Source organism: Melospiza melodia, chromosome 2, assembly GCF_035770615.1.
Source record: "Melospiza melodia melodia isolate bMelMel2 chromosome 2, bMelMel2.pri, whole genome shotgun sequence".
NCBI classification, from domain to species: Eukaryota; Metazoa; Chordata; class Aves; order Passeriformes; family Passerellidae; genus Melospiza; species Melospiza melodia.
Genome location: NC_086195.1, coordinates 137,182,771 through 137,254,859, shown reverse-complemented (window position 1 = coordinate 137,254,859; position 72,089 = coordinate 137,182,771).

The window sequence follows — 72,089 nt, the reverse complement described above, 5'->3', positions numbered from 1 at the left end:
GCTTTTACTGCATTTGGATCTTTCTTCCTATTCATTTTTGGCTTTAATCACATAGTTGATAGTAGAGTTTCATCTGTAATGTAATTTACATCAATTGTGCAAAATTGTTGTCAAATGACCTTGCTAATATGGCAAATCACATATAAGAGAGGGTATTTAAATGAGATCTAAATGTTTAAATAGCTTAAAATCTTAGGATTAATAACATTCAAAATGTTGACTGTGCTACTTGAGACTTATAACCTTTCTCAAATGGATCCTTAGTTAATTATCTCTAAACCCAGCCTTTTAAAACGTTATTCTGTGTCTAGAGATTGATATTTAACTTTTTTCTATTAATCATATTTAGTTTTAAGATTTGGAAAGGTAGTCCTCTAAGGTCCAGCTGACATTTAGACAATTATGTTGAGGCTTAGCATTGATGTATTTTGGTTGCTTAACCCTTCTTGTCAGCAGTTTTGTATTTTATGCAGACCTTGCTGGTGTGACACTGGCATTTATAGAAGAGTGAATTTATTTTAATAAAATAATTCCTGTCCTTGTAGTTATAACAGTTATGACTATTATCTGAAAACAAAGCAGTATGAAGCTGTAATCAATCTATAGGAAACAGTTTCACATGCAGAGATATTCATATCCCTGGTGAAAACTGATGCTGATAAGTATTAAACTGTAGGCCTTTTATTACAAAACCATTTTATGTGCTTCCTAATTTAAAAATGGGAGGAAATATCCAACACCACCAAAAAAAAAAACCAAAACAAAAAAACAAAAAATAAAAACAAAAAAACCAAATCCTAAAGTCAAAACCTTATTTTTCAGTGGTTAAAACTTGGTTTATGAAAACTGTATAGGTTACTCCATGACTCTGTCTGTTGAAGGCAACAGGGAAAAAAATCTTCATTACATGGATTAAGGAGACTGGGGGTATTTAAGCAAGGTTTCTGTCATTCTGTTGTTTATTGCTTCTTCCAGAATTGAAGAGCTCTTATTCTGTCTGCATCCTAACTCACTGTTTCTTAAAGGAATATTTTTTACGGGTTGCAGGAAGATAATGTCAAATGATATGACCAAAAATATGGTACCTGGATTTCGGTATCTCTAATCAAGCTGGTGTTTGGTAAGGCTGGAGTGTTGAGTGCTGTCAATGTGTCACTGCCATTTAAAGAGCAATCCATGTCCCTTCTCTATTTCTAGGCAGTAGAAGAAATATTTCATGGAGGTGTCATGCACTGGAACTAAACTGGCATCATATAAAGCAGAAATAGTAAAATGAAAGTTGTCAATAAATTGATGATGGACAGAGGGAGAGAGAATTGCTTGCTTGGTGTAAACACTGATTTCAGTTCATCAATTCTATTTTTTTTTTTAAGAGGTCAGAAATGGACTGAAAAATGCTTGTTTACATGTAAAACTATCCTAAGATTAATTAACATTTTTATGCCTCTGAATTTTGAAAATAATGATCAGTAGATAACATACAGAACATGTTAATTATCTTTCTAAGATTATTCAGTTTTCCAAACATAGTCCTCTGAATTTGTGAATGGTGGCATCTGAAGGTCATTTATGAACAATTCATATGACAATTCAGAGCTAATAAACAGCCTCGTGTACTATGAATTACCACCTGCTCCCTTTTTGCAAGAAAGCATCTTTCAATATCCATGTCACACTACTGTTTATCACATTTCAGATTGATGTCTACTTTGTGCAGGAGAGCCTTAACAGCAGGGTTTGAGAATTAGTGTCTTGTTTGTGCTCTGCTCTCAGAAAATTTTTCCTCAATGCTCCTGATGTCTAATTTGGTTTTTTTCATAAACATTTCTGTAAGTTCCATCATTAGGTACAGTCCTTGTTTAGGGAAGATGGCAGAACAATCTGTTTCACTGGTAGTATCCTGGTTTTGGTGGGATAGAGGTAATTTTCTCCAGTGTAGCTGGTCCAGTGCTGAGTTTTTGATTTAATATCAGAACAATGTTGGAAACACACAGATGTTTTGGTGCTGAACAGCGTTTGCCCTCAGCCAAGGACTGTTCAGTGTCTCATGCTCTGCCTGTGAAGAGGAACACAAGAACATGGGAGGGAGCATGGCCAGGACAGCTGACATGAACCAGACCAAGCAATATTCCATAAAATATCATGTCCAGTATGCAAACTGGATGGAGCTGTCTGGAAGGGGTGGTTATTGCCCAGGGGTGTAGCATCAGTCATTGGGTGGTGAAGAGGTTGTATTGAGCACCACTTCTTTCTTGAGTGTTATCTCTCAATCCCTTCCATTACTATTATTATTTTTATACCTTATTCTGTTTCCATTTTTAAACAGTTCTTATCACAATGCAAAAGGATTGCTTCTTTTCCTTCCAGGGTTCTCCTTCCAGGGTGAGGGGGTTGCTTGAAGAAGTGGCCATGTGGGGCTCAGCTGATGACTGGGGTTAACCCATGACAGGTAGGAAGGACCAAATGAAATCCTGTCTTCCTCCAAGAGGACTTGTGTGAGTGCACAGGTTGATGTAATGCTCAGTAGGCCCAGAGGGAAGCCCTACAATGCATCAGAGTGAAATGTGGATGTAAAGAGTGGCTGCACAAGCACACTGGGTTTTTTTTGCTGCTGCTCCCACTGCTGGTGGGAAGCCCGAGCTGGGCTGAGCAGGACATGCTCAGCTGGGTGGCGGCCTTGTCTTCCACTCATCCTAGCATCCTCCACTCCAAACAGAAGAACATTCTTTATACTGCCAGCTCTTTTCCCTGCCAGGGCCTAGCACAACAGCCAGACTGAACTGTGCCTGTCCTCTGCTCCTGCACCTCATGTCCAGGATGTTGAGAGAGAGGATAAAGTGAGAGGATGGGTGGGTGTGTGAAGGGAGGCTGCTCCACGGGTGGGACTGCTGCCCACATGGAGAGAACACACCTGTGTGTGCAGCCTGCAGCCTCCCACAAGGACATTTCAATTTTTAAACAGTTCTTATCTCAATGCAAAAGGTTGGCTTCTTTTCCTTCAGGTCTCCTCCCAGCTGGCAGGCTGAGGAGTGGCTGTGTGGGGCCTAGCTGATGGTTGGGGTTAAGCCATTACAGGTAGGAAGGACCAAATGAAATCCTATCCTCCTCCTAGAGGACTTGTGTAATGCTCAGTAGGCCCAGAGGGAAACCCTACAATGCCTCAAACCGAGTGAAATGTGGATATAAAGAGTGGCTGCACAAGCACAGTGGGTTTTTTTTGCTGCTGCTCCCACTGCTGGTGGGAAGCCCGAGCTGGGCTGAGCAGGACATGCTCAGCTGGGTGGCGGCCTTGTCTTCCACTCAGCCTAGCATCCTCCACTCCAAACAGAAGAACATTCCTTATACTGCCAGCTCTTTTCCCTGCCAGGGCCCACACAGCAGCCAGGCTGAACTGTGCCTGTCCTCTGCTCCTGCACCTCATCTCCAGGATGTCAGCACTTGGGAGAGAGGATAAAGTGAGAGGATGGGTGGGTGTGTGAAGGGTGGGACTGCTGCCCACATGGAGAGAACACACGAGTGTGTGTGTGTGCAGGCTGCAGCCTCCCACAAGCATGGGAGGAGAGGGGGGATGCTGAAATCTGTATTCAGTTCCTACAGGCACTGCTCCCAGGCTGTCTATTTTAGGGGAAATATTTAGAATACCTGATGCTTCTGTGACTCCAGGTCTGATGTGAGGTGGGATTCAGAGCTGTGAGAGCACGCCAGGTTGTGTTCAGGGCACCAGAGAGGAACCTGGCCTTTTGTTTATGTTGCTCACACAATTCAGTGGCTGGTATGTGCTGCACTATATATATCGTGTTGATGTATACTTTTGAAAATAGTAAATTCCTGAATTTATGCAACAGCTAGGCAAACAATAAAAGATATAGAGAGCTGAAATATAGAATAGGTGCCAGGATTACTCATCCTCCTCCCACTCTCTGTTGGTAATACTTTCCCTTAAAAGTAGAAGGCAGTGGTAAATTTTAATGACTTTTTCCTTCCAAGTTTCTGTTTTTGGATTTATAGGTAGAAGAGGCTAGCAAATATTTTTAAGTTTTAGTGCTCACAGCAAGTTCCAAATGAACAGCCCTTGAGAATAAAACCTCTAGGTCTGGCAGGACACAGGAAAGGCAGAATGTGTATAAGCTTCAGGCCTCTGTGATGCTTCGGAGCTGGAAGTGTTCCCGTTGTGTGACCTTTCAGCTGAGACTGCCCGTAAAAGTATCAATTAACGTTAACAGTTTTATGGTGTGGGTTCTTGCACTTTGAGAACTATGCTAAGACCATTTATTAACCTTATCTAATGTTCAGAATAGTCAAATGAACTGGTTTTTGTTGCTTTTAGTGCTCGCTAATCCCCTCAATCACTCAGTCCTTCAGCATCAAAAATGACCTTCTTTCCTACAGATGGAGAACTAATTCTTGTGACATATTAATGCATTTTTTATTCATCATATTCAAATAATATGTACAAAATTGATAGATGGTCATGTTTGTGAGATTCTATATTTCCAAATTTCCAGATTGATTCTCTATTTCTGTACCACTCTGAAGTGCATGAGGTAGGTACTTTGTTTGTACACGGTGGAATGCAGAGAAGGTTGGCTGCAGCTACTCAAACAATTCCATCTGAGCTTGTTTTAAGTCAGTGATTGCTATTTTAATGGAAATTTGGTGAGGAAAAAAAATCTGCTTTCACCTGAGTTCAGCGAATATTTTGTGGGAAAAGGTTTCTATCAAAATCTGATTTTATTTTTTTTAAAGTTTTACTTTGAATTCCTCGTATGAGTTTTCAGATGACCTTTACTGAGAATGGTTGTTGCTCTTATTTTCGTTTCCTTCAACCTTTTGTGCTATGCAAACCAAATTTATAGGTAGTGACCCACCTGCCCAGCCAGCATTAGAAATTCCTCATGGGACATGCTGTAGATTCGTGTAGGGAAAAGCTATTACTGCTAGCAAGGACTGGTACTCAAAGATAAAACAAGTGTGACAAACTATGAGAGGGAAAGCATGGATAGCCATGGTGAAAATGTAGTGTTACATTTTCACCATGGCTATCCATTTTCACCATGGATAGCCATGGTGAATATGTAACACTACATTTTCACCATGGCTATTTTATAAAAGCTCAGATTAATAGCTTTGAATAATTTAAATGTATAGGGTTTGTTCATGTGTCTGACCTTGTAGTGATTAATGCTCAGGTCTAGAGCTACAAATAATATTCCCCTCTGCTCCGCAGGAGGCTTCTTCAGCTTCAGTTTTGGAGGGCATGTGCTAACCACTGCATAATTTCTAAGGGGGTGTTGCTTGATCTAGTGACTTGGCCACACTTGTGGCACTGAGGTCCATCTGCTGTTCAGGGAGCACAGGAAAAGAGGCAGGAGGCCAGATGTCACACGTTAGAGACCTTGTCTCACTGTGGATGGCAGCTCTGGAACGCAGCGCTCAGCACACTCCTTGCATCGCTAAGAGGGTGAGAGGAGAACAGTGTCATCTTCCTGTGGCTCATATTGCATCATCCTGACTTTTGGGAGGATGATAAGCAGATCAAGGTGTTAACAGCTTTCCTTTTATTTTTTTTTTATTTTTTATTTTTTTTTTTTGGTCAAGTGGTTTCTTTCAAAATGATAAGGGAAACACTGAAAGTTACCAATTATCCAATTATTCCTATTGTTTCACAAGTACCTGAGTCAGCTTCTGAGTCCTTGGAGATGATGTACACCTTTGTAAGTACACAATTTGAATGCAGGCAAGAATTGCTTCTAGATTTGCTAGAAATAAAACAAATTTCCTCTAGATTTCAGGTGCTGGGTTCCATATAATTTGTAACAATTAACCTTGCACCCGTAACACGTTAAGTAAGGGTAGATTTATAAATGAGTAAACTTTCTTCACAGCGCCCAAGTTCTTTGCATAATCTGGGCTAAACTTGTGACATGCTCAGATAAACATATGAAAAAAACCAACCACCCCCAAATAAAAACAACCCTCCCTTATCCTGGATCAACAGCTCACAAGAACAGATGTCTTTCCAGTTAAATTTTTCATACTGCTTTGCCACAGCCGGAAACATTGTCTCTGCTTTCCTTAGAGGTTTATTTTTCTCCTGAGCCTGAGCTACTCCATCAGAAAGGTGAATATCCACTTTCTAAATCCCGCGAGCCAAAAACATGCTGTGCACCTTTATGCTTTGTGCTCCAGCCATAAGAATTTCCCAAAGGCAAGTCAAATGGTGGGAAAAATTAGAGAAGAGCATGGACAGCAGTTTTCTAACCTAAGTTACAGCCTGTTTGATGTCTCACAGCCAGAAGCCTGGAACTACTGCGATGTATTGCAAACGGTTGGATTTTAATTTTTTTTTATTTTGGAAATTACCTTCATAATTAATTTTCCATCCTAAACACATTTTGTTTAATCATTACGGGGCAGGTTCATCATTCAATCATCCAGATTGCCACAGCCAAAAAGATGAGGCAACTATCCAAATCTTTAGGTAATTATATAATATTTTTAAATACTATAAATCTATGAAAATACTGTTTGGTCATGGCAGAAAAAATATTGAAGTCTTAAAGAAAACTCCTCCTATAAATAGTTAAAATTAAAAAAAAAATCTATATCAAAAAATCCAGCAGTCATATGTGATTAATTTTATAGCACTGTTTCAAATTATGTCTTCTAGCTATCCAAGCATTTTAGTGTAAGAGCTGAGACTTTAATAAAAGAATATAATTTATCTAAGTTCCACTTTCAAATTTTCAAACTAAGAACCCTATGCCAAAATAAACTAACTATGCCTGTCCTTTGGTAACTGCACATATATTGTTTGCACCATCACACATATAAAGTTTTTTGAATAACTGATATCCCTTCTCCATTCTTTGAATATTCTTGGTCAAATAATTCTGTTTACTTTAGGAATGAGGGAAGGAGTAGAGAAAAGAGGTCCAAGTTGCCAAGCCTGTAGCTACTTTTGCTGCCACTCAAATATTTTATATATATTTAGCATAATTTAATACTTTTTTGCTTGGTTGGTTGATTTTGGTTTGGTTTTTTTTTTTTTTTTTTTTTTTTTTAAATAGTATTGTTGATATATACTGATTTTTTTTACTGTTTTATGCCAGCAAGGTCCTTTCTTGAAATTATATCAGATTGATAAGAGATTTTGATCATTTTGCCTATTTATGAATAGCTATTTCCCCTTCTTTTAGAATTGCAAATACTTTATTTGGATTCCATGCTTTTGGGAAAGTTTCAAATTAGAAATAAATGGCAAAAATGCTCTCTGTATAATTACCCAACCTTATTATAATTGCAAAACACAAAATAAGTGCAAGTTATTTAAAACCCTTGCTGGTTATAAACTATAAAATGTGAAGTTTATCTGAAATTAAATGGAAAACTATGTAAGCTCTAGTAAAATGCTGTTCTGTGTATTTTATGTGATATGCATTTCTATTAGGAAAACCAGACTGCCCTTTACTCCTCTAGTGCTTATAGGACCTGTGATTCCACACTCTGGTGGGGTTATTTCTCCCTCTGCTTTGCTTCTTCTCATAGCAATAATATCATACAGCATTGGCATTAGAACAAAATTTCTTATTAAAAAATAAAAGGGAAATACTGAAGTTCTACATGCCTGAACTCTGCTGAAACTGGTGGAAATACCAAGATATAAATTTAGCTTGGGTGATATGTAGAAGAAACATTAATTATCAGGGAGCCAAGAGAAAAATGTCTTCATCACTGTTATTTTTTTCCAACATGTTTAACAAATTAACACAGGGTGCCTTTTACAACCATCATTTCAAAGTACCAGATTCATGTCTATTATGGATGAGTCAACAATAGAAATAAATTGGTAATGGATTATGCTTCAGTTGTGTTTGTCATACTCTTTTAACCTTACTCAAGAATACTTGCATTCAGAATGGCTGTTCTTTATTTTAAAATGATTTCATCAAAAAAGTAAATTGTGGTGAAATGCTGAGAGCAAGATAGTCATATTTGGGTGATCACACATAGCTCATTTGCATTTTGTAGTTATGCTACTCCAGTGCTACTCTTCGAATTTTTTCTGTGTGATTATGGAAATTAAAAAAACACATTTATTCTTTGAACATTTCCATTGCTGTTAACAGTAATTAATCATTTAGTGTCTTTAGATGTCACCAAGCATCTGTATTTGGCAAGTCTTCTGTTTGACTAGAACCATTTTATAAAACATGTAATTCATTCACGATTTCAGCTACTGTTGACTTCCTAATTAAGCCACTCAAAATAATTATTTTGATTTGTCTCTTTCTCTAAAATTCTGCTGGTAGACTTCTTGGTCAAAACAAAGATTTAGCCTTGAAAACAGAAAAGGCTACCCTGCTTTATGTAGCTTTTTCTTGCATCCATCCTCTAGGAACACTCACCTTCAGATAAAGGTAGATGTTCATATTTCTTAATATCACACTAGATGTGTTTCATCCAATTTTGTTCATGAAAATTTTCCCCAAAACAATCCTTATGGAAAATGATGATTTGTCAAAAATAAAAAATTTCTAAAAAACATACACATTTTGGCAAAGTTTTTATTGATGTATTTTTTAACATCCAAGGCCAGAATAGTCAATTTGAACTTTTTCAGAATGGATTATTTCTTTCCTTTAAGAACAACTTTTTTATAATTATTTTCATTCTGCAATGCTTTTTAAATGCTCTACTAATATCCGTGAAGTCCGTATCACAATAAAATTTTGCTGTTTATTTATTTTCTGAAAAGTATAATATCAGAATTAAGCACTGAACTAATCTTTTTTTCGATTTTTAAATAAGATGTTTTTAATTTTATTTTCCATCTGAGTGGGTAGTAAACACACCAAAGTCCAACATTTGTCAAACAGATAATTGGATTCCAAGACAGTGTGGCAAAATTTACTTTTATGAAGATAGAGCAATTCCAAATTGTGAAAATTAATGGTATCTGTGAAGGGCAAGCACTTTGCCATTTGTGGGAGGCAGTTGTCCAGGTCACCTCATGGTTCAACAGGGCAAAGCAAAAGTGCAAGCCAGTGGGAGTAATAGGATATTGAAGATGAGGAAAAATACTGTCCCAAGCATATTGAGTGATTTTCCAACAAGAATCTCCCCACACACAAACATTTCCGTGAGGGACACGGCTTGTTTTATGTAGCTGAGCACTTGTTTGCTAAATGCCACTTGATTGCTAAATGCTGTGGACAAATTAGCAGCATGCTTGAGAGAAGAAAATAATTAGGATTCCCATTGCTGAGTTCATGGAGGTCTTAAAGTGAAGCATCCGAGTCCTTATAATCATAGCACACTTTTCTGCACTCGTTTTCTGCTTTGGCATCTCCTTGTATCCCAGTGTTCCATGCAATCATCTACACTCCCAGCTCACTCTTTTGAGGGATACATCTTCTTCTTTTACATCTCTAATTTCCATGTAAGTTAAAGAGAACTTAGCATCTGTCAGGATGAAGAGATGACAATTTTCCTGCTTTTTATGCAGATGACAAATGCTGATATCCAGTGGGGTAATTCTGTGTGGCTCTTTCACTGGATGCTGGGATGGAGCCCTGTGGGATCCCCCTAATTTGGAGGTGAGATACTGACTAAGAGAGATTACATCTTCTGGAAGATTTTGGTTGCTAAGTTATTTTAAGCATAAAAGTTCCTTCTCCTTTTCCAGTAGGAAAAGCGCGTAATGGCTAATTAGGCCCTCAGGGATCAATTTTCAAAACAGTTCGCAGGAAGTGTGAGCACAAATCTTATTTGTTAATGGGCTTTGTGAACATTCCTCCTGTGATTTTTCAAAATTTAGAATGACAAAACAGCAACCTCATTGGAGAAGCAGGTTTAGATGTATAGCATATGATGACTTTTTCTTGGGGGCATTAGGCAGATGACATACATTAAGGCCACAGAGTGGTTTTGTGGTCATTATGCTTTAGTTCCTCAAACCTTTAAACAGAACAAAATAACAAAATAATCTCTGTGGGCCTGTTGATGAAATCAATCCCTCAGTTCTTAACTAACAGTTCTTACCTAACTCCTCTTTGCTTAAAGGAGGAAAAGCAACAAAACTCTAGTTCCTAATTTTGGTGAGAAAAAGACAATTAAAAAGAAACCTGCTGGTCCAGGCCAGATGCCACTGGCATTCCTGGCCACCTGGGCACCCTCTGGCTCCTGCTCAGCTGCTGCTCACCAGCACTCCAGGCTTTTTTCCACTGAGCAGCTTTCCATCCAGTCTGGTGGAAACAATGGAGTTGTTGTCACTCAGGTGCAGCACCTGCCCCTTCACCTTGTTGAACCTCGTACAGTTCACCTTGATCCATCAATCCAGCCTGCCCACGTCCCTCTGAAAAGCCTTCCCACCCTCCAGCAGATCAGCACTTCCACCCAATTTGGTGTTATCTACAAACTTATTGATAAAGATATTGAACAAGACTGAGCCCTGAACTGAGCCCTGGGAGCATCCCTTATGTCCAGCAGCCAGCTGGATGTAACTTCGCTTTCCGCAACTCTGCCCTGGCCATGCAGACAGTGTTTTGGACAGGGAGCAGTGCACTTATCCAAGTCAAAAAAAGCCAAATTCTCCAGAGGATGCTGTGGAAATCGTGTCATAGGCTTTACTAAAGTCCAGAGAGGTGACATCCACAGCCTTTCTGCTGTCTACTGAGTCACTTTGTTGGTCCTACCCTGCATGGGAGACATTGTAGTTTTTGGTCTGTATCTGACCACCCCACAAAACAACTTTCCAAGAAAATGATTATTTTATTTCTAACAATTAAAAACACAATTTGTGTTCTCCTCCCTTGAACTACTTTATTTCTAAACTTTTCAAAGTTAGCTGCTGAATCTACTACATTACTGAGACCTTCCACCACTGAGAGTTTTTTGCCCTCCTGCTGTTCCCCTGTGCACATTCTAGTTTTCTAACTCTTATCTCTGACAGTTTATCTGCTTTCTATCTTGCCTAAGGTGCCCAAATCTCCTCCACTACCTTTCCCAGATTTTTTTTCTGCCTGACCCTGTATGTCAGAAGGGCCCTTCAGCAAAACTCTTTTCCTACCACCTTGCCACATGCCAGAGCTGAGCTGGGTTTTGTACTGTGCTTGTAAAGAAGTAATTGATTAGTATTAGTGCAGTATAGCCAGGTTTTTAAGGACTTTTGCTAGCCTTGAAGAATTTCTTACTGTGCATTCTAAAGATATCACAATTTCCTAAAGTGACAATCGAGCTTCCTGTACCTCTTTGAAGCACCCTTTACAGTGATTCTTCAAGTTCCTACTTTGTCTTAAAATCCTAAGTGCCTTAGGAAATGCTGATAAGTGCACTCAGGCTCTTGCCTAAAGGCACCAATGTGTATATTGTGTAAATGCTGTGACCCTGTGTGACAAGAACAGCTGCAGGAGTGGCTTCCTGGGCTGCTGCTATCACTGAAACATCACTATTTGTCAGAGGAATAAATGCAATAAAATGAGCATTAGGACATAACAAATGCTAGTTGAGGCCGGGAATTTCAACAGGATGAACAGCTGAAAGTCAGGTTCGAATTTATCCTCCTAAATTATGTTTGTTTATTATAGGCACATTGTAAGTTTGGCCTCGTGTTTATGCATTGCTGAAGTTTGGGACAAATGGGATGCAGAAGAATTAATTTGTAATGTACTGAAGTGAAAGCAACACCTTGGTGCTGAAGTGTATTGATTATTTTGCCTTTCTAGGAAAACATCTTTGATCAATTAATTACCTTACTTAGATATTACTCCATAAATTACAATTAATTTTGAGTAAAACCTGGTACTTATCATAGGTGAAAACTGTTTTTTTTTTCTCATGACCTTAGATAGCCAATTTCTAGAAATAGTACTAGTGCATTTCTCCCATTAGAGGCTTTTATAATATTTAAAACAGCAACAAATTCAAGAAAATATTAATATAAAGAAGTGAAAATTAGATGAAAACCTTTCCTATGTCAATGCCCCAGACAACTGATTGTTTGAATCAGTTTTGAATTTCAATCTTCATTCTCCAATTACATTTACCAGAAATAAAATTATTACCTAGTTGATAAACTGGAGAGTGTGCTTGGAAAGAAATCTTAGGTTTTATATTTTTGGAAGTAGGGGCAATTTTGGGACTTGTAAGTAAAAGTTTCTGGATCTTTCAGAAATTTTTTAACTATTTTATGCAACCAGTGTATTTTTCTTTAGTATATCTGTTAATAGTTATATTTGACAACAAAAAAAAAAGTGTGATTCTTAAAGAACCACTTACTTTTAGAGAACAGTATATATAAAGAAAAGATAGATTGGAGTAGAGATTACTCTCTGATCTTTCTGGGAAATAAACTTCTAAAAATATCCCCCTCTAATTTTCTTTTAAGGCAGCCTCAAAGAAGAAAGTGTATATTGCATTTGTCACAACACAAGATGTCTAAGGCATAGTTTGCACTCAAGATGTGCAAAATGTGAGGTGGATCACCCAAGTCACTGCTCTTCTAAAATTCAAGCTCTGTCTCTTAAGATAATATCAGGATATTTTAAATTACAAAACATAATCAATACACAATCTTAACAAAGTTTTTTTTTTGTGTAAAATGCTGTAAATATGTCATAATGTATATATGGTAAGACAGTTTTTCCTGGCTGTTTTTAATACAGTGGTTAAAACCTCACCATCCTGAAGAATTTTTATTTTAATAAGTAGTGAGTGTTACTGAAATTTGAGCCATTAGGGTTTATTGATTCTGCTCTTTCATATGTCAGCTTCTGTTAGCATATCCCAAGGCACAGAACTCTGGTATCATCAACATCAGAGGAAAGACTTGAAGAAAGTTATCTTCACAAAATATGCTGTCCCATTCTCCACTTATTTGATTTTGAGCAGGAGTGTCTGCTCCCCAGGTTATTTTTGCCTCCTGGAGGCCACCTTGAGGGAAATACAGCAAAAGCACAAAGGTGTTTCCCAGAGGAAGAAGTTCCGTCTTCATTTATGTAGTCTTTAAGTAAAGGTGGAAGTGATATGGGGCTCCATGACTTGGGCCAAATTTGTACAGATCAAAACTTAAGTTATTCTGCCTCATGTCTAAAGCAAGTCATGGTATGAAAGGATTAGTCCATTTCATAAAAGTCCATCTGCAAGAGGGCAATTTTTTTCTTGATGCAGTAGAGCAGCTGCCATGTTGGTTGCCAGAGGGGTGGGAAGTTAAATAGACATTTAAAGTTTTAGATTGCTCTGGCTCCATGATGAAGTTTGAGCTGTAAAATAGTGAAATGACAAAAATGGCATAAAGTCCTGATGTCTCCACCTGGAAGGATGCAGATAATTGAGTTGGACTGAGTTGCTGGAAGCTTATCATCTCAGTGCACTTTTACAGCAAAATTAATATGCAGCCAGAAATCCTTGCATCCTTACAAAACCGTGCACTTTTACAATACAATGAATCTCAGCTTTTCCAAGGAAGCTTTCAAGCAGGATGTAAGTTTTATGTAACAAAGATGTTCTGTGGGCTGGAACATCATGCAACATTTTCTGGGCATACACACACACACACACATATATATATGTATAGAGATCTGTTCAAAGATAAAAAGTGTGCAAATTATTATAAATTTTAAGCAGGTGTAAAAGATTTCAGGAAGTCTGTGACAGAATGAAAGCTCTTGGTGTGGGAGCAGGAGCATGCAAATTGTTCTAAGGAGGTTCTCACCCCACAATGTGGTTCACAACTCGCCACTGATCCCAAAAGATAAAGAGAGGGAGATAACATAGAGTCATGGAGTTCTAATCTTGCTTAACCTGATAAGCAAGTATTAATTTATAACACAGCAAAGACAAAGTTATTGGTTGGTCTAGGTTTTAGTTTTGGAAAAATCATTTAAAACAAACATTCTGACTACTTTGGGATAAAATGAGACCACACTCAGATCTTGATACCAAACTGCCTTTTGTAGAAACTACTCCTTGGATTAATATGAATACCGATTTTTTTTTTTTTTTTTTGGCTTTATTGTTAGATAAAGTAAAACATACTTATGAGGATATTGTAGTTGTTTCTGTAGTGGGGTGATTAATCTGTGGCTAAAGACTTGGAGAGCACTGAGAAGTCTCTCTTTTCCCACATTTGCTAGGGGAAGGCATTGTCAAACGCCTTCAGACTGCGTAGGGGATAAAAGGCACTGATGCTTTGAAGCTGTGTCATGCTCAGTAAACACCCACAGGATGGTATATATGAGAGATATCCCACACAGAGCTCTGGGAATCTTGGGAAGATTTTGGCAGCTCCTGCAGCTCTGTATGTGACAAAGTCAAAGCCAGGGAGCCTCTCACAAGTTGTACCTACACAGCAGTGTCTGAATACTGTGAGGAGTCACCTTTAAACCCCACTCACCCTCAGAGGAAACAGTTTAGGACAGAACAGCAAGATGAAATTTTGCATGAAGCACTTTACCATGATTTTTAAGGCAGAGACACATCCTTGCTACTCCACAGAAAACAGTATTTTTAAAAATTATATCAAATTATATAATCTGATTCAGATATCTTTCATTACACCAGGCATAGCCAAGTGATATGCATTTAAGAAAAAAAAGAAAAAAACCTTACCAGAAATAAGGACATTCCCATCAGCCCCTAAGGAAGGGTTTGAAAGAAGCAGATTGACTTCCAAACACATGATGAAAAGCTCCGTTGATTTTAGTGGGGTTGCTCTAAAAACGTCTATCTTAAACCAGGTCAGAATCCAGCCCTTTTTTTCAGCTATACATTCAACAGAAAATTAGAGGCAAAAATTTCACAGCAGTGATTGAAGGTGGGATGTTGGTTACTGAGGTAAAAGCATATCTGGAAAAGCTACAAAAAAGGAAACTGTTTTCATAGTGCCCATATTTGAAATATCATTCCTGAAAATTTAATCTCTTGCAGTATTTTTACTAAGGTTTGCCATGTAGGAAAAATCCTCTTTGAGGAATTTCTCATGACTTTGCAATCCACATCAGCATATAATTTCCTTTTCAATCTATTTAGTGACACATTCATCAAAGATTTAGGTGTTGAGATTTTGTGCAGCCTGGAGAACTCTGTGAAAAAAAAGTTGAGATATATACATAGCATAATGCATGTGGAGGAAAGGGTATGGGGAAAAATGATGAACCCCTGTGTTTCAGCAACAACAAAATTCTACTTAAGTAGGTATGAAAATCCACTTGTTCAGAAAAACATAGTAGAGAGAAAGCAATGTCACATGGAGGATTTACATTTGATATGCAGCTTACAATGCCAGATCTTCCTTTGGTTTTCCCATAAAAGAAAAATGTAGACACGATTAAGTATATGCATGGTACCAGCATTAATTTAAGAACAAGATAAGTGGTTCTGGATCAGGAAATTAGATTATAATGAACTCAATGTGATTTCATTGAGGTGAGAGAAATTTAAACTTGATAGCTATTTGGAAGAAGAATAGGTAATAAGTTAGCATTCTGTTTCCCTGGAGGCAAAAGAGCCCTGACAGGACTGTTTCTCTCATTAATAGCTGACATGACTTTGTCCTAGATTATTTGCTGGCTTCGCTAGAGAATTTGCAGTTATCTGACACACATGTTCTTTATATTCCTTATGGACGAAAAGTCTAATTAAGTATATACATATGCAATTCAATCTCTCCATGGCTCTGTTGGAATGGAAATTTTCTTTTTAAACCAGATTTAACCAGAACTGTTTGGCATAGAACCTTATAATTCAAGCTACCTATTTGTAAAGGAAAGTGTCAAAATATCCCATCAGTTTGGAAAAGGGAGTAGCTATAGGATAATCACATATATTGGGCCAGATCTGAATGCAATATAATCCTACCAAATTTCTTTTTTTTTTTATTTTGGGTTCTAAACTATTTGATGAAGTCATTACAAATTGGATGCCAGACTTGAAAGTTAAATACATTTCTAATGATTTCATTCATTTTTACTCATCTTTTCAATGAAATAAGACCTATATTCACTTTAAAAACTGAGGTAGAAAAATATGGATTGGATTAGCACGTAGAACTATGGACAACTATTATGATATCTACAATTAATTAATTTGGAGTCCTGATCAGTAAGATGCATGTTGGAGCTTAAAAGTAACTTTCAGAACATTTGATTTTAGTTCATCTCTATGCACAAAATTCTTTCAACCTTAAAGTAAATGTTAAAAGTCAATATTAGAGTAAATATAAAGTCCAGTAATTTCCTTACTAATTTATATTTTTGTACTCCCATAAATGACCTTTCTATGACTCAAAGCAATTTCTTGGGAGGATGTTGTCTGAAATTCACAACACAAAAAATGCTTTCTAGATGATTACCTATTCTAAACAGATGAACAAACAAGCAGAGAAAAAAAAGTTGCAAGCATTTTGACAGAAGATTTGAGGAACATTTGGAGACAAGATATAATTAGAAGGGTCTGACCTTCTGCAAATTGTGAACACTCAAAATATGTAACTTTCATGAAGTCTTATAGAGTCAGATTTATTTAGAGTTTTCCACTATTATTAATCATCTATCAAAGGCCCAAGGGCATGATAGAGGAGTTAGTTTGGTTGCTGAGTTTTGGGCTGGCAGGCTTTTCCAGGGGCTGTTCTTTGCACCTTTTTCTCTGTGTTCCCACACCCCTTGCTCCTGCTGTTCCCATGGCGTGGGATTCCCGAGGAAATGCATCAGGGAAAAGAGACTCAGGCATTTGTAAGGCACTGCCAGATCAGCCTGGTTCCATGAGCTGTCTTCAAACATAGACACAGCACAGGGTGAATTTTGTCTCTGGAGCCCCTTACACTGAAAGCCTGAACTGAACGCAGACTGATATTTTATTTCCACAAATACACAGTACAAGGAGCACTGCATATTTGCAGTTTATCTAATTATATAACCAAGTCTCTGAGAGAGAGCTATAATCTTCCTAAACATTAATACTTATACAGAGCTCTAAGTTACCATAGAATTTGGAAGAGGCAAACAATCCCAGAAGCTGTAGGGAAGAAAAACACCTATTTTCTAAATGTTGTTTAAGAATTGAATCTATTTTTGATTTCTTCTCTCCATTTGCCTGCCTCTTCCCTTCTGTGTTAATGTTATTTAGCACTTCTGTGGAAAACTGACTTTGAAGCACGAACTCCTGACCTTCTCACAGTTTCTTTTTCTTCGTCTCTTCTGTTTTTTATTGTTTTTCTTCAATTCTGCCTTAATTAGAGAGACATTTTACTATCTGGGTGTACTTGTTTTAGCAGTGCTTATGACAGTGTGTTCTTTTGGACATTGTTAAGGAATAGCTCAAGTGCTTTTCTCTAGTGATGGCTAAAGGTTCAGTCCAGTTCATGGAAGTAATTGGTTTTCTCTCTCATTATCAGTTCACTTAAGTCATTTGTCTCCCAGCAGATGATGTAGAACAACAATTCAGGGAGGAAAAAAACACAAGAAGGGAAATGGATATTCTCTTTATGATTTTTGAATTCTTTTCAGTGCTTACCTAAATGTGACAGAAAGCTGAATCAGACCTTGTGTTTCCTCTGAGGAATCTTGAGGAACCACAAGTTCACATTGCGTTTTATAATATGAAAATTCACCCGTTAGAGGAGATGCACTCCATCCTTTAAGGAAGGCAGAAGACAAATATATTGTCCAGAAATGTACAATTTAGGTCACACTTAGACCTAATCCATAACAGAACTAATAATTTTATGTACTTTGAATAGAATTAATTGATTATGTGGGTGTCATTTTTTGGTAGACTTTTGCTTTAGTTTCTTTGGTTTGAGTTTTTTTGGTGGTTTTATTTTGTGTGGTTTTTTGTTTGTTTTTGTTTGTATTTTTTAGTCCAAGGGGCACTGGCATATAGTTATTATATATATATTTATATATATAATTATATTTATATTATATATAAAGTTATTCAGAAATTTCTAAGTAATTTATTAATTAACAGCTAGGCGTGAACATTGCTTTAAACTTATGTAAGACATAAAATTCTATTGTAGGTTGAAAGAAACCAACTTTTCTGTTTAAGATTAATATTTTCAATGCTTTCCAAACTGTCTTGACAAACACACAAAAGATTATAACAAAAGACAAGTTTGCAATTAATACTGAATATAATATTTGCAAGACCATTGTACTTTGAAAGTTAATTTGGAATCCTTTGATATTGTTGAGCATGTTTAGTCCTAAGGGCAGAAAGAAAGCAAACTACATTTGATCAAATTTATCTGGGCAAATCCTTCCTGCCAAGAGGAATATTAGTCTATATACACTCATGCACTTCAATTTATAATTTAAATTGTTCATTAATGAATTCACTATTTTTGGGGCACCCACTACATTTATTTTTTTTCCTTTATTATCAGAATTTTAGGCCTTACACATGTACTTCAAGATAAGGGATGATTTTGTGCAGTAGCTCATAGGTCAAACTGGTGCTTAATCCATGGCTGTGTTTCCACTGGGGCTCTCATGTCAAACTTCAAGTTTGAAAAAGAGAATCAATTAAAGGAAGGTAGAACACAATAATTTAGAAGTTAATCTCTCATTTTTTAATATTTTTTCAAGTCAAACTTACCCTTTTGATGTCTTTCCAACCTAGATCTCAGAGGCCTCTAATAAAAGAAGAAACATGTTCTCTACACTGACGTTCATTAAGCATGAGTTATTAAAAAATAGCAAGCATCAGTTATAAAAAAAAAAAAAAATCTTGATAATAATACCTGAAAATTGTACTGGTGCAAAATCTTTCATTTATGGAGTTTCAGTGTAGCCAACTAAAATTCTGTGGTCAGTATATTCCCTCAGTATCCTTACAGAGATTTCTAGAGGAATAGCATAAATTATTTCCTTACAGTAATTTTATATCTCATTTTTTTCAGTAAGAAAGGGCAGAGCTATGTCCTGAAGGATGCTTAAGTCCCTGCTGGTTTCATTAGATACTCAGGGAGCTACGCTGCTTGCAAGATGGAATATATATGTACCCTGTCTTCAAACTGCAGGCTTCATACCTTCCAGGATGCTGAATGTAACCCATAAAGTAAAAAAAAAAAAAAAAAATTAAAAAAATCACAAAGTAGAATTTACAGCAGATTTCTTGGCAGTGGCATGGAACAAAATGAAATATCAAGGAGTTTCTACTAAATATGTGACCTATTAGATGGCTAAAGACAATGAACATGGTGAACTGCAACAGTGTCAATGTCCCTGTAACCTGGTACAGCACAAGGAGTAGAGAATTCCTGCCTTTTTTTATTTTTATTTTTATTTTTTTATTGTGTCATATCTCTCATGGATGGAATGGTCAGTCCAGCCTCACTCTGTGTCTGACAGCCTTGATGCTGCTGCATCTTTTGTGTGCCTGCTCTGATCTCCAAGCTTTTCTGCCTCGTCACGTCTCACGATGGGTCCGAGCCCTTGCATAAGGGAAGGGATTTTCTAGAGAAAAATGTGTTGAATGCTGTCCCTCCTTATAAAACTGTGCATGTCTTTGCAGCCTGGAGGCAAATGCAGACCTGATTCAGCTCTCAAAGCCAGGAAAGTCCTTGTTGTGACTTTAGCAGGAGTTGAGGAAATATCTACAGATGATGATAAATGTATTGCATAATAACAGTGTCAGCTACTCTAATTTGACTTCCTTTGTACACAAACTGGTGCTGCACAGGCTGTGCCCTTCACAGCAGGGAAATGGGCAGGGGGATTCACCCAGGAGCTGGGCTTTGGGAGTACAGCAAAAAAAAAAAAAAAAAAATACATTGGGAACAAGCTGTTAGAGTATTTGCCACTAATAGGGTTCTCTGGTTGTGAAGTGGCAATTTCAATAATTTTGAAATTTGCACATAAATGCACTTGTCTGTTAGAGGTAACATTTGAAATGTGGAAAAGAAATATCATTTCTAAAAACGCAGAAATGTAGGGGGGGAGGAAAAAAAAAAAGATCTATTTCCAGAAATGTTTTCAGCATAATGGGCCTGTTGGAATCTTTCAACCATAACATGTTATCCACTTAATAATCATGTCTGGTTATAGCAACTTCCTGTATAATAGTGACTATGATTTTCAAACTATTAAAATTATGCATTTTATAGGGTTTTAGCTCACTGATTTTAAATTAAGTCTATTCATATTGAGGAGTTTTTGAATATCTGTCACTAAGGAAGTCATCAAAATAGATTGCCAGGTAAATTAAAGCAGCAGTAAAGCATCTCACCGAGGAGATATTTCTCTTTTATGAGTGGCTGCTTTTAAAGTATGTTGAGGAGGGGAGAGTTCTGAGAGTGCCTTGTCTTATGTGTTCTTTAAATTAGAATATATTTGGAGTCAAATGTGCTGGTGTTCTACTAAGGCAGAGATGATGGCCATGCACAAAGAGTTCTGGGCAGTCTGAGGCTGAGAGAGAGGAGGAATTTCACCTCCTTCACTTTGCTCAGTCACTAAAAAACACTGCATATCACATTTTGCGTGTATTGTTTGCTCTCATGCACAAAGAAGGGATGCATACTTGTAAAATAAATACATATATACACATCCATATGTGCATTCATACATAAACAAGGTGTGTGGGTGCCTACAGAAAGGGAGACCCCATGTGTGCACATATGCTTTGTGTACATTTTGAGTACTATTTCTAGAAAGTGCAGGTCATGCACAGTTAAACAGATGACAAGTCTGAACATGAGAAACACCTTACATATATTATTTGCAATTTGTGATGTGAAAAATGCTGTTTTTTTTCTGTATTGCTGAGAGACAAACTTTTTCGACATTAACAACTTGAAACAGAAAAAAAGAAAAAAAAAATTCTAAGTTTAGATTCTGCATACCTGTATGATTTTATAGGGGATGAGAGAATAGAAGATTTTTATGGAATTTAGTGTTTTTTCTGAAGAGTGGAAATATTTTAAATTAGAACCAGCCTTTCAATAATGATGAGTTGTTTGATTGTTATGCTGTGCTTCTTAACACAGAACTTTTCTTCAGCAAAAGGTTAATTAGTTGGGAAATGAGGTATAGAAAACTATCATGAATGAGACAGTATTAAGTTTTCCTTTTTCTCCTGTCTCCCAGACTTTTTCTAGAACAGACACTCAAAGAGGGTAAAGGTGCCTGTGTAATTGGACATTCCTTAGTGAACTGCACTGTCTTGATTCATGCCCATGGAGGGAAATAAATGAATTTAATTTTCCTATAGAATATTGCTGGCTTCAGTAGTCTGGGTTTTGTTGTTTTGGGTTTTTTTTTTTTTTTTTTTTTGAGAAAAGTCTGATTGTGCTCCTTTGGTGAACTTTAGAGAAGTTTTTGAGTAGGAAGGTGTGCCAACAAATAATAGATTTTTCTATGCATTATATATATATATCTATATATATATAGATCTATATATTTATTTATTTATTTATTTATTCATTTGTGTATTTATGTATTTATTTATTTATATTTTCAGGAGATATTTATATACATTTTCAGGAGGTATTACTGAGCAGGTGCTTTCTCACTGCACAAACTCCATCACAGGAACCGGTGAGAGAGAAGCAGCCAATCCATGTGCCACTGACCTGGGACACATCTGTGTCCAACCAAATGAAAATGGTGAAAATATGAAAGTGCTTAGGGCCTCAAAGCACTTATTTAACAGTTTAAAAAAATATAGCTTAAAGAGTACAGAGCTAATATTGGACCAAATTTGTGTCTGCAGCTATGTGTTTTATGTAGAGATTTGTAGAAACACAAATACGTAAAGCAGGCAAACTTGCGCACGCACACCCCTCTGTGTATTTGGTTTTCAGTCTTTAAATTTCTCACTTTCACCTGCACTTCTTATGCAACTCTTTTCAGTTCTTTCCAAGTTTCTAAAGCTTTTGCCATCTGTCAGAAGTATTTCTTAGTTGTGTGATGTTAAACAAGAAGAAACTGAACTTAAGGTAAATATTAGGCTGTTTCACACTTTTTAACTGTTAAACATGTATTTTTAATACTCTGAGATCATTCATTCCAAGTGCTATTTTCATCCAGCAGAGAAGCAGAAATAGGCCTACATTTAATCACAATTCAGCTTGAATTTTGAATATTAAATGTTCATAATTAAAGCTTCTAAACAATTTACAGAGCTAGTAATAATTACAGGAATTAATTTGTAAATTTCTTCAATTAAAAATAATTTTGGCAAATCATAACTTGCTCCTGAGAAGTTTAAGAATAGAATTTGAAGCAAGGTTTTGTATAACTTTGTTCAATCCTCCAGCTTCTTTGGGGTATACATGACAGCTAAATTTTAATTGTAGCAAGGTAATTTTTAGTTCAACACATGTCAATTTTGTACTGTCATATATATTTAGATTTAGGGGGAGATGGGCAGGACTACTAAGACATGTCTTATCATCATCTCTTTGTGATGTGTTTGAAGCAAAGCAGTTAAATAGCAGCTTTGGAAAAGGGATTTTTATTTTGGATGTTTGCTAGGCAGAAATATATACTGAAGGAAATGTTCAAACCATGGCATTCATGTGGTACATCTTGGACGAGCCAAGGCACATGGTATTCCTGTTAGGAAGGAAATATAACCCCTAATTTGACATTATCTCTTTCTATTTTGCAAGAAAAGACCTTTAAGTCTGGAACATAATGAATTTGAAAAATTAGCCCAAACCCATTCAGATTCTCTGCAGTGTAATTCTGATATGTATGTGTACAGGAAAGCAGGAAATGTTCTTGAGCTTGTTATCAAGTGAGACAAGGTTAATTAGTGACTAGAATAGCTTTAGCATTTATTTTACTCCATTATATTTTACCACCTGTCCTTCTTCCTTCCAGTATAAAATTTCCCAGTTTTAATATGAGCAAGGAGTCACTGCTGCTTTTCAGATTTGAAGTAATTCATGAATGCATATTTAATATGCAGGGTGGTTGTTCTCCTGTGGCTTTTGGTGTTTGTTTTTGGTTTTTTTTTGGTTGGTTGTTTTTTATTAAGTATATAGATTATTTAGACCTATATTTTTGGAAAGGAACATTGATTGATTTTTCAAAGGTTCAGTACTCAAAATTACAGCTGGATTTTCAAGGGTTCTGTGTTTGTGCTCAGCAACCTTCAGTACAGCAAGGATTTTCAAAGGTCTTAAAATACAGTGTGTCAATACCTTGAAAATAAACTTGTTTCTTTGATGAAAAATATACAGAGCTGCTTGAACAAGTACTTGCTTGAAGGTGGAGTGTATAAAAACACTACTGTCCATACAAAGAAAAAACAGAATTGCTAATTAATATCCAGCTGAGAGTTAAATTTGAACATATCTATAACTCTTCAGGTATATACAAGTTTCATGTTACTCATTATTGCTTTGTAGTCTAGAATAATGTGATGTAATTTAATTTTTTTTTTTTTTCACCTTACTGTATATGTAGGGAACTGAGTTCCACTTGCCACTGGGGTTTCCACAAAAATTCAGATTCTCTCTTTGGCTCCTGTCACTATTATGTATTCAGGAAATACTCTTATTTATAGAGTAAAAATGGCCCCTTATCATTAATCTTAAAGACTGAAGTCTATAAAATTCAAGCTAAAGTTAAGATTTCAGCTAAAGGCAGGGATGCAAAATACTTAAAGTGAGTTAGTATTTCAATATTCCTTTCTATGTTTTCTACTTGGTATTTATATATAATACTCAGTTACTTTTATATATAATACTCTGTTACTTCATGTTCTTTAAAATTATAATTGTTTTTTTGTTTCAAAATTAAAATTTGAAAAAAATTTAATCTGAGCACAGCTTAGATTCCTTGACAATGGTCAATATTTGAAAACATTAGGATAAATAGACCAAAATGCTATCTTACAAAAAAAAAAAAAAAAAAAAAAGCTTTTAAGAGAGAGACAAGCTTCTGAAAAATATTGTGTGTTTTCAATTTGTTTTTCTTCACTCACTCTCTGCTCTGAGTAAGAGGGATTTCGTATTGCTTTGGTTTCTTTTGGTGCAGACACTGAGCCCTATGGATTGGTCTGTGCTGTAAACCATTAGAGCAGACTCTCCTGTCCAAAGTGAACAGAAAAATCCCAGTTAGAGAAGGTAGGGGGCTCAGCAGCAGAACAGAGAGAATTTTTGGTAGTCCAGTGAACTCTGTTGTGCTTTTAATTATCAAGTCAACACAAAGAAACAACCTTAGCTGTCTAATGAGCTGCATTGCATCTTTATTGATGTTCTGTTGTCCTCATGAAGATTTGCTCATCTAAACTTTTGTAGTTACCTGCTGACAATTAACAAAATCTAAAATCCTTTAAGAAGAAGTTTAGGGTGAAAGTTTGGTTTAGAAGTTTATTTTCATTTTTTGGGGACTCATTGGATTAGGTAATCATGGACATCCTATCTATTGTAGCAGGGCCAGGCTGATGCTGCACAAACTCTTTGTTCCTTGAAGGTTCTTGCCTAATGCTGAGAACCTTCTAAACAAGGGAACAGCCTTGCTCAATTAGTCAATTGAGAAACTTATAAAATTAAGAGATGATTCCCTACCGTCTTCTTTAATTTGGTGAAAAATCTGAGATTTTGAGACTTCAACTCTCATTTTACTTTGATTTGAGTTTAAAGGAAGAAGACACTGAATCTTGAATGAGGACTGTATAGGGATAAGTAAATGCAAATGTCATCACTGTTTTCTTGAAGGTTTTTTTTCTTTGTCATAGTGGTCTGATAGGAACTTACAGAGCTTTCTGAATTTATTTTACATAGGAAAATAAAACTTAATCCCTCACGTATAATATTTGAGTAAATCCAGTTTTCTATATGTTTCTATTTCTAAATCTGGGGTCCCAAATACAGAATTTATTTTGAAATTAAAATTACCCTCTGTATTGTAATTTGAATTTTCAGTATTTCAAAATGTAAAACAAGTAACTGTGCAATATTCAGTGTCTACATCCATGAGTACATCTATGAGTACACCTTCCCAGACTAGCTAGTGTTAAATGTCTGCAGTATGTCTTATTTAATAATAATAATAATTTAGGTTGGAAGGGGTCTCAATGTCATGTAATTGTCCAACCTCCAGTGTTACATTAATCCAGCTTCTTGTTTTGACTCAGAAGAGTTCTTAGATTAATGCTCGAGTTTATGGTTAGCTGCAGCAATTGAACACTTGTCCTCCATCCAAGCTGAAACAGATTTTCTGAACAAAATTCAGAAAAGGAGTGCTTTATCTCAATTTGGAACTTATACTATTCTACAATCTGTTAAAAAACAAAATCAAATCTAAACCAAGATGTATATGTAGAAGCTTTATTTAGATATCTTTAAATAAAAGGGATTTGCTTGAGACTCCTGAGGTTATTAACTAACTTACATTGGCTTTTGCAGCTAAGCTTTTCTGTTTTTTCCAGTCTGATTTCTTTCTTCTGGTACATTCTCAGTAAATATTACATGTACTATTCAACAATTCAGGTAAGTGGCTTTCCTTGTATAGGAAAATAAATAAATAAAAATCAAACTGCAGTATTCAATCTTTCATAGGATGTCCTTCACAAGCTGGGAGCAACAACAGCTCTGTCTACACTTTCCTCACAGCCTGATCCACTAAGGACCTTTACCACAACAGACCTCAAAATTCAATCCAAAGAAGAAAATTGCAGTGAAACTCCGTTATGAAAAGTTGTTTAGAGAATTATTATTATATAAGAGTTATGAAGATGAGGAGAATTATTATTCCACATATTGATTTACTACGGAAAGGTCAGAATATGCAACATTTATGTCACTCATTTCCCGTGTGTTGACAGTCATGACATGTAACCAGCAGAGAGATGCTGAACTGAGCCTGCAGAGCTGGGGCAGAAGATGCTGAGGAGGTGTTGATGCTTTGTTTATGCCTGGCATTTAGGCAGCTCTGTAACTCCTCATCAATGAAAGGAGAGATCAGCCGCAGCCCTGGCACTGTCAGCTCGTCTCATTGCTACGGGTGACACCTGCAAATCACTAATACTCTCTTTTCCATTTCATCTCCTACACAGTTCTGTCTTCCAACTAGTCTTTTCTCATTCAGTCAATCAAAACATAAACCCAAAGATCTTTTTGCAGCTTGGGGTCCCCTATGAGGTCTCCACATGGGTTCTCACAAGGACAAGAAATGCCCTGAGAGCATTCTCATTCATGCTTTGGATGCTGCAGGGTGTGTGAAGCAGCAGCTAGAAGCCCTCTGAAGCAGTTCATGCAGTCACAGCTTCACACAATGATATTACCTATTCCTAAAATTGTTTTGAACTCCTCTCCAGACTTCAGTACCTGGTCAGGAATATCTGTGGCAGGTGATTAGATTATTAAGTTAAAAACACTGCCAGTTATAGGAAAATGCTCAAAAGAACTGCAGGTAGGGTTTGGAATATTTACCTCATACTGAAAGACTTCAGGAGTTTCTGCTTTGTGCAGGGAAGGTTAAGGGAGGATTTGATCGTGGATTGAAGATATCCACCATGGAATAAGATTTTGACCTGTGGAAGCTACATAAACTGACATAAGCTAAAAACACAGACACATAGTTGAAAAACTGAACTTTGAAAACAATCAAGTTTGGGATAGTATTCAGCTGTATAAAACAAGGATTATGTTCCACTGGAGCAATTTATTAATGGAGCAATTATTCTGTTGGTTTACAATTAAAATCACATATGCATTGAAAAGACACTCTTTAGTTTATCTGCTAGTTACTGAACTTTGTGTCATCACTACATGGAGAGAAGAATCATTGATTCTCAGAAAGATCTTTTGAAAAAGTCTGTGGCCTGCTTTTTGGTCACTCCTGATTTCAAAATCATTGCGGTGCCAAGCAGCCAAGGGTAAATAAATTTGCATTAAAAACCTTAAAAATACATGAATCATCTTCATTTTGCCAGGACAATGCTTTCATTTGTCACAGAATCATGGAAAGGTTTGGGTCAGATGAGTCCAACTCAGAATATTTAATGCATCTGAATTCTTATACATCAGCTAATTCCAACCTCTCTGCCATGGGCAGGGACACCTTTCCACCTTGCACTAGGCCAGGTTGCTCAGAACCCCTTCCAGTCTGGCCTTGAACACCTCCAAACGTCATATGGCAGTGCCAGAATAACTTTATTCAAAAGAATTTAGACCCACAGGCTTAGAGAGGGAGATGAAATCTACCAGGAGAATAAAATGCATCCACCAGCTCATTGCTTCTTTGTTATTTGGTAATATCTTTATAGATGGCATTATTTAATTTGCTTTCCTGAAATATATAGATTATAATGAAATATTTGAATGCTACCCACAACTTTAAAATGAAGTTCCAATTCTTACATTTTGTATTTATTCTGTATTTCACAATTATAGGGTACTCATTTCATTACATTGAATTATCTTTGTGCTATAATGAAAACCATTAATTTTTTAAAATCAGTATGAGTATAAACAAAAAGGAAAGAAAAAATCTTGTCATGCCACTCAAATTTGATTGCTTTTTTGATAGACTTACAAAATTAGTGGATGAAGGATATGAAGCAGATATATTTGCATTTTAGTAAAGTATGATCATGCCTTTGAAAATCTTACCAAAAAAAAATCCACACTCACTTGGATATTATTGCTATTACATGGAAGAAAATCTAGATGAAAGACAATGAACAAAGTGAACTTTAATGTGGGGTGGAGTGTAGATGGATACTCAAACCATATGCATTAAAATTCAATTTATTCAATGCTTTCTGGCCTGATCTGGAAGACCGAGTAAATATCATTAAAAAAATTTGCAAATCATGGTGTGCTGGAAAGCCAATTTTAATGGGCATGGGGTGGATAAACAGGGAATTCTGCCTCTTGTCCCACTGTGTCCTCACTTTACTGTGACATCCTAAACATAACCCAGTAAATATAACTTGGCTGATCAAGTATTAGAAAATTGGCTTACTCAATTATTTTCTTTTAAAGGCCTAAATGATTCCATGTTTTCTGTCTTGAAATAAGTAGGTCTAATATGTATTTCCTTTCCCTTTTGGAGACACTGCCAGTATGGACAAGGTATTCCTTCTAGGAAGGAGCTCTGGATGCTGCTGATGGATTCCTCTGTGTCCCTGCCTTTCCCAATGTCATTGAGCAAGAGGGAAGCTTTTCCAAAGAAAAACAGGTTTTAGCACAAAAAAAGGGTAAACTTGAGGAAGTTTTCCATGCCAGTTTTATCACCAAAGAATGTTTTTAAAAATATTAGTTAATTATTTGGACCGTTAGACCATTAAAATATAAATTGGAATAACAGTAAATCATGATTGCCATGTATATGGTATCTTTTGTCCAAAAAAGATTTTGAGCAGAATTATTTTTGCAATGTTTGGCAGTTATGAAAGGGAGTTTATCCATGCATTTAAAAAAAAAAATCATGTTTTACTCAACATTTGATTTGTATGATGTCACTTATGAAAGAATGTTTAAAGCATTATATAACTAATTATTGGTTGGGAAAACTTTTAAATTTAGAAACCAAATAACAGATATAGAACTATTTATTTTATGTCTAAATCCTTTCAGAAAGACTTTGTCAGTTTTAGTCTGTCATGATTTTGAAAGTATTACCTCAATTTCCTAGAAAAGTCTTATCACAGAAAAAAAAAAAAAAAAGCCAACCAAAATCAACAAAACAAATAATCTAATCATAAGAAATTGTTCTCTTTTTTCTTTTCTCCAGTTTTTGGGGATTTATGCTTATAATCCTCAAGCTCTATATGTGACAATCCCTTAAGAAATACAGATAGTGAACACAGATAATACACATATAGGTGAGCAGCTTGATAATGGGATCTTACCCCATCCCTTCAATATATCAGTGAAAAAATAAATCCAAATAAACCATATTTTTTATTATTTTCATCGTCATTATCATGGGTAACCCACTGAAGATTATAGAACGTCTCTCAAAGTAAGATACTTTTCCAATTGGAAATGTTTGATAAACATATCTGATATTTTGATATTCTTTCTGATAGGCTTAAGAGATGCATTCAGTTTCAGGTCCACTGCTCTGATTCCCACTGAGCATCTTATTCCCTAGGTTATTCACAGAGAAGTGCATTTCTCAGTATGATTACAGAACACGGGATCTACCCTCTTTTTCTTTACCCAGAAATTCCTGAGGAAAGGCTGTGCTGGTGTTTCTACAAGCCTGAAGCGTGCGTGGCAATGAATCACTCAGTCTGAATAACTCAGCTTGAAATGCTATCTCTATCCCAAACTCCAGCTTTGCCTCTTGCCTGCTATTGCCTACATGCTCCAAGTGCTCCAAGGCATCCAGTTTTGTTTGTGTGGTGCTTACCAGATGGTTTTCTCCAGCTAAGAATTTCCAGCCCAGACTCACTAATGGCTGTCAGGCAGCAGGCTCACTCAGCTATCTCAAGTTAAGTGGAACCCATTAATTTTGCCATCTTGCAGTGACTTGCATTTTCCATCTAAAGATAGTTAAAAATTTACTTCCCATCTTTCTTTTTTCCCTGCTACCCCCTAATGCGTATTGCTATTTTTATTGCAACTTGCAGTTGTTTTAGAAACACGCATTTCCTAAGTGATTTACAATGTCGCAGGAAAAGTCACAAAGTGCTGAACTTTATGGCAAAATAAAAGGATAACCTACTGATGAGTACTCCTTCCATTTCCACCCCATTTCTAAATTGTAGGGCTAATGGGCCAAAAAGATTTTTCATGTTTTTTCTGCCCACAAGATTTGTCTGTGTAGGAAAAGAGAAATTCAGAAGTTGCATGAATTTCTTTTTGTGTGACCTATAGAATTTTTCTGACCGCAATGACCTGGTTGGGCAGCACCTCCTGCTGCTCTGCTAACAAGACCCACTGATTCCAAACACCTCCGAGTCCCCAAAAGTAATTTCTGTCTGTGAAACAGGAGGCAGAAGTTCACCAGCCACATTAGGTGCATCCCTGACAGAGCTTTCACTCAGTTAACGCCGTGGCAAAATTAAAAAGCAGCCAGGAGGGGCGGGGGAGAAGACCTGCCATACAGAGAGAGAAAATAATTGCAGCACTGTTCGCTAAGGAATAATAGATCACCTTTTCACACCTCTAATTTGCCTTGCTGCCTCTGCTAACAGCCTCTGGATCCCACCTAATTGTAGCCCTCTGCTCCTGTGCCAGAGCGCATTGTCGCGTCTGCTGCCTTGGCTGCCTTTTGCTCTCTCCTCTTTGTGCTCACTGACAAATGATGAGACACTGAAGTATGAAGAAATGCAAACTGCATTATAGCAGCTCTTCAGACCACTTGAATTAGCCAGTTGGCTGTGGAAACCTTTCATTCTGAGTGGTTTTTTCATTTCTGAGAAAAAAAAAAAGGGGCTTGTACAGAGCAGGTCAAACTTCATATTTATCACTAAGATTTTTTACCTCCATTAGTTTTTACAAAAGGAAACAGTTTGGGTTTTTTTTTTCTCATTCTGTTATTTCAAAATCTATTTTTCAGGTAAGAAAAAATGAATTATAGGTGTGAAATTTTTCAGGTACATAATTTTTGATTCATAATTCCCTTTCTAGATCTTAATTTACCAAGCACTCGGTACTTTCATTGTTTGGACCCTCAGACAGAAACTTTGGGGAGCTACAATTCTGTCTCTAGATAAAGTTCTCAGTTCTCAAGATCCAGTCAATTATGTTATTGTTTACATTGACTTGTCCTCTGCAGCCTGGATATCTGGGAATGAGCAAAAACTAGGGGTAGCATTTTCTCTGGTATTTTCAGGAGATCATTACTGGAATTATTTCCCATTGGCTTTCTTACACTATGGAAAAAAAATATCCAAAGAATAGAAAATTTTAATTCAGACACAACAGGAAAACTATTTCCCTTCTACCTCTACCTTTTGGGAGCTTTGTGCATATCCTATGCATGATGCTTTTTAGTATTAATAACTGATCTATTCATCATGCTATCAGCATGGTCAACAAACAATTCTTTGTTTGCTTACTGCCTTCCAACACACTCTGCATTTCAGCATATTAGCAGATCCAAGCCATAAGAGATAATAAACATTCACATAGGATTTTCTTAGATCTATATTTTGTGCTAACTACTTATCAGGTATCTGAATCAAGGTTATCACACAGTTTTATACAACTTGATCCACACAGTAGGAATAAAATAAATATTCTCTGTACAAATAATTCTGTACTCTGAAACAAGAACCTGTATATAATTCAGGAAGCCTAGAATGTAGCTTATTTCCCATTGGTATGTACATAAATATTTATGTTGATTTTCTGTCCAAAAGTTTTCAGCTTGCTTGTTGTGAATTGACTATCATTTATTTGTCATCAATATAATGTTTTAGGAATTGATTTCCAATTCCTGAGCTGAAGCTGGATGGTAATTTGGATTCAAAGTGTAGCACAAAGGAAGTACTGTTATGCTGAAATAAGCATGGACAGAAACCAGTATCATAAAATAGAGTGGCAAAATTGTTTTATAACTTTTCATATGACCAGGAAGCTGTCTAATTTGATGACATTCAACTACTCTATTAAATTCCTCAAAATTAAGGCTCTGAATGCTGTGTATAAAATCCATTCTTTAGGATTTTCCCTTCTGGGAAGCTGAGGCTTCAGAAAAAGAATGTAGACAATGGTTGTCTGCTGCTGTGGGATGCAACAGGTGGATTTTTGATTGGGCCATCTTGAACGTTTGTAATTAATGGCCAACAGAGTCCGAGAGAGCTGCCTTTTTAATCATTCTTTTCCATTCTTAGCTTAACTAGGGTGTGAGGAAACCTTTTTCTTCTATTTCTTTTTAGTATAGTTATAATGTAATATACATATCATAAAATAATAAATCAAGCCTTCTGAACATGAAGTCAACATTCTCGTCTCTCCTTTCACCTGAAACCCCTGTGACCATGGTCACACAGCTATTCCCTGTGACCAGTTGAGCCCATGGAGAACCAGGGAGCTCCTGGCAGAAGAGAGCCCCCACAGGAGCTGGTTTTCTGGCAGAAAATGCAGTCAAATTATTATGAACTAACCCCAGCTCCCCTTGTCCCATCTCCCTGCACCACTCAGGGAGAGGAGGAGGAGACAAGATTCCACAAAGGAGTGAAGCTGAGCCAAGGAAGAAGGGAGGGAAATCAGTAAGGTGATGTGGTTTTGAGTTTATTTCTGCTACTTCGCTTGTAATCCCATAAGGGATACATTAAATTAATTTCCTCCAAATGAAGTCTGATTTGCTTATGCTGAGCTTATGGTGGAGCCCATGGAGGACCAGCAAGATCCTGGCAGAAGAGGAGCCCCCACAGGACTCAGTTTTCTGGCAGAAAATGCATCTTGTGGAGGAACCATGCTGAAGGTGTCTCTGCCTGATGGACTTCACCCCTTGGAGAGGATCCATTTACCCCTTGGAGAGGACCCATGCTGAAGCAGCTCTTGTAGAGCTGCAGCCTGTGGAAAGGACTCATCTTGGAGCAGTTTGTGAAGGTCTGGTTCCAGTGGGAGTGAGCCCATGCTGGAGCATGAAAATTAATGAGGAAAAAGGAGCAGCAGAGTAAAATTGTTATGAACTAACCACAGTTCCCCTTTTCCCATCTCCCTGCAACTCCTCAGGGAGAGGAGGAGGAGACAGAAGATTCCACAAAGGAATAAAGGTAAGCCAAGGAGGAAGAGAGGGAGAACTCTAAGGTGATGTTGTTTTGAGTTTATTTCTGCTACTTCACTTGTAATCCCATAAGGGATACATTAAATTAATTTCCTCCAAATGAAGTCTGATTTGCTTATGCTGAGCTTATGGTGGATCCCATGGAGGACCAGCAAGTTCCTGGCAGAAGAGGAGCCCCCACAGGACTCAGTTTTCTGGCAGAAAGTGCAGCCTGTGGAGGAACCATGCTGAAGGTGTGTCTGCCTGATGGACTTCACCCCTTGGAGAGGATCCATTTACCCTTTGGAGAGGATCCATGCTGAAGCAGCTCCTGAAGAGCTGCAGCCTGTGGAAAGGACTCATCTTGGAGCAGTTTGTGAAGGTCTGGTTCCAGTGGGAGTGAGCCCATGCTGGAGCTTGGGGACTGTATGAGGAAAAAGGAGCAGCAGAATCTAATTGTTATGAACTAACCACAGCTCCCTTTTTCACATGTCCCTGAAAGCCCTCAGAAAGAGGAGGAGGAGACAGAAGACTCCACAAAGGAATGAAGCTGAGCCAAGGAAGAAGGGAGGGAAAAGAGTAAGGTGATGTGGTTTTGAGTTTATTTCTGCTACTTCACTTGTAACCCGATAAGTGATGCATTGAATTAATTTCGTCCAAATGAAGTCTGGTTTGCCTGTAGTGATAACTGATAAGCAATCTCCCTGTTTTCATCTGCACTTGTGAGCTTTTTCCATATTTTCTGCTCCTGTGCTGTTGAGGAATGGAGTGAGAGAGTGGCTGGGTGGCATCTGCCAGCCAGACAAGGTCACCTCACCACACTTTCAAAGAAAGGTAAATATTCCTGTCACTAAGAATGCGCTCTCTCCTTCTGAGGCCATAAACTCAACATTATTGCCATGAAATTAATATAAAGCGCACCTTCACTTTCCAAAACTGTGGCAATATTATTGAAGTTGGATTCGAGTCTTTGTGCATACTCCAGCTAAATGTTTATATGCATGACAACACTGGATTTTGAGGAGTGTTTACTTGGATATCAGAAAATTCATGCCTGATTTATGTAGAAGATTTTTTTCAGGTGTAAGAATAAGATTACAATATTTTACCAAATTTTTCAAACAATGCAGCCAGAAGAGTAACTAAAATTAATTTTGTTTAAAGTTGATTTTAAATCTGTTTCTTCCTTAAGGGAAGCTCTTCATGAACTAGCCTGCTCATTTTAATTCAGTAGTCTTTTAATATATTTTTTGTGGTTTGGAAAAAAATTTCTAATATACAAGTTCCTAAGTTTTCAGATATATTATTAAGTTAGTGAGGTAAAAATAAATTTTAAAGAAATTATATTTTTTATAAAAGGTATTAGTTAAAAAATTAAAAGCAACTGCAGGTTATGCTCAAATTAGTAGTGCTATAAACTTCAAGGTGTTTCACATTATTATTGTTAAAAGAACTGACAGCAAGACTCAGTATTTTTTGTATTTCATTTATTACACACTACAACACATTGTGATTAAAATTAAAACAAAGAAAATGTTTTTGATGATTTACAGTAAATTTAATATTTGATTAACATTTCAGAAAGGGGGAAAAACAAATGAACAGGCTATAAAACATGCTAATGATGATCATGATAATTCAGAATGTTCTTAGAATAGATAATGCCTTAATGAAGACATCAAGATTTCATGTAGATATTCCCCCCTGCAGGTTTTATAACAGGCAGAAGAATCTTCTAAAGAATCAACAAGTTTTGAAAAACTGTATTGGATTTAAACCCTTCCTGCCATTAAAAAAAACAGAAAAAAAAAGAAAAGATAATATCTCCTTACTATGTTTTAATTATTATGCTCACCTCTTTCTATACATATTCTTCCATTTTCCTGTCCACTAAGTTTTGCATTTAGTAATATTAAGTCTCTCCTCTTAGCTGAAAGTGTCACAGACCAAACCACTCTTTTTCATTTCACTTTGGCCTCCGTTATTTATTTCCAACTGTTTTCTAACTTGTGGTCAAAGCTGAATAATCACTGTAAAGCTACCAGCAGCAGATGTGAAGCTGCTATTCCAAGCACAGGAGAAAAGAATCTGCACAGGGATTTCAGATTAATTGCTCATGAAATCACCTGAAAACTTCTAAAAGTCATTATGAAGTATGACTCCTAAAAAACCTCACTATGTACAGAACAATGATTTCCTTAAAAAAACAACTACACTCTGTGCCTCCAGTGATCTGCAAATGAAAGCTTGAGAGCTACATCTTAAAGGAAATGGACAGGATGTAGATAAACCTTTCTTTTCTACACCATTGATAGGAATATGAGAATATAAAATGGTGAGTAATGGCTCATTATGAGATGAATATCAGACATAATAAAGTAATTCCAATTCAGATTGTTCATTTGGGCCCGATCACAATTTGGACAGAAGATCTGTTCTGAGGTAGGAAAGGAAAAAAAAAGACATAAGAGAGTTAGGCACTTAACACCAGGATTTTAAGAGTATTTAGCTTCTGTCTGTCATGACAGTTGGTGTGACTGAGCAATCTAGCAGCCCATGAAAAAACCCAGCTTCCACTTTATTTCACAGAGACATCGCTCCTTTCTCCAAAAGCTGAAACCTACTCTCATTTTTCACTTGGATCACCTGCTGCATACCAAAGTCTCTTAGCTATCAGCTATTCTTTATCAGCACCCACTGTTCCTGCTCTGAAACTTCAAATGTAACAATTCCCCCCCACCCCAAATTCATCCTTGAGCACCTACTATTTTATTAAATGTTCAAGTCTATGTATCCTAGAGACCCTACTATGTTTCCACATGTAAAGCCTTTTTGTTTTTTTTTTAAACTTAGCATGTCCTCTCTTTTCTTAACATCCCTGCATGAGCACTCCCTGCTTGCAGTTTGAGTTTCTTATGTTCAATTAGTTTTAACTCATTTAACCTTGAAAGAGCAGCTGCTCCCCACTAGCCCGTGTAGTCCTCAGCTTCTGGTACAGGTGTATTAATCAGAGAGTGTGAATTAAAACTCAGGGGAAGGGTGGAGTGCTTTCACAGGCAGCCTTCTCCAGAAAAGCCTCTGACTCCATCTCGCTGGGACTGGTTAATGGGCAAGTGCTACAGAGCAAAGGCGGGAGGTTGGGATTTATCTCCCTCTACTTGGTGCTCTTGCTGGGATTAAAGCACATGGAGTTCTGCTACCGGTGGCTTGCAGCACTGCTTCGTCTTGATGTAAGTGTTTATGTCCTTTCTAACTGCATAGAATCTCTGGCTTGTGGACAGAATAGGATGCTCTTCTTGCTTTCAAAACAGTTTTTGAAGGCTTGTTGCTGTGGGTTCTTTTTATCTGCGTGTTCCTTATGTGAAGCGCTTCATCCAGGAGATGGGATAACTAGCCTAAAGCTTGAAGTGTGAATTTGGGTTTATGGTTCTCATTGTGTAGGTGCCTGTGCGAAGCATAAAACCATATACTCACTTGAGGGAAACAAGGACAATTATTCCTTTCATGTGTTTGATTTTCTCCTCTTCCAATTCCTTAAGTTCTAAGAAGTTTGGATCTGCAGGTGGGTGAGGATGGAATGGATGTCCTCTGAAGAGAGGAAAGTAATGAGTTTTAACCTTTAATTTTGGGAGTATTTGTGCTTTTGATTTCTAACTGAGGACTGGCCTTTCGTGGTGGTCACAACAGTTTTTAAACTGTGACTTCACTCCTAGTAAGTGTTTCATATTTACCACCTCCCTGTCCTAGCTGAATTGCACTTTGTGTCCTTGCAGGTTTTGTCCATCTCTGTGTGCGTCTGTACCTTTTATACATGATATAAAGTGACAACTGATACCAAATGATATTGACAGGCCTTTATTGAACTTAATTACTCTTCAGAGACTAGCATGAATCAATCCTCATAAAATTCATCTGTCACTTTGTGATGTGCCAGGTTTAAAATGGAGGAGATGAAGGGAAAACTCTCAGAGAAAGGAGCCCATTTTAACAGCAAGTTATTTCTTCTTTAATTATTGATGGACTCTTTTCAAGTGAAAATTGTCGTAAACATTTATCAGTTAACATAGTGAAAATAAAGATGAGAAAACTCAGTGATGACATTCAATTTGGTTGTATTCTGCAGTGTAGGAAATACCATGAACTTCAATTAAAATTAGTAGATGTCCTGAAATTGCATTCACCACTATGACAGATGAAAATTTTTAGCACTATCAAATTCGTCACCCACTGTTTTGTATGGCTTTTCTTGTTGCTTTGTGTGTTTTGTTGTAGTTGTTTCTTTGTTTTGGTTGCACAAAGCTATGGAATTATACTTTTGTAACAGAAATATCATGATCAAATATGAAAATGATAAGTTATGAGCTTCACTGGAAAAAGTTAAGATGTTCTACGGTGATGACAAACTAAATGTTTTTAAGAGGTGTCTGTTTTGTAGTGTTTCTTATGAACGCAACTAAAAATTTTCCAGTTTTTGGGGAAAACAGTATGGGTATAAACCATTAATAACTTCAAGCCTTTTAGTTAGACCCTATTCATGTGGCTTAGTGTAAACCAGTGTTTCTCAAGCTGAGGATGTTAATTGAAGGCAGATTGTTATTTTTCTTCTTAGTTTAATGTGGAATTCTCTTGTGTTTTGGGTCCCAGGACAAGGCGAGAGGTGAGAATTCGACTCCAAGTTCTTAAAAGGCTGATTTATTATTTTATCATACTATATTATATTAAAAGTGCCATACTAAAGCTATACTAAAAAGAAAGAGAAAGACATCAGAAGGCTAGACAGGAATAATAATAAAAACCAGAGTCCAACACAGCTGGACTGTGGTTGGTCAGTAAATAAACACAGTTCACATGGACCCAATCAAAGATGCACCTGTTGGTAAGCAACCTCCAGACCACATTCCAAGCATTCAGAGAATTATGGTTTACATTTCTTTTCTGAGGCTTCTCAGGAGAAAAATCCTGGTGAAGGGATTTTTCATAAAATATCACGGTGACAGTGTTCTCTCTATCTGGAATGATATTTGTCAAAACTTTCTTTCCTCATCTTTTTCACCACATCTTTCTGTGATGGAGGAGTTAAACCACTGGTTCTCAAAGTGAAGGGAGGTAGGAGTAAGACTGGAATCAAAAATAATTTGTTTAAACCAATCTGCTTTATTTTTCTGACACTAAAATAATGGAAGTTTTACACAGGCTGAGCACTTAGGGAGTGTGGCCACTCCAATTTCCATTTCCCTGCAGGGCTTTCAGCCTATGGTGTGTATGAAGTAGGTGGAAGGTAGCTCAAAACTGCATCTAAGAATTCAAAGAATAGTTAAGAAAAAAGAGGCATAATAATATAATTTGGGGAGCCATTACTGCTTGGCCTAGCCAAGTGAAGGTGTGAGCTGGCATCTAGTCAGCATTAAAGCTGTTTGTTTGGAGTAGCCTTCTAAAATGGCTAACATTTTTGTATGCTCCCCTCCATTCTTACTGAAAGGCTGCTCCAGTTCTCATTCCAGTCTTCTAAATACAGTTGAACTTCTGACTTTTTCACAGGCAATATGCTCTCAGTTTCTTCTTTTGTCTGTCCTCTTCTTTTGTCCTCTGTAGGTTGGTCGTTTTTTTGTGTAATTAGTCCTCCTACAACTTCCATGCTAAAGAGAAGTATCCTCTCTTGTTTCCTGTTGCTAGGCTACATGACTCATGTTCATTTAAGACACATTTCTATGGTATAAAATTGTACCATGTAGAAATGCCCGGGTTTGATTTCTGTGAGCTATTTTGGAGTATTGGAAGCACTGTTTGCCACAACACTGTAGTGTTCTATCCAGGCTGAATTGCCCCACAGAGTAACAACTTCTTTTAGCTAATGTAACCACCTTTGAGTCATAAAAGTTCGTATCTTAAGCTATCCTGTTGGTCTGTATGTGTAGATACTCTGCACATCTTTGAGTAGACCTTGTTGTAACTTTTTCTAATTTGGTGCCTTTTGTCTTGGATTTAATGAACAACTTTCAATATACTGGGAGCTGCTTCTTAGCCTATTTTCCTGCTAGAGATGAAAGATCCAGACAGACATTCTTTCAACCAAAGCTTTCATGTGTTTGGCTTCCTTGAGGTGAGGTTCCTTTTCAGAGTTAGCCCTTTTTTATGAAAATACTAGTACAATTTCCTTAAAGATTTTTTTTTTTTTTTTTTTTTTTTTTTTTTTTTTTTTTTTTTTAGAAATTTGGAGTGCATGTGGATGAATTATGAATTAATCCCCTTTAAGTCTTTTCAGTATTGCATCCAATAGAATTCAGAATCATGGCCAGGGTTTTAAAAAATTGTTTGTGTTCCCCAGCCTGATTAGCTACTATCTATTACTACTTTTTCAAGCAATGCATATAAGCAGCACAAGTATGTGGAATTGTGTAATTTGGCCATTCTCTTCACAGCTGGAAAACATGAAAAGTGTCTCTTCAGTAACATTTTAGGTTATTACTTTTTAAAATGTATTAATACTGATTTATGTACTTAATTACAAAGTGAGGAGATGAAGTTTGCGCTTGAAGAACAATGGGATCTGTGATGTTCTGATTTCTTAAGGAAGGTTTATATTGCTTTTTCAAACTTGCTCCTGAGAAAACTGTCTACCAGTTCAGGCAATGAAGAACTATGAAAATAAAAGCGGGTTTTGAAATAATTCTAGATTTTCTGTGCAGAATACCTAGGAGAAGAGAATAAAAGTAGTAAGGAGTGTTATGCAAGCCCTAATTAAGTTCTGTTTGTGATCCAGTGTGGCACAATGCTACCTTCCTATGTGATGCAATTACTTCTATCTACATGATTACAAACAAACTCAATTTTAACAAAATCCCATCCAGCTGAGCACGTGGAATATATGTTACTAATATAAAGTTGATTTGAATTAAATTGCTGTATAAATGAGGATTAGTGGCCTGAAGTGGGCCTTATGTGCTTTGACAAAAAGCACGTTCAAGTGCTGTAAACACAGCAAGTCACCATCTACAACTGGACAATGCTGTCCATAAATTCAGGCTTTTAAATCTTGTACTACCGCAGAGCTCTCAAAGGATTTTTCCACTAATAGTGCTGACTTGCCAGCAAACTTCTAGCATTTCAGCATGGCAGGACCCGAGTCAATTGCTAGTTTCTCATCTGGATAACAGCAAAAACCTGTCGTGCATTCAAGCAGGGAGCTTGCTGGGGTCTTGAGAAGGCCAGATAGCAAAGCATCTTAGCAGAAATCCTGTGAAATAAACTTGGAAGAAATTTTGAAGAGGTCATTCTTCAGTTTCAGCCCCAAGGTAGAATTGGGTCTTCCTGTGTTATTCCTGATGCATATTTATCTATGTTCTAAATATAATAATGGAAATTTGGCTGCCTCCCTAGGCGTTCTCTTCCAGTGCTTAGCCATCTGTAGTGCTGCGCACTTCACCTGAAAGTCTCTTGATGTTATTAAACACACTACTGCTTTCCTTATCTTCATAAGATGAAGAAATGTTTATTCTCCACTAATTAATAATTTAAAGTGTAAAAGATAAAAAAGTTGTTACACACATCTTCCTTTAGTCTTTGTTAGACCAAATGATGTCATTTCTTTTCAACCTTGATCATGCTTGTTACTTCACTTAAAATTCTTTACCCCTCTGATCCCAACTGTTTTGCATTTTCCTTGAATCACAGAGCCCAAAAGCAGAATGGTGATTTCTTTGACGCTTTACCAGCAAGTAATGCCACTAAAAAAAAATTTTCTTCGTGTATCTTACAGCCTATAACTGTACTTTATGTTTTGCAACATAACAATTGAAAAGAGGTGAGAGACTTGCTTACCTTGAATTACCAAGTAGTAAAAATTCCTAACTGTTTGCTGGGACATCATTCAGACAATATTAAAGGCAAGATTTTACTTCCAATTAACTTGAGACAATGCTTTGTGAAAAATAGGTTATTCCAGATTATTGCTAAATTTAGACTAAATTTTTGGGCACTTGTGATGGACAGAATGGATCTGTTTAATTTTTGACGCTGCTGGTATGCTGCTTGATTAATCTTGAGCAAAAGTACCTGTATAAGAGATCCCAGACCGCCTTAGAATTTTTTTTTTTCCTTAAGGGGTTTTCAGGTTAGTCTAAATTGCTACATCTCTGAAAGGCATGGATGATGTTTGGAAAATGGATTCTTCCCCTAAAACTATATAGGTAGCACGATGCCCTGTAAAAATTCCCAAAGCAGTGTGGTATGGGGTGATTAGCTTCATCACGTGATAAAGTGTGCTGTGGATTATCATCACAAAATAGCTAATTAATTTCACAGAAGCTGCAGTATTCCATGTTGAAAACCTGGGACATTTCCCAAATTGACATCTTGACCGAGCCCTTTGTGTGCCTTCTTTCTTGTTGCATTTGTCTTTTGGGTTGGTCATTAACGAGATGTAGGGAGGAAAAAAAACCCAATAGGATGGTGGTAGCAAAAGCTCCGTGGTAATTCACTTGCGCAAGATGCAAAATGCTTTGTGTTGCAAACAAATATTCTGCTTCTGTAAACAGTATCTCACAGTAAAAGCCTGCTTTACTCTCCTCTTTACTTTAGCCCTCTTCACCCCTTCTAGTGGGATGACAGAAATAATGACTTGATGCTTGGCTTTGGTGAATCATGGCCTTGGTGGCAGAAGTGCTATAATTATCTCATTGCTGCTATCACAGCATCATAAATATTAAATGCAAAAAACAATGTTTCAATAGCTTTGAGGTTTTGACACTTATTGAGAAAAGCCATGGAGTTCACAGCTAATATTTCCTCTCTTTCAGTTTATCTCTTGAGCATTTTTAGTACAGTCCTGCTTTACCAGCCACAGATTGTCACTATTAGCAGAACAAGCTCCTGGAAGTCCATCTCAGTGCTGCTGATTTCACTCTATTGTCAACCATGAGCCAGGATTCACTTAGCAGAAAGGATCCTCTGATTAGCTTTCCCTGCATGCCACCCATGTAATCAGGCTTCCAAGAACTGCAATAAGCCTCCCCATCTGCTCAGGTAATGAGATAAGGTGCACACACCCCCCAGCTTCAGCAGCAATGGGAGGAAAGATGGCATTTTGGTTGAGCCCCTATTATCTGTTTCTTGGAAAGGTGGATCTCCATGGCTGTATTAATGCAAGGAAATTAGAAAATGAAATGGGAAGTCAAGAAAACAGCAAATTTTCAGGCTTATTGGAATTTACTCTATCCATGTTTGGAAAGAAAGGTGGTACTCATAATCATCTTAGACGAGCTTTCTGGTGCCACTATTTGATGCTTGGCTTTCTTGTGTGTTTACTTAAGAAACCTTGTTTCTGGCCTACTCTGAAAAAAACCCTGCCTAATCTGTGCCACTTTAATCACTTTTCCCTCCCAATTTAAGTGGCTTCAGAACTTGTTCCCTCTAAAAATGATTATTTCCATTCAGAAATAGTCATTGTGATGACTAAAGTCAGCCATGGAGACATCTGTGGTGGTATATTAGGAGAAAATTTTGGCACCTAGGGTTTTTAGGGCACACATTTCTGCTTATTCTGTTTTTATGCTGAAGAATGGGGGCTACTCCCTGATACGTTTTATTGAGAAGAGCTTGGAATAGGATGCGTCTTTGAGTCTAAACCAAATTTTAAAAAAGCTGCTAAATCATACCCTAAGGCAAGGAAAATGAGCTGAGAAAGAGCTACTCCTTTTTTACTGAGTGCTTGTATTTGATCTGAAGGTTAATTCTGAAGGATTATGTTGCCTTTGTGTGTTTGTTTAGAATAAGATTAGGACAAATGTTTAATTTATTATTAAAATGTTCTACACAGATTTTCCAAAGGACACTTCATAGTTGACCTCCTAAATATTTGTAAACCAAGTGCTGCTTCTGACTGAAGCAAAATTGCTAAAATTAACCACAGCATAAGGTCCTAAATGTGTTTATTGGTCTATCAAAATGTTTTCATCTGTGGTGTTCTGACATTTGCAGTTAGTCTTAGTCCCACACTGCATTTTCTGTTCAAGACCAGCCAGATGATTAATATTTTGCAGTTCAGCAGAGTAGAAGTAAGCTTAGGTTCTTTTATGGATGTTCCTCCTTACATTTATTTTGTGCATATTTATTTACTTTTTGCTCTTACTCTGGTCTTTAAAATCCAGCAGGAACATACCCAGACATGCCCCCTTTAGAACATGCAACAGGATGGGAGTTTGATTGAAGAATTTAGGTGATAAAATGACAGTGATGTATCACATTGCCTACCTGTATCTGCAGGACATCTTTTAAAACATTATAGGTGAATTAAAAAGGAGATGTATATTTGTGCATGCTTTTTTATAAACATCTCCCCCAAAAATTTTTAGTCGTGACTTTTATATAATCCCAAAAATTCACAGGTCTCAGAAGAAAAACATCTTTATTCCTCTTTTCAGGGCTTGTTCTGTAATCTATAACAGATTTTTTTTTCCCCTATATTTTCTTAGTTGCAGCTTAATAGTCTTGCTTTCACTCTGTGGATTAAGAAAAGGACAAATGTCAGAGTATGAGCAGAGGAAAACAAACCAAGCACATCAAACACTTATTTAGCACTTAATGACAGAGCTGTGGTTTCAGAGGGGCTCAGGCTGTTAAGCAGCTGGCAGGTAAGAACATAAAAGTTCTAACAATATTTCAAGTGTATGGAACTTTTTTTTAGGGCTAAGTTAAGGATGGTTGTTCATGAAAAAGCTAGGAATAAATCTTTTAGGCTTATTGTAGAACCATGAGGTAGCGTAGTTTGAAAATCAGTATTCATAACATGCTGAATAATCTTAGTTCTTTCAGAATAATTCTGCAGAATAACAGAGGAATAAACCATTAGATATAAAGCAGAAGAAAAATATGGAAGCCATTTCAGGTTGCTGGGTTTGGGAATGTCTGATTTGAACTGGGGCTTCCACAGATCTTGAAACATAAAGGAGTACCAAACTATTCCTGTTTGGTGTCAGTCTGTATGGCTGTATTATTTATTAAAAAAAAAAAAAGGATTTTACATTCAAAATGAATAGATAATATTTAATGTAAAGGAGAATTCCCTAACCAAGTCTGCTAAAGAATATCAGAAATGACCAGAACACTGTGGGAGTTAAATGGAATCTGCCTTCCATAGCCTTTAGTGTGGCAGTAGCAGCCAATGGAGGAAAACTCCTTTTCAGGCTGAGAACTGCATGGGTGATGCTGAATCCTGGAGCTCTGGCAGCTGCCAGGGTTGGATCTCCTTGGTGAGAACTTCAGGGAATTTTAAATGTTGTGCTCAGGGACATAGCTTAGTGGTGGGCATGGCACTGTTGGGTTAGTGGTTGTTCTCAAGGACTTTATAGCTCTTCTCCAACATGAACGATTCTTTGACTTGCATGTGTGAATGTGGGTGTGTTACTCCTCTACAGTTAATGGGTAAATCCATCTCATAATTTGGAGAGTGGCCCTGCTAGACTCATGCTGCTCTCTGCTCCCCCATTCTCCATCATCTCCTTCTGCAAAGTACTTGCCTAGAATTGCCAATGAAAAAACTTCATTTTTTCTGGCCTTGGATACAACTTTTTTCTGTAATGACTGAGGACTTGCCCAAAGCTATAACAAGATGTTTGAAGGGGGAACAGCAGAAAAATTATGGGAGATGCCAGAGAAGGAATGCTTGCTCCTCTTTATTCTCACAGGTTTGGTGTAAGAGAAATATTCGTCTAATCTGTATTTTCGTTTTAGTTACTCCAAAAATGAGATCTTGTTTCATATTTGGTGTGTTTTCTTTTTCTTTGGCAAATCAATATGCTTAAGTCCATTTGTGTTTTCCTCCCACTTACTTCCTTTGCATACACGGTACAAAAATAACATGTAAAAATCATCCTTCTGTTGCTTCACTAACCCATGAAGATTGTAATTCTGCTTTAGAAGACCCTCCATGGCCAGAAATGGTTCACTACTGACTTAACAAGGCTTTTAAGAGCTTCTCTTGTACATGCAATTCATAAAAATCATGCCTAGTTTGATAGTTGCTTTGTGCTTATGTTAGATATGACACTACAAAGGTACAGGATAGATTCAATGGGACTTTGGAAGAAAAAGATCAATTGGATGAAACACTTCCATCTCCTCTTAGGCTTACAGAGTTGTAATTCCTAGTTACTGCTATTTAAATTTATAAAAATTATCCTTTGCTTTGTAGCACAGGATATTCTAGTCTTGGATTCTGTACTGGAATAAAAATTCTACCTCTGAAATCTAATCCTCTAGAATTTTATTTATGTGAGTGCTTAGTCAGTGAGTCTAAGAAGACCAGAACACATGAAAATTTTATTAAGCTTAAGTCCTCTAGAACTGAATGAGAGAGTGTTTTTTGTTTTTTTTTTGCAATACCCTTATAGTTACTTGGTAGAGTTCTTAGCTTAATTTTAGTGTTCTAAAATAAGTATTAACATCCCATCTGATTAAAAATAATTCTTATTTATTCTTTCCTATTTTTATCTGCTCTGATGAAGCTCAGTACTTTACCTCATTTCCAAGAGAAAAAAATGATAATTTCAGGGCTTTTTTTTTTTTTTAACTCTATTGCTATAAAGCAGATAATTTTCCACAAGATAATTGCAGTCTGTCCCGCATTCTCTCATGTCTCACTCAGATTTACTGCAGGTAGTAAAGGGGGAAATTTAGGGATATACCAAGAGCCTGGACAGGTGATGTGGTTTAACCCCAGGCAGCAGCTCGCTCACTCCCACACCAATGGGAACAGGGAGAAAATTGTAAGGCTAAAAACTGGAAAACTGGTGATTTGAGGTGGTTTAATAGGGAAAGCAAAAGTCATGCACACCAGCAAAGCGGGAAATGAATTCTTTGTTTGCCATGGGCACCTCCAGGAGAGCAGGGCCCTATCACATGTAATTATTACTTGGGAAGGCAAATGCCATCACTCAAACTTGTCCCTATTCCCCCCAGTTTATACAGTGAGCATGATATCACATGGTTTGGATTATCCCTTTGGTCAGTTGGGGTCACCTGTCCTGGCCATGTCTCCTCCCAAGGTGGCAGTGTGAAAAACAGGAAAGGCCTTGGCTCTGTGCAGGCCCTGCTCAGAAATAACACAAACATCTCTACATTATCAAACCTGCGTTCAGCACAAATCCAAAACACAGCCCCATGGCAGACACACTGAAGAAAACCAACTCAACCTCAGCCCAAACCAGCAAAGCAGGTGTCAACTCAATAACAGAGCAAGTCAGATTTTTATTGTGTTGGATGCTGAAAACAGCTTCCAAAATCAAGGCAAATACTTATTACTGATGTCACAGTGCTTTCCTAATTTTCACATTGATATCCTTGGCCTAATAATTTCAGTAAATAGCCTATTTAAAATTAATTTTATTTTTTCCATTTGAAAGTTTGACTTTGGCAGCACTAGCCTGGTTTGGAGGATGTTCCTTTGCTCAGTGGTTTTATTCTCTGTCCCTGAGATGGTGGCACCCTTCTGGCCTGTGATGATAGAGTGCTTGAGGCAGGAGCTGGTGTGCCCTGGCCCTTCAAATTCACTTTCACACAATGGAGCCACTGAGAGCAGAGTGAGTGAGCCAGGAGCTACAAAAAGCTATAGGGCCTAAGTGAGGCACTTATCAACTCAGCCAGAGTTAATCAAACCATCATTTTCTGCAGTAAAAGGTCAATTTTAGGTGAATTGGATGCTTCTCTCTGCTTGCAGGAAAATGTGAGATGACTGCACTAAATTGAGGCTTGTGGTTAAATGTGCAAAACTTTTGGCGTTGGTGTTTCACTCTGTAGCTACTTTTTTTTTGCTGATTTTATTGTTTTGTGGAAACTTGTCCCTGAGTCATGTTTTCTCTGTTACTCAGCATTGGCTTATTTATGTCTCTTATCCTTTCTGTTGCAGAAGATTTCTTGCAAGTTGTAAAAATCTGGGGCAGGGAAAAGTCTCTGCAGAAAAGTAACATATTGCTTTCCATTCTCTCTCTAGTTCCTTTGCAGTAGTTCACAATAAAACTGATAACTGAAGGGTGTTTCTGTAAGCTGAGGGTGATTTAGTCTTCATGTTTAAAAATAAAATAAAAAAACCTAATAAATCTTCTTGGTAGGAGAGCAAGAAAATGGACACAGAAGCAAGAATTATCTGCTCAAAGAACATTGGACAGTTTATACCTTTAAAGCAAAGGCAGATGACAAAGACCATATAGGATTAAAATAGGGCTCTAATCACTCAGCTATCTGATATTAAAAAACAACAAAAACAAATTGTAGGTACTCATCTGAAGAGTTTAGATTGGACATGTAATAACACTAAAAATACTCCATTCACTGCCTAACAAGCAGAGAGCCTTGACATTTAGATTAATTTGAAAATTACAGCTCAGGATTTATCTTGTGTATGCTTAAAACATTAGCAAACCAAATTAATCCAGACCTGGTAAAGAAATTGGGAAACTGGGGAAAGAGTTTTCACATTTTGTATTTGATTAACTGTGCATCTGACAGTGCAAATCCATCTTTAAGAACAAAATTAAATATGTACCAGAAGTCACTTTCTGACAATCAGAAAATCAGGTTTTATGTCATCACAACTAATATTAGCAAAATGTTCTTTAATATGATAGTATTCAGAGAATAAGCTTCACCTTACATTTCATACGCTCTAAAATCATTCCCTCACCCACTGCACCTTTTAATCTTTTTTCTTTATTTTACCTACAAAAGCATCTTTATTAATAGTGCTATAGAAGTTGAGCCAGCAGGATTTCTTAGATCTTATAATAACCCTCTGAATTTAAGCTTTCTATACCTTCCTTTTATGATGTACCAAGTCTAAAAACTTTAAGGTTGGTCTAACTTTTAGTAAAGGCCTTCCTTTTTTACTTTGACCACCATATAGGCATGACTATTTCATAAGGGGAAAAGGTGTTTCTTTCCTACCTGATGAAGCTGTGCTCAAAATCTGTATTTGTCACTGGCAATAGTGTCCAAATGAGATAGGAACAAGCCTGCTGGTCAGCAGCACTCTTTTGCTCTCAGAAGTTTGCTGGAAAACAAAATGAGGATCCTATTTTTAGCTGGTGAATCTAGTACCTGCTCCAATGTGATATTTCTATAGAAGTAGACTGAATAGTCAAAGAAAAGTAAAAACCATCAACAAATATTGGAAGGAAACAAATATATTTTCTAATAGAAAATATGTCTTAATTTCAGAAAGCACAAAGAAACATCAAATTCAAATATTTAGTTATATTTATTTTGGTTTAACAGCTGAAAGCAAATTATACACCTTGGCTAGAAGACTCCCTATAAATGACTTGTCTCATCACAGGGATGTGTCGCAGACATTTTTCCACAGAAATCCTTTCTTTCAGATTTCTGTGTCCTCTGGAAGGCAGAGGCCTCAGAAGGGAAGGTAAACAATTGTTATCAGCTGCTGTGGAATGCAATAGGATTCACCTTGATTGGCTCATTTTCTATGTTTATAATTAAGGGCCAATCACCAGTGCAAGCTAGGGGACTGAGTCCCTGGACACAACTTTTGTTTGGGATTCTTTTCTATCTATTCTTAGCTTAGCTAGCAGCTCTGCAAACCTCTCTCTATATTCTATTAGTATAGTCATAATGTATTATATATAATATCTTAATAAATCAAGCCTTCTGATCAAGATACAAGATTCACCGTCTCTCTATCACCAGCTGCGACCCACTCAGGTGCGGTAATAGGGATGAAAACCTTTTTTCACATGGGGCTGTGATTGCCCTCACTGGTCCTTCTTGTTGAGCCAGACTTTTGCATATTGTGAGGGGCCAGCATGGAGAGTGAAGGTTGAAGGTACTGGTGAGGTCAGAATTGTTGACAGCCATATTAGAAAACAAAAGCTGGAGATAGAAGAGATGAGGCTGCAGCTGAACTGAGAGTAATATTTATCAAGTTGTTCTCTTATCTTGAATGAGTTTTGAAGCCTGTGAAGTGGCCATTAAGGACCCATGGCAGGAACAGTGGGATAATGATCCTCTTTACAGATTGCAATTTAACTTAAGTCATGGGGTGCTAAATGGTATTGTAGGTCTTAATGAAAGTTGATCAAAAACCTTGTTTTTCAAACTCCATACTGAGTATGTTACTCTGATTATTTTTTTTCCTTGTTATTGAGAAATAGCATTTGGACTCTTCTTTGAGTGCTTGGAGTTATCCAAAAAAACGAACTGATTTCCTGAAATTGATAAATTTAATACCTGGACTTGATAATGTTATCTGTGATAACATTAGCCTATTTCTTATATACTATTTCTCTTAAGAATGAGTAACATTAATTTTTATTTTTAACTTTTTACTTCTGTCTACCTGCAGAGATAAATTTTGACCAAACTGATATAAATCCATAGTAATATATGTTTTTATATATTTTATAATCTCACAAAAAAATATAGCTTTTCCTTTAAATACTGAAATCACTAGAACTGTTTCAACTATGCCAGAAAAAGAGAATATCTACTGGTATGTCTGCAGTGAAATGGCTATGGATAATGGCTTCTAAAAATTGTCTCAATATGTGCAGAGATATCTTGCAGGCTTCCTGGTACAGCAATTTACAAAAGGAAACGCTATCATATACACTGTATTTGCTGGGTATGATATAACAACAATAAGAAAATAAGCAAGGTTTGGATCCAAACTAGCAAGACTTGAGATATTTCAACTGTTAGGAACTATAGGGTAAACTAACAAAATACCAAGCAGGCTTTTCCTTTCAGTTATAAAATATTTATACTGTGGCTGCAGTCAAAAAGCTGCTGCTCATAATCTCTCCCAATGTTTCGTTCAGCTCACAAAGTTAAAACTACTTTTCTTTGTTAGATAGTGAAAGGGGTTTTTTTGGGTTTTTTTTTTTTTTTTTCCTTCCTCTCTTCTCAGCCTTAAATAAGGAAAATGACCACGTTTTGTTTGGCGTGTTTGTGTCAAGCATCCTGGGTGGAGAGGCCTCAGGGAGATGGAGTGGGCAAATCAAATAATACAGAAATTCCCAAGTGAGACAGTTTTGACCACAATGCATGCTGATGGTTGAGCATTTTGACTTCTTGGACTTGGTCTTTGATTCCTTTATGTATTCAACAGAATTGGGAACTTCGTCAGCAGATTGGATGTTTTGTCCTGCAGTTGGACTCTTACCTCAGGTTGCTTAAGAAACAAAAATGTGTTATAGTAACAGAAGTATTCAGAAGAGTGGATGTTAAATTGAAAAACTTCAATTAATAGATTCTTGTTTCATTTTGTAAATGGATGGGCTACTTCTACCAATTATTTATTGTAACTGAAAAATTATGTTAGTACTGATGAAGGAAGTTCATGTTCCACAAGCAGATGAAATCTTCATGAGTTCTGTCATATTTTTTTCTGCTTTTGTGATTTTTATGTTAAGCTACATAGAAAAGTTAAGTGAAAGTGTTTCCTTTTTAAAGTGTTTGAAACAGGCTTGCTTCTTTGCTAATTTTAGTGTAAAATTCTTTGTGAGGATCAAAACTAAATTGTCAAAACTTTTAATAAAGGAAGGAAAAAAAGGGAGGGGATTATACCACCATATATCATAAGCTTAAAAGCAAATTTCTGGTATCTTAGGACATGAACCTGCTGTTTCTCAGCAGACATGAGCAAGTTTAGTCTACCACTTCTATGTTTCTTGCCTCCCCTTAGGTGCACTCAACACTACACACACACTTTTAATATCCAACATATCTTTAAAATTAGGAATGAAGGACTAGAAGTGCACTTGGCTGTCATTGGGCAATACTGAGCTGCTTTCAACATAGACAGGTAATGATGTGAAATTAAACTATCCTGTGACTGACTGGAGAATCCGTACTGAAGTCCTAATGCAGGGCTTCAAAACTATAGGGAGTTGATATTGTAAGGATGGAAATCCTAAAATGCTATCTACCAATGCTATTTACTATGAAATGACATTTTTTTCTGAAACATTGCCTAGAGATTGTGGTCCACTTTTCAAAGCTCCACAATAAAATGCCCCAGAAGAAAACTCTTCTCAGGCTTATCAGTTTATCTTCCCCTGTTTTAGTGTGACTGTGTTGCTCTTTATGGAATCATAAGTAGTAATAGACTACAGAAATAACATTTCTTCACTTGTATCATTACAAAAGAAAAGTAGTCAAATGAGACAATAACCTTGGGTTGCATTATTTAGGACACAAATTTTGCACAATTTCTCTACCAGTTTGAGACAGAGACGTTGTTTGCCTGCATATCTGTGATGAGTTCATCTGTACAAAGTGCTCTTACCTGAAACTTCATTTCTATTAGGGAATGGGTGTTTTAGCAAACTTAATCTTGCTCCTTAATAAATTTCTGTTTAATAATGGACCAAATTAAGCAACTATTTTTTGTTCCATCTGCTTCACCTCCTGATTATGTCTTTTAAAAGACTGGGGGCTTTAATAAAGTGGGGAATATTTTTGTGATGTATTTACAGTAAAAGGTAAATACACTTTCTGAAGTATTGATGTCAAGTGAGATATTTTTTAGTTTCTCATCTCTCTTCTGCCTTTAGATGAGTACATGTCTGTTTTATTTGCATAAATTATGCAAGCTTATGGCTGTTTTGAGTTGACTTTCTACATCTTTACTTTCATTTGGAACTCAGAAGTAAGTTAAGCTGCATGTGGGATAAATGGGAATATCAGAAAAGTGTGGTACGGCAGCAGTGACTAAGCAGCCTGCATTATTTTTCTTATGGGGTAGTTATAGAAGTAATTCAAAGGAAAAATATCTAGACCTAAGAAATTGGTATGATTATGTGTAAAGCTCTCTGCTGAAAATTTTGACCCAAAAAATAACTTTTGATATGTTCTTCAAAGTTCCAAAGTCAGTACAAAGCTGTTGCTGGAAACTTACTATGAGTAAAAAAAAAATAAATCAGGTTTAAAGCAGGCCTTAGAAACCAAGGTATCTGTCTTGAAAATGTCAAGACAATAATCCAAAAGTCTTTGCCTGGTAGTAGAAAGCTCAAAATCTATCATAACATGAAAACATTAGTGGTGGTTTTTGAGAAGTAATTGTTTAGTACAGTGGGTGACCCTAAAAACTTAGAGTAAGAAGCAGCAGTAGTGGTTTATAAAATGTGTTATGTTGTTTCCAAGTAGAAGTCTGAAACATCTGAGACTACTGCATGGGTGGTGGCTTTTTTATTCCCCTTCTTCACCTGACAGTCCCCTTACAATTACCATATTTTCAAGAAGATTGTCAAAAGGCTCTCATCTATTATTCTAATGAAATATTATATGAGCTCAGGTACCAAATAAACCATTAGAGAACTTAAGCATTCGCCTGGGTGAAGGAAGATACAAACTAAGCTTTATCATAGACCCAGTAGAACACCACAAAATAAAATTAATATGCAAAATGAGCATCTTTCATAACAATAACACTAACTATAAGAACTAGTAAAATCTAATGGAGCAAGACAGACTTTTTTATTGCCACTACTTTCCAGGAATTGGGAGAAATTTTTGAAGTGGAAAAACTTTTATGTGATTGTTTGGATCTGTTTTTAAGGCCTTTGAGAGTAGAGGGTGTGGTAGGGAAAGGTGAGAGAATGAGCAGAGTCTAAAATAGGAGTTGGAGGTAATAATTTTCTATGTTCCCTTGATTTAAGGTCTTACTGAATCTACTCACCTGACTCCAAACACATTCATCATCTAATGTTTTTTGCATTCATAATTATAAAATAAATAAAATATATTTAAATTTTCTTATTAAAAGAGAGACAAAATTTAGTCTGGCATTTGGTTCTGATGCTTTATTTAATGGAGCTGGTGCTGCTGGTAGTACAACTGACAGTCTGAAACCCTAAAATGTTTCTTTGCTGAAATTTTGAGAAAGTTATAGCGCACACATGCTGCTACCCACACACAGACAGAGTGAAAATGCTTTGCCAGGATTGGCAGCATATTTTTGAATTTGAGGAGGTTCTTGCAAAGGTGGGGTTTTTGTCTTCTCTTGCCAACCAAACTGCAAGTCTTTAATAACTCTTTTGAGAGGGATCATCTTTTACATATAAAGTAGCAAGGAGATCTATTGTTCTAAAGGCATTGCATAAATTGTTGCACACTACCCCTCCCTCTCCCCCATGTACTGAATTGTTCCATTTTGGTCATAAAAAGCATTCTCCATTGAGCAATTCATTTATTTTGATCATTTTTTTAACTCCAGCAGGTGAAATAGAACTCTGCTCCCAAGCCAGCAGGTGGAGGTGAATGTGGTTCTTGGGGGTTTTGTATTGAAGGCTGAAGAGGAGGCAGGATGCTTTATGTATTGATGGCTCTATTAGGCTAAAATATTCTTTTCACTGTGGGGAGTTTTGTGGTTTGAGGAGAGAATCATCTGTTTCAATTATGAATAGTTTTTCATACCTTACTCAGGTATACTTCCTTCCATAACTTAGCGTTTGCCTTTTGCATCTTTTATAAAAAGATGGAAAGCACTTTGCAGCAGGAATTCCTTGTGGGATGCTGTTCAGTGTATTACATAGTGATGACCTGGTCCATAGGTAAAGCTTTCAGTGGTTGCTACACTATAAATAGTACTGTGGTGATGTGGAAAACCCCTCTGTATTGGCCAAGTCTGGCTTGTCAGATAGGATGGGTTCTGTATGTGACTTGAAAATTTTCCCCATTTTCCATGAATTGTTTCAGAGATGCCACTCTTCCCTCACCTTCTTTGGTAACTGAGGTAGTAAAAAAAACCAGAGCAAAGTTCCTCAAAAATTGAAATGTGTTTTAATTAAATCAATTCCTTTTAAAAGACAGGGCCAGCTTCTATGGCTAAAACACTCACTATGTGTCAGGCAAGAAGTCTTTTGAGTTCTGTGTTCTGGCCTGATTGAATGAACTGGTCTGTGTGCCTTCCCTCCCACCCTTTTCTATGAACAGCATATCCCTGTTGCCTCAAGTACAATTAGATGCTCAAAGGAGCTCTTAATCTACCAAAGGAGGACTTGTATTTGTCCCTGTGTTCTGTTTGTACTTCAGTAATCTGCCATTTAACATCTTCAAGCATTGCTGATGCTGATGGAAACTTCTGATTTTCCCACTCTGGCTAGAAGAATACGCTCCCTTATCCAATGTTCATTTTTGGGTTACAGCATCCTTGTTATCTTGTGACTCACCCTTCTCTCTCCCACTTTCCTATTCAGGATAGTAGTTCATGTTCATTAATCGGAAAAAAAAAAAAAGAGCCTGCATTTTCAGTGCAATGTTCAGTTGTCTGAAGAATAAAAAAGAAAAATAAGCCTCTTTTCAACAGCCAAAAATATAATGGGGAGCAACAAATGAATCCATACAAAACTTCTCTGCAATGTAGCAATATAGTATCTGTATTTAATATTTAAATTGTTTCCAACAAGCAAAAACATAACAAACCTATCTTATCCTATTAGCTCATCAAATTTAGTCCATGCTGTCCTGTAGGAACTTACTGTGTGCCCTTGAAGTTTTCCAGTGTTTTTGTCAGCTTTAAACTCAGAAAGCTGCTGGAAGGAGCCAAAAGAGGGTACTTTTTTTCTGTGCTTGTTTGTATGTACAACCAGTAAGACATCTGGTGACTATTAGATGTGTTGAAATCAAAAAGACAACAACAATTATGTCTTTAACCCACCAAAAAGACTTTATGCCAACTGAGGTCCAAATGTCACAACGATTAAGTGGTAAATGAATTTTGTCAGAGATGTGAGGAAGAGGAGGGAAGGTTTTCTTGTGTCATTACTCCTATTGGATCAGTCAATTAATGCAGCTCAAAGGAGAAAAAGGGTACATTTTGGCCATTGTGACTGATGAAGTATTAAGTGGAGGATAGAGAGGCTACATTTATTTGGGTCTGCAGCTCTTCCCACCAGAATTGTATTCCAGTGTGTATGTTAATTGAATTTTGCATTCCCTTAAGACCTCCATTATCCTATTAAAGTGAAAAATGTTATCAAAATTTCCAGACCATTATTCTAATACATAACCTTCAAAAATTTTATTTTAACTTCTGCTGTGCCTCAGCTAAGAGTGACAGGATTTTCTTATGCAGACCACTGTCTACTTGGTGTGTTACTCTCAGGCAAATACAGTATTAGTGTCAGTACTTACCTGTATTTGCAAGGGTGCTTTTCTCTCTCGAATAACAGCAGCCACAAAATCTAATTCCTTTTACCTTGTGTGAATTTGCACAGTTAGTTTATGGAATGCACATTAAAAAAGAAAAAAAATCAAGGAGAAAGCTTAACACCAAAATATTTAATATAAACAGATATTATTTTGGGTTTTTTTCCCTCTGACAGTTTACATGCCACTGTTGGTGTAACAGAGTTTTCACTTTAAACCTCTGGAGTGTTTGTTTTATTGTTTTATTTTATTTTTTTTTTATCTTACTGCCTATGTATACCAGAATATTACTCTTGGGTTCAATTTGAAGGAATGGCTGTGCACTGTTTTCAGGTCCAGAGTGGAATTCATGTGGTGGTTACACTGGGATGTCATTGTGGAGCCTTTTTGGGATTGGAATGTCAGGTTTTCCAGTGGCATGCAGTTGGGCTGCTGGCCCCTTTGACACAAGTAAACCCAGCTGAACTCTTCCATACAAGTTCCTTGCCATAGCAAGGTGTGACTAAGCCTTAGGATAAAAAAAAATAATGAGAAAAGAAGTAGTAAGTTCCTCAAGTATTTGATTCTGTCTTCAGTTTGGGTACAAATATGTAGCAAGCATATCTGTGCATGTAAATCTGATTCTGGCTGTAAGAACATCATTCAGGTGTCCTCAGTGTGGGATGTTTATATGGAAAAGTTGTTGACTTCAAGAATAACCTACTTTGAGGATAAAGGTAGGTTATTCTTGATAACCTACAGGGATACTTAGCTGAAGTCCTTGTACTTATCTTTTTTTTTTTTTTTTTTTTTTTTTTTGTAAATATCCTTGTGCTTCTTTGGCTTCAAAATATGTGCTTGTAGCATGAACTTAAATTCAGATTTATAATCTGAAATGAGAGGTAGAAATAAAAGAGCAGCACAACAGGTGGATGCTGAAAGTCAGGAAGACCTGATTATGACCACCTTTTCACCTTTCTAAGAGAAATGGAAGGAATTGATGTAATGAACTTGTAATTGTTCTATCTGATTTTTCACTGATAAGGCTTCAAACTCCTATCTACTTTGTTCTGGACTGAAGAATGGCTCCTCCTCCCTGAACAGTTTTCATACTGTTCAGTCAACAGAAAACTGAAAACCAAACCATATTTAGCTGAGAAGATCTAGGTACATCAGGCAAGCATCCTGAAAATACTGCAGAGCTTCTTTTTGGGTCTGCTCTTAGGAATATTCATTTAGAGAAACTCTGGAGCCTCTGACAGATGCTACACATTCTCATCACACACACATTTGTGAAGGTTGCCTACTATCATGGGCACAAATGTGGGAGTAGTGATGCAGAAACATATGCATCATATTTAGATTTCTACATGTGCAAATCTAATTTTAATCAGAGAGGCACAGTACATTTTAAACTGGATTTCTTTTCCCTTTGCTATTGCCTTCCCATCAGATACATCTGTTAGAAGGCAATGTCTGTGGGCAGTGACATAACCACACACAGAGAGCGGGAGAATTGGAAGTCAAGCAAAACTTCTGACTCTATAATGTTATGGCAAGTTCCTAAATGTTGGTATACTACGATGCCTTAGCAGGCTGTGTCTCAGGAGATGGCTAAACACATATTCTAAAGACCTTTAAAATCTGAGACAAGTGCAAGTGGGGGAAAAAAATCATTATCTAAAAAATAAAAATTGTTTAGTTGTAACTTAACACTAACAACAGCTAGAAAGAAGGAAGAGGAGTTGGCTTTTTGTGGTGGGATAGAATGTAAGAGAATAGTGCAGAAGGTAATCTCACACCTGATGAGCTGCAGCTGTGCCAATCACCAAAGATTAGGAACAGGTGGGCCCTTAACAGGCCACAGCTGTGTCCAATAAGAAGGGTGCTACAAAAGAGGGGCTTAGGTAGTTGGGAAGGGAGTTGGAGTTTGTTGGCTGTGCTGTGAAGGAGTCACTGCTGTGAGGAGCTGCACATGAGAAATCACCAAGAAGGTATGGGACTTTTGAAATAAGATGACAACAGGTTTTAATGTTTATCTAAAAGAATACCAATGATGAGCAAAAGGTGGTTATTTAAGAAACAACATGCTTTCTGACATATTTTGCTTTAATATCATACTTTATTGTCCTGCTTTGACTTTCTTTGCTTGCTCTGTGCAATGTATTTCTTTTTTGTTAATGCTCATTTCTGCGTTTTTTTTATTGCCAAACTTAAAGGAGTTTTCTTCCTTCTCCTCTTCCTGCCACTATTATAGCTGAATGGTCTCAATTTCTTGTTTCTACTTGGAATAATTTTCCTCATTTCTTGAAACAGTGGTTTTCTCTAGATGTCAGGACTAAATTAATTTTTGTGGTGAGGTTATATCATGTGACTTAAATACTCTGTCCACTTTTTCTACTAACTTTGAAGCTTCAAATTTGACTCCTTATTCTATAAATAGTGTTTAAAAAATAAAAAACCCAAACTCAACACAGCAAAAAAACCCCCTAGAAACCAATTCAAAACCCCTCATGATCGGTTAGCCTCCTACTTGATATTTTTTTAAACATATTCAGATTAAAGTTTCACAGATTTGTGTTTGCATTCCTGATATTAATTTGAATTATCACATTTTATTCCAATGTCTGAAGAAGAGTCTATTCTGTAAATAGCTGTATCTTTTAATCAATCTCTCAATCTTTTAAAGCTCTTCAGTTCAGAGTTTCATGTGAGACTTTATCCCCTGTAGACTTACCTCATTACTTTGAAAAGGCATTTCTGTATTTAGACCATGACAAATTTGCTATGCTTGCATTTCAGAGGACCTGAAGTCATGGAAATATCTTAATTCTTTTTCTTTTTTTTTTTTTTTTTTCCATTCACCGTCTCTTTTAAAAGGAAACAAGGAAAAAGGGGAATGACCTTGTAGTGTAACAAGTGGCTGTCCTGAAGCAGCACTGTGTCCTTAGCCTGGCTTTGCTGTGTGCTTTGCAGTATTTGCTCTGCAGCCAAACAAGCAGCAGCTGCCTGGTGCTCTGCTCTTCTCCCAGTGAATGGGGTCCCTTGACAGCCTGCAGTACATCACATTCCCCTGGGCTTCTTCAGCCCCACTGTTCTCCTGTACAAAATCCACAGCGTCTCTGTGCTGGGGGTGACAGCATCTGGGTGTGGGAAATCCCTTCAGCAAAGCTGAGCGTGTTCCTGCCCCTGCAGCAAAGTTCTGGAATGATGAACGCTTAATAAATTCAGTTTTGTTTTGCAGAACACTGTGGAACAGAATTGGAATTTGATCAGATATATTCTGAGTGTAGTAAGATAGTAATTGGCTTGAAACTCATCCACCAAAGCTGTTAATGTAATTAATTGAGTAATTGAACAGTTTAAGATGAAAGAAACATTTTTTTTGGTGGTGCATACAATTATCACATTGGAAAAAGTGTTCACCTTTCTCAAGAAAGCAGTACTTTGAGTAGATGGAATTTGTGTTCATGAAGCAAGGGACAAAGTGTTGTAAGTCTGGTTAAACAGAGAGAAAAGCCTTCCATCAATGTTTGTTCCTCTCTGTTTGTTCAGTACTCCCAGTAACACTTTCAGATGTGGTATGAAAGCGAAGTGTGGCATCTCCTATTACCAACTGTTTGCTGAAGAAGACAATATGAGAAGTAGGTTTCCTAGAGGGTGTTCAGCATACCTGAGTTGATAGGAGGAAATGCAGACAAAATTTAAAAGCCTCTTCAGAAACATACCACAGACATTTTGCCCTCCCCAGAAGCTAAACTTCCATCTGAGTACCCTAGGTGGAAAAAAATAGCAAGGGTATTCATATGTAAAATGGGAAAAATTTGCCTGTTGCTTAAAAATTTCATTTTGGTACAATGTTGAATGTTTAGTGGCCAACTCCTGGCCAAACTAATAAGAACTGGGTTGGCATACTGGGTTCTTATGTGTGTTCACTTGGAAATTGCTAAAGTTGTCACCACACTGGTTAATAGGTCTGACCCATATCACAGCATGAATGAGAAATGCCTGCCCTGCCTTAGGTTACTGTAGTCTTTTCTCTGTAGGCCTGTTGTGGCTGATACATTTCCTTAGATAAACTGAATATTAATGAACATTGTGACAAACCAGCTGGGCTTCCATAGTTTTGTGGGTTGGGTTTTCTTTTGGTTTAAGTCAGGTAGTTTGGTTTGGTTTTTCTTTTGGTCTTTGAATCATGCAGTGCTGAGCTTTTTAACCTCATTACTCAGATCAGGACAAGATTTTATCCTGTACCTCTGAGTCAACACAGGCACCCAGAACACCCACAATCCCATAGCAAGAACACAGTCAATTTATTTCGATTACCTTGCTGGCAGGGGCATCCCTGAGGCACATCAGCAGACATGGACACTGTTGCACTCAGTCCATGTTGGAAGTCACTGTCCTGCTGTTCCCACAGGTATTTCCATGGTTATTCCCAGCTGCAAGGTCATTTAAGCCATTTAGATTCCTCCTGGTCAGACTTCTCCTTCCCAACAATGTCTATAGCACAGCCAGTGGTGTTGCACAAAGAAAGGAGGAATTCAGAATGAGGAGGGAAAATTTTTCCACCACAGCTTTAAAGACGACTGCGAAGATGGAGTAGCCTTTAAAAAGTACCTGCAGAACTGGAGAAGCCTGGTCAATTTTGTCAGGAGATAAAATGCCATGTTGATATGTTTGATGTGTTTAGAACACTGTAGCACTGAGATAAAGTAGCAGCACATTTCTGAGGTTCCACTTGCAAGTTTCCATTAACGCTTTAGCATTTGGGCCAGCAGATGCTCTAGTTTGAACCTAATGTTTATTATTACAGGAACAAGATAGCTCCCTTGGAGAATGAACGGGCACCCTGGGTTTCCTTTTCATGGCACAGTGCTGGCTTTTGGAAAGAGCAGAAAAGAGTTTTTCTCTGTCATCCCAAGCAGGGCTGCCTGGTCACACCCTTGCACTACTGTGGAGCTTCGCTTATTTTTCAATAATTGAAAATAATCTTGCAGACTAATGTGATGCTTTATCTGAGCTGACTTGGTGGTATTTCTCTGTAGTTTTGGATGCATACAACTGGCTTTTTCTTTCATTTTCCCCTTTTCAACCTTTTTTTTAGATTGAGTTCTTCTCACCCCTTGCTGTAGCATTCTGAAGAAGTTTGCTTGCATTAAGCGATTAATAAAGGCAAGTTAATGATGAGTGTAGAAAACTTTGTTTTATCCTTCACTGCTCTGGGTATGATCTGAAGATTTTCTGTGATACTGTATGGGAATTTGGGAATTTCCATTCCAAATTTGGGAATTGGACTTTTAAACTTTTTTTTTGTGTTTTTTCCATACTTGATTATAGAAGCTGCCTGTAGGGGGGTTCTGCCATAATAATATAAGCTAATGTAGGTCTCAAGTTGAAACACATTCCCTGTATTGAGTCAGGATCTAGATGTAGATATTTTTAATGGATATTTTTATAATTCATGTTTGAATTTTCCATTTCTAATTTCATTATCTCGCACTTAAACAGTCATAAGTATAATGTTTGTTCCTCAGAGTACTGCTAAATCATCCCCAGTGTGCTCTAAAACCTTATTTCATTTCAAAGTCCCATTTTTGAAATGTTAAACTATTATCTAGGACACAATGTAAGTATTCCCTGTACAAAGATGGCAGTCTTTTGAAAAAGAATTGTTCCTCTTTGAGATTGATAGTAATTCTAGCGCTATAGCTCTGAATCTTGAGGCTAACACTGGAATTGCTATTAGTCTAAATTGCCAAAAACCTCCACTGCTTTTGCTTTTATTGGTATGGACAAGGAAGAGAAGGAAAAGAGGGGAATGTGTTATTATAATCAGGAATTGCAAGTAATTTTAAAATGTTAATATTGATCTGTTATCTTTGGATTTATTGATGCTTTTGCTTTCTTGCTGCAAAGGACATCAATGTATTTTCCTTTGCACACCTTTTGCTATGTATTATTTTCCTTTTGTGTGGTGGTGGAAGTGGCCATAATCTATATATAAGCTAATAACTTTCAGGCTGCAAGATTGATTCTGCCTGAGAATCTGAATCTGTGCCGTTGCCTGACTGGGTAGCAAGTCCCAAGTCACAAAACACATGTTTGTCCCTGCTAGAGGCTGGCAGCACAATTGTCAAAAAGATAGAATGTTACCAGCTATTTTATAAAAACACAAATCAGTGTATTAACACATAGCACGATTTCTTACCTTTAATAAAAATTGGCTGGGAGTGTGGAAAATTATGAACAGCTAAAATGGGTTAATTATATTCCACATTCATTATGTATAAATGAAAAGCCCAGCATTATTCAAAAGCTTCACTCAATTAAATCTTCATGAACTTAAAATTCTTATTGGTCCCTAATTAAATTAGGGGAATTAGTGGCAAACTGAATTGGAGTTGATCTGTATTTAGGGACCTCTTGAACAAGGTCCCTCATCAATATAGTATCTTGCATATCGCTGCCTTAAATCTACCCCTGTGATGCTTCCATCTCAGTTGATCTAATTCATGTTTTTAATTTTGTTTCCTTCTCATGAATTCTGTATCTGTGGGTCCCAAAGAAGGAATGATTGTTAGTTGCTTAAGTAAATCTTTCATTTTTGTGGCACTGCTAGGGTCTTAATGTGGAACTCTCTGGGCAGCTTGGTTGTTGAGCAAAAATGCAGTGTTTTCTAAGTTGGGCAGACCCTTAGAAGACATAAATAAGCAAGCCAGGAGAAAAACTCACTATTCAAAGGTGATTAAATAAGAATTTGGCAACTATATCTAACAGTGGAATGCCAGGTTTTTCTAAAGTAATTGTTTCTTAAGTTGTGAATACACATACACTGACAAAAGACTATACTCCCATAATAAGACATAACACTTATTGTTGCCTTTAGGCCAATCTGTAGAATAAAAAGTTAGAGTTCTGCTAAACAAGGTAATTCATATTTCTCCCTGGATTTAATAGCAGCTCTTGAGTATTTACTATATGGATTTATTCCTTCTTTAATAAGTAAGAAATTAACATGGAGTTATGTTCCACAATCAGAAAATATATGACTTAATGCTAAATAGTTAGAACTTAAATTATAAGGGAATTTAGTTTAAATGTTGATGAGATCCCTAAGCAGTCATGATTGTTGCCATTGGGTGTCTGTTAGAGTGAGGAGACAAAGACTCCAGAAATATCCCTTCATTCCAACACCCAAGTTGCTCTTTTTTTGTACCTGCTGCTATAATATCAGAGGTGCAAGCCTGCATTTGAGAAGCTGACACATGGCTCTCTTCCAGCATTTCCTGCCAATATAAATTAATGCTTACCATAAGACATACTTGGATGGTACAAAAGGATGGTGCTGTGAGAGATGCTTGAGGAACAGCTGAGTAGTTCTGGCTCTTACACAGAAAATCTAAGGGTATATATTAATTAATTACAAAACAATCCGTTATTATTTCTTGCCAGACCTAGTGTTTTGTGTGTCCACAGTGATAGCATCATGTTTGTTTAGGAGGGAATATCTGTCTCACAGGACCTGGTATCTAGAGGAAGATTAATCATTCTGCTAGTTAATTAAAATAATGACACTTAATGCTGTATAGTTATTTCATTTGTAAAGTTAAATGGATATTATTGCTCTCATTTTATCCCCTACCATTTTAAAACCACAGAAGAGACATACTATCATTTATTTAGTTATTTAATTTTTCTTTTCTTTGACTAGGAAAATATTAGGGTTTATCAATGTAAAAGTATGGGATTTGCAGAGCTTAGCTGGTTATTACTTCATCTCTTGAGTGCCTGAATCTTAAATGTGAGCTACTTCATGTCAAATAGAAACCAAATAAAGAGCTGATTCCAAAACCTGTTCTTCACCAAGCATTTCTTGGTAAATGAGATTTTTTCTAAGCAGAGGATCGTCTATGAGTAGGAAGTAGGTGTCAGAAGCAGGTACCTAGTAATTACAGCCTTCCTGTTTGTAGTTTGCTTTGTGTTGTCAGCTGAGGGAAGTAAAAAAACCAATTCCTTCTTAAGTGGAGATGCTGAAACAATGAAGCAGAGAACACTCAGTAGGTTGGTGAGATGAAAAATTGGGAGTCATACTGCAGTCTGCAGTCAGGTACTCAGCAATAAAAAGGCCCCAGCTTTTAATTTCACTGAAATCAGAAAATCACTATTACTTCAAGTAGATGTGTGAGACTGATATTGGACTTCTTGCACATGTAAGACTGTGCTGTATACCTAGGATCAGTGGTATAATATTTGTGCAAAATTGATTCAAGAATACTTTTGGACTCAAAGACCTTTTAAATGTACATAGTATTAACTTAATTCTTGATAGTGATAAATATTTCTGAAAGGGAAATAGGAAATGTTTGTTTAATTCACCTGTCAGATGTTGTGGAGACCTCAGTCTGTGATAGAGGTCGGTCTCTACAGGAAAAAAATGAGCTGCAGGATAGGTCTCATGGCTATGAATCTATTTTGTTAATATTCTAGGGATTGCCATTATTTTGATGGTGAATATTTCTTCGACTTTCCTTGGGAATTGGTTGTTTCAATTTTTTTACATTTTGTAACACACAACACCTTTCTCACCCATTAAAGGTTATATTCACAGGGAAAATATTATCAGTGTCAGTAATTTTCAGGAAGTATGACTTTGTGCTCTTCCTTTGGGTCAGAGACATCCAGTTGTAGAACAGAACTGATACTCTAAGGATCAGTCATAAGTGTGAATGAAAACACTTAAAGGAAATTGTAGAGTTGAAATCCATCCATGTTCAAAAGGCCAATGTGTAATTTTTCCTCCATTTCAAGTTCAACTTCTGTCATTTTAAGTGTTCTCTGGGATATAATGCTTTATTCTCAGAAAAGCAGGGCAGCAATCGTGAGATGCTTTCCCAGTACTATTTTTTTCCATAGCATTCTTCTCGACTTGAATTAGTATCACAATGCACCAATAGAAAAACCCGACCAAACTCAAAAAAAGCTACTTATATCTACAGATGAGTGAGAGAGAATATATTGGGCTTGTTTATATTTTTGAATCAGCAAAAAGTTAAAACCTTTGTCTTTCTCTCCATGTCCACAAAGCCTTTGGCCATTGTCAGAAGAAAGTGTGTTGGTACAAAATTTTGATTTGCATATCTGGCTCTGTTGGCATGACTTTTCTCTGCTGTCTGTATAGCTTATCTGCTGTATTACTTCTGAAAACAAATGTCAGGAGATGGGGTATCGAATACAGGATGAACTTGGAAAATCTTGCTGTTCTTTGTCAGTGCTTCCTGGCATACCCAATGTTGCAACAGCCTCTGTGTTTTTTGGATGTTAAGACTGAGATTTGGAACACAAAATGAGCAAATGTTTATTAAAATCAGAAGGATTTGGACCTTTTGGGTTTAAACATGCTTTCTAAAAAACTAAATATAGATATATATTTGTTAATAGATATAGAAAATATATTTGTTATATATATCTAAACAAATTATTACAATGATACTAAAAAATCAATATAGAAATGGTAAAGGAACAGGACTGAACATGATTCCAAAATTTCAATACCCAATTATTCAAATGGCTGCTGACAGGCTTGGGACTTACTTGCCCTTGTTGAGCAAAGGTGGCAGTGGCCCTCCAGATGTTATCACCACGTGATCAAAAGATGGGATGAAAGTGACCCCTGGATGCCTTTGTTATCAGTCTTGTCTGACCTGTTTGGATGACTTGGTCAGGCCGCTGCCCTGGTGAATTGCCAGTTCAAGCATGGCTCCTCTGCAGGTGATGTGGTGGGAGACCAGCTTAGAAAATTATTCATATTACTAAATTACTTCTGTCCCTTGAGCAATAGGTCGGCAGATACAGACCACCTAATTAGGACTTTTGACAAATTTGAAATTTTGTAAAATTCTTTTGACAAATTTGAAAGATTTGACTATGGAAAAGGACACTGGGCCTGCTTTGATGTGACCAGAAGGTATGTGCTATGTCAGTGGCCATGATTTTGCAAACAAATTTTATGTGGAAACATTAATGAGGAGGAATCATTTTTTTAGGTGTGGGTGACCAGGCTCTGTGTTATGTGATGGCATGTGGTAAATTACAACTAATGAATAAAAATATTTCCACTATGAATGACTCCAGAAAGAATTGGTTCCTATATTAGTACTTGTCTTGTAGTTGAGACTTGTCAAAACTGCTGTAGAAAAGGCACTGAGTTCTGTGCTAATGTTGCTGGGATTACTGCCTCTCCGAGCAGGGCCATCACTCTCCTCAGGCTTCCTTTTGCTGGCAGTGTGCATGCAGAAACTCTTCTTCCTGCCCATCTTCCCTTTGCTGGTTTGAACTCCAGCTGTTCCTTGCCGATTCTACTCCCACCTTTGCAGCCAGTGTCTCTATTTCTCCCAAGAAGCTTCCCTGCTTTTGGATTCTGTGTGCTTTTGTGCCTGAACTCAGCCAACAGCTCTCCTTTTTATCGGTGCTGGCCTTGCTGGATTTCTGCAAAGTGGGATGAACTGTTCTCATGCTCTGATAAGGCTGCCCTTGAGCTTTAGCTAGCTGGGTCCCTTTGCCCTAGCAGGCTTTTTCCCATGGGATCCTTCCAAGCAGGTCCCTGCAGAGGCTGAGATCTTCTCTTGGCATTCCAGGAACGCAGTACTGCTGATTCTACTCATTCCTTTTGGTATCTTGAGCATCTGGATTTCCTCTGACCCACTGTATTGACCAGCAGATACCAGAGGCTCATGAGACACAGCTCCTGTGACAGTGAGACTTCTGTCATCTGCCTCAGGAAGGTTTTATCTGCCCCTTCTTCTCGATAATCAGTGTGGTATTTACCTGGAGCTCTGAATGACTGCTTTTGCTCAACAACAGGATTGAGGAATGTACCACCTGGGCCTCCAGCTTTCACCCTTGCCAACAGGGTGTCCTGCTTTTTAGTACAGTGCACACGGGCCTTATCTACTTATTTCATTCTGGTGTAAGGAATAGGGATGGGAGTGAATTTACACTTTCATAGCACATTTCTTTGGAGCAGGCTTGATACTGGTATTTGGATGTGGTGGTGTTTTTCTTTCTTTTTTTCTCTGCCTTTTGGCTTCTCCTGTGCACTCTGTGGCAGGAGCTCCTGTACCTGTATGTCTCTGAGTATTCTTAGATGAGTGCTCGGGGCCGAGGGAGAGAAGCAGCAGGTAATCTCAGAGTCTTTCATCACAGAAGCCCTAGGGGATCCTTTTAACATAAAACTACTTGTACTTAACATAAAGCATGCAGTAAATGAAATGTTCCTTCAGGTAAAAGTGTGACCGTTTGGGAAACTTACCTCATTCTATCACTTAGCCAGTTGCTCTACTGAAGGGGAAGGAATTGAAGGGGGAGTTGGTATGATTAGCACATTAGCTTGGAATCTTGAACAGTAAAATCCTCATTTTCTCAGTCTTGTCTTTTCTTGTCTTACTTGACAAGTCTATATGAGATTGTCTTTATAACATTTTAAATAGTAGTAATCTTCCTTGGTTCTGAATATTTGCTTCAGCTGCAGAATGGTACAAATAAGCTCTGCCTTAATGTGCTTGAATAGACTTCTTTAGCTTAATGTTCCCTTCAGGGATTCAGATTCACAACTTTCAATCTTTTCTTCTTCCTACTTCTGTCTCTGAAAACATCAGCATCTCTTTAAGTATCTCCACTTCCTCCTCAGGCAGTTTGTCATGAGGTTTCTTGTGGTCTGTGAATTCCCTTTAAGTTGACTTTTTTATTTCTTTGCCTCTTTTATTTTTTTTTTTAGTTGGAGGGGTGGGGTGGGGTTTTCTTGTACTTTATTCTGGGTTCCACATCAGCTCCCTTACTACAGCATTGACCCTTTTGTGACGCTGCTATTTAAGAAAAAACCCAAAAACTACCAGAATGAACTTTGTTCACTGTCCCCAACAATTGTCTCTTCTTTTCTATCTGTTGGGAAATTGAGCCTGTATAAAGGAAGGAACTTTTTAGAGACTGAGGCTCTGCTTTGCAGATATCTCTTTGCAGTCTGTAATTTAAACCATGATAGTGTTGTTACTGATATTCTCATGTTGGGCGTATGTACAGTGCTTGCAGGCTCAGGAGCCTTCAGGTTTTCTTGAAATAACTTATCAGACCTTTTTTAATTACTCATAATCAGAATAAAACAGATACAGAAGAAATGACATAAATTGAAGGGTTTTCCTAGGAAAATGTTAGGTTCAGTCATGTTGTGATGGTGTCATTTTAGATGTCCTTCAGGTTTTAAAGACATTTTCTTTGGGTCAGGAAAGATTTCTCTGTCTGTACATTGGTAACTGGAAATGAAGAGCACTATTCTAGTGTTCCATGAGCATTATTCTATGTGCTCATTTGTTTCATGAATAAAGAGTATAAAACTACCTTCTTCATATGACTAATAGAAATGACAAAGTAAAAACCGTTAACTAGTTTTTTAGAACAACTGCTTTTCTTTATTTTTCCAGATCATCTTTGTCTATCACTCCTTAGAGTCTTTGTCCCACTTCCTCTGTCTTATACCAGCATCAGAAAATATTGCCGGCAGTTTGGAACTTGTTTCTTTTTTTCTAGTTTCAGGAGCATTTCAGTACTGTTCTTTTCCATCACTAAGCATGATAAAATGCTGTAGTAATACCAAAATTACTGGTTTATATTTGCATTGTCTTAGTTACACTCTTTTGTCATGCATGTTAGGCTACTGTTTTGGTTTGAAAAGACAGGTGTCTGCTCAAGAACTGATCCTTATGGCTATTCTTGTGTATATTTATTTTCTTATTTGCATTTTAGTAGCCTCACTCTGAGAGAATTAGTTTCCACCAGCTTCTCCTGTTGCCTGCGAAAGGAGAAACCACAGCTCTGGTCAAGTTTGGTGTTACTTCTGGAGTGGGAAGGGAATTTAAACCATTTTTACCTTTTCACTGACAGCAAGGGAAGCACAGAGGGTTTAGTTTCCTTATGCTAATGTACTCTGTGAATATCCACTGTGCTACTTCCCGAAATTGCTTACAATTTAATTTGAAACAATGCGTAACAATCGACTGTAACCAACAAATAAGAGGAATGATGAGAGATGCAAGAACAGAAGTGCCTGTAATAAAATCATTACATGGTTCCAAGTGACTTCTGTCATTGGACTTGGGAGCAGAATGAGGCATTAAAAACTAAGCAGTATGAAATGTAACGTTCTAGCAAATTTGAAAGCACTGTGGGAATACTGACTCATTCAGATGTGGGCTTTATGGAGGGTGGTTATTTCTGTGCTGAAACTCATAAAACAAAATGCTTTAAAATATTTGTCTGTTTTAGTCTTTTTATATTGCAAGGTCAATGTGTTGGTCTAAAATGTTAACAAAATAGCCATTTAGGTCTGAAAGCTCCTTTTTACTAGAACAATTCACAACTTTGTGTGGTGCTGCTCTCTGAGCTGCAGCCCTCCAAGGACAAAAAAACACTGAGAAAAGAGAAACTCCTTGGATAAAGGAATTCTCTCATGCATTGACAGATGGAGTCACTCAGAACATGAAAAAAAAAGTCCACTAAATTGATAGAGCAGAGCTGCCATCCTACGTGTAGTTTTTTTCTCTGTGTGTGCATATATACATACACACAGATGCCTCAAATTGTTTGGGCTACCCCTTCTAATATGGAAATGAGAATATTCTCTCCTTATAGCCTCAGTGTGAAAGTAATTATTTCCAAATCTTGAAATTCACCTAATTCCCTCAAAGGAACTGCACCAAGATATCCCTTTAGGTTCTTTTTATGTTGTTTGAATGTTGTGAAAACTGGGAGTGGTTCTTAGCTGACCATTTGTGTTGAGGTTATATAGAGGAACTTCAGGAAATGAAAGGTTGAAATGTGTTCCTTCTCCCTCACTGTGGAGAGAAAAAGTCCAAAAGATGTAAATGAAACTGAGTTCTAATACTCAATCATAGACAAAATATTTTATATGCAGATCTCTAGGTATGCAGTTACAAAAATAGATGAATGTAGAAGAAATCTGGAGTGGATTTCATAGCTCTTGGGAGCAAGGGGAAACAGCTGAGGTTTTATTGCTGCAGTTCAGCTTTGCTGAGCATTGCAAATATAGAATGTTGAAAGAAAAGCTAATAAGAGGATAGCTGTTGGCACAAGAGGCTCACATTTATCAGCAGTTTCAATTAGAATTAGGTACTGCACTTAGAAAAGCCGTAGCAAATGTGAGGATCAAAGAAGTGACTTGATTTACAATTACCTCTGTGCCACTGATGTGTTTATCAAACAATTCAGATACAGTAATGAGCAAAAATACTAATGTGAAAGGAGAAGCCAGATCAAATCCATCTCCCAAGTGCAGTGTACAAATGTTGAATGAGAGAAGAAAGAAATAATAAAGGGAAAGAATGGAAAACTTGTGGAAGCTGAAACCACATGTCATAATTTAATGTCAGTGTTAAGATTCACAATGCAGAAGATGATGGAATGAGTGTCATAGTTAAGTGACATTAGGGCTTTACTTCTGTAGGTTAATCATAACCAGATCTCTGTTCTTAAACAGCAATCTTAAGGAGAGAAAATTTGCTGGTACCAGTAAGAAATATTGGAACAGTAAGCAGTGTAATTCTAACACCTGATTCTATGAAGATCAGAGGAAGTTTGACAGGGAGTAACTTTTAGAGCATTTGTGCCCATTTTGGTCAGAATATGAAAGATCATTCATCCATCTCTGTTGAAAATGTCATTAGAGTGTATGGCAGGTGGCAGAGAAATCTGAATGTCAGTGAAATAAAGCATAAGAGATTTTTTTGGTGAGGCATGAAGGTTGTCATCTGTAAGTCCCGTTTGAGCTTCTTCCTTTATCTTTGGAAGAGAGGGGAGGATAAAAAGGAAGATATAATGGAATCAAAGATACTGGGTTATTTCCAAAGATCCTATGTGCATGTTATGCTATTGATACTTGAAAAAAAAAATGATTCTGTGGATCTTTTTGTTACTTTTGCAAGAGTCAAGGAGGTCTGTCAGGAGAGACTGATCTGCATCTCTGAGGTTTCAGCAGGCTTCCTGGCAGCTCCCCTTTGCTACAGAATTTGTATTATCTGTTTATTACCTTGTTTGGATGGCACTTTCAACTGGCTTCCCCTCAGCAGTGCCTTTAATGCCAGAACACTTCTGAAAGAGACTTTCAGGCTGTGACAGGCTTGCCTGGGTTTCTTGGCCATGCCTGTGATATGATGGTTCCCAACACAGCTAAAAATGAATGCAGTAACTACCTGCTCTCTGAGATGTTCACAGTAAGTTGGACTGGCTGCAAGACAGGAAATGTGAATTTGAATTGAGGCAGAGAAACTTTTAAGGTTGCATAATTCACAAATAGTTCTCCTCTGAAATTGAACAAGTCTTAAGAGATGGTTTGGGAGTAAACCAATAACATTAACAAACGATGTGGGGTAGAACTTTTTGTGACTGAAAGCAAATCAAATAGCTCAATATTGTTGTGTAGTATCAATCTGGAAACTCCAGGGTAACTGGCTAAGTCCAGGTTCCTTGCCTCAAAAGGGAATGGCTCTGCTATAGCTCCTTTGCCACCTGCAACTCTGCTGTGAAGCTTGTCCTGAATACACATCATACCTAAAATGTCATTATTAGTTCCAGCCAATGACAACAGAATGTAAGAGTGAGCACAGAGTCAGAAATACAAGTGAACTTGGTAGAAAATTATGGTGGTTTTTTGTTTGCCTTTTTTTTTTGATTCTTTTAGTGAAGGACATTGACAAAACTCTCTCAAGTTACTTGTGGTTATCCTGCATTCAGGGAAGATTCTGATGAAATTGTTAAATATTGTTTCTCTTGTTTGTAAAAGGAAAGAAATAGCTTAAACACTTCAATAGTTCTTTGGAGTTTATGGACCTTAGTAACTTAGGTGCTCTTGTAATCTTTTGAGCATCCAAAATAGAAAAAAGTATCAACTATCATAACATAATATTAAGGAAAGGTAACAAACTTACTTTTGCATTCATGTGAAAAATATTTGAAGTTTACTTTATAAATGGGAAAATAAGTCTATAGTTTTAAAATTCCTTCCAACTTGATCCCAAGTTAAGGCAATTTCAGTGTTCTGTGATTCTATTTGTGCTTTGCTGATTGGTTCAACAATGCATTAATAAGCTCTTCTTTCTTCTCCTCCTTAATGAATTTTTAGTCTACTTATTTAAAACAGACTATTTTATCTTAAGGGTTCTCAGCAGTGAATGGTGCAAAAAATTATTTCACATCTGTCCATGGCTGGGACATTGGAACTAGATGACTTTTAATATCCCTTTGAATGTAAACCACTCTGGGATTCTATGGTTCATGTCAGCTGACGTGTTAGATGCCATTGGCTGTTTCCCATCAAAGACTCAGATATTCACTACAAGAATGAGGATTTCTTTTTCAGGAATATTTGATCAATGCTCTATAAAAGTGAGTTTTATAACAGTACTTCTCATGAAAATTGTTTACCTTAGTTTGGGAGATGAAAGTGATTTTGGGGAAGTAAATTAATTTTGGGGTGGTAAATTAAGCAAAATATTTTAGTGAAACAGAGTAAATCCACTGTTGTTTCCTTTTGTTGGCCTAAAATATTTTTCTGTTTTGTTCTGCTCTCTGATACATACTACCATTAATCTGTTTTATTTTCCCTTCAAATAGTCTTTATAGAGATGGAGTACTAAACTGTACTTCCTATTTTTATAGTTCTTTGAATTCTGTAAGCGCTCTGTAGTATTTTGATCTTTCAGGATTCTCCTGTTTAACTGATAGAATCTTTCCCTGATGATTGTTAGAAAGTTATTCCAGTTTTCCAATTACAGTTCTTATAGTAATCTTGGCCATGGCCAAAAGTTAAAAATAATGATGTTTGGCTTAAAAATGTCTACTGGAATTACATCCCGATAACTCATTCTTGCAGTAAAACTTCTAATGGAATTGAAAAATAATGAAATGCTGGGGGCTTTTTTGGTGTTTGTTTGTTTTCTTTGTTGTTTTGGGGGTTGTTTGTTTGCTTTGTGTTTTTTTAACATTTGAAGAGCCAACTGCGAAGAGAAGTGGAGGGAGTTCTTTGAAGAATAAGAACAGGATCTCTTATGGCAGCTTTCTTGCATGGTACTATTTGTTGCTGCAGAAATGAGGCAAGAAGACAGCTGTTTATGCAAATAAAATGTCTCACAAATCCACATGAGAAGGTGTGCACAACACTTATAAGAAAGAAATGTTCCCTCATGCTCATATGGCGTCTGTTTCCTGAATAAATCCCACACCAGCCTAAATTCCTGTCTGCCAACTTGTGTTAATGAATAT